At 64.9% G+C, this 66,084-nt stretch overlaps 4 protein-coding genes across 5 annotated transcripts; 3 read left to right on the forward strand and 1 right to left on the reverse strand.

The window, feature by feature from the left end:
- The first annotated feature begins 1,477 nt into the window (after window positions 1-1,477).
- SPEF1 (sperm flagellar 1) lies at window positions 1,478-5,072 on the forward strand. Its single transcript, XM_074904130.1, has 7 exons — window positions 1,478-1,571; window positions 1,694-1,805; window positions 1,935-2,091; window positions 3,443-3,491; window positions 3,989-4,052; window positions 4,215-4,326; window positions 4,965-5,072. Exons 1-7 carry the CDS (start codon window positions 1,478-1,480, stop codon window positions 5,070-5,072), a joined length of 696 nt encoding a protein of 231 aa, XP_074760231.1.
- Window positions 5,073-6,514: 1,442 nt separating this feature from the next.
- Window positions 6,515-17,817, forward strand: ADISSP (adipose secreted signaling protein). 2 transcript variants are annotated; one of them, XM_074904201.1, is made up of 6 exons: window positions 6,515-6,575; window positions 8,125-8,225; window positions 10,470-10,612; window positions 12,635-12,773; window positions 15,739-15,861; window positions 17,117-17,817. In XM_074904201.1, exons 2-6 carry the CDS (start codon window positions 8,207-8,209, stop codon window positions 17,215-17,217), a joined length of 525 nt encoding a protein of 174 aa, XP_074760302.1. In that variant the 5' UTR covers window positions 6,515-6,575; window positions 8,125-8,206; the 3' UTR covers window positions 17,218-17,817. The 2 variants fall into 2 exon arrangements, with proteins under 2 accessions (XP_074760302.1, XP_074760303.1); XM_074904202.1 differs by lacking the exon at window positions 6,515-6,575 and adding an exon at window positions 6,639-6,796.
- A 121-nt stretch (window positions 17,818-17,938) lies between these two features.
- HSPA12B (heat shock protein family A (Hsp70) member 12B) lies at window positions 17,939-31,052 on the reverse strand. The gene is made up of 13 exons (XM_074904200.1): window positions 30,884-31,052; window positions 28,452-28,504; window positions 25,863-25,963; window positions 24,629-24,753; window positions 24,025-24,211; window positions 23,198-23,302; window positions 22,911-23,027; window positions 22,323-22,494; window positions 21,400-21,486; window positions 20,717-20,821; window positions 19,690-19,948; window positions 19,285-19,388; window positions 17,939-19,133 (listed from the first exon to the last, which is right to left on the reverse strand). The coding sequence occupies exons 2-13, from the start codon at window positions 28,483-28,485 to the stop codon at window positions 18,487-18,489; spliced, it is 2,043 nt and encodes a 680-aa protein (XP_074760301.1). The 5' UTR covers window positions 28,486-28,504; window positions 30,884-31,052; the 3' UTR covers window positions 17,939-18,486.
- A 12,235-nt stretch (window positions 31,053-43,287) lies between these two features.
- On the forward strand, window positions 43,288-63,977 carry SIGLEC1 (sialic acid binding Ig like lectin 1). Its single transcript, XM_074904131.1, has 20 exons — window positions 43,288-43,335; window positions 46,373-46,514; window positions 46,899-47,255; window positions 47,344-47,640; window positions 48,024-48,287; window positions 49,038-49,292; window positions 50,017-50,316; window positions 51,152-51,406; window positions 52,708-53,010; window positions 53,644-53,898; window positions 54,686-54,979; window positions 55,556-55,810; window positions 56,494-56,799; window positions 57,667-57,921; window positions 58,934-59,306; window positions 59,539-60,332; window positions 60,476-60,730; window positions 61,093-61,389; window positions 62,147-62,246; window positions 62,337-63,977. Exons 1-20 carry the CDS (start codon window positions 43,288-43,290, stop codon window positions 62,587-62,589), a joined length of 5,658 nt encoding a protein of 1,885 aa, XP_074760232.1. The 3' UTR covers window positions 62,590-63,977.
- The last annotated feature ends 2,107 nt before the right edge of the window (window positions 63,978-66,084 follow it).

Consider the following 66,084-nt stretch of genomic DNA (forward strand, 5'->3'; position numbering starts at 1 on the left):
TCGGGGCTCCTGGAGCAAAACCTCCGCACCCTGAAGCACCCTCAGCACTGGGGAGGAAGCTGCAGGGGGGGGTGTGTGGAAAAGAGGCGTCTCCGTCCCCGCCTTCCTGTTTTGCCACGCTCCACTCCGCACACCCAGGGGGGCCTGGGGATGGTGGGTGATGAACCTGCCCCGCCACGGGGTGTGTGTGGGGGGTTCTGGTTCAACACGCTTCTGGTTTGGCTAAAAATAAACCCTTTCAGGTCACTTTTAGCTGTGGTGAGAAGTAAACCAGGAGTGAAACCCTGTCGGACGCCCTTTGCGCAGCTGCTGTGGCCAAGAGAAGGGTCAGGGTGGGGAAACTGAGGCCCGGAGCCCGCGGGCTGCTCCCGGGGCCGGGGAAGGGAGTGGACAGGCGGCGGATAAACGGCCCCGTCAGCGGGAGCTGTCCCCACGCTGTCCCCGTCCCCCCTCGCTGGGCACTGAGCCACGGACGGGGTTTATCAGCGTCACCAGCGTCTCACTGGCCACGGTGCCATCATCTGCCCGTTCCTGCCCGGAGCAGCCCCATGGCGGGCCCGGGCCGTGGCACTGACCCTGCACCTCCCGGCTGCCACAAGCCCCGGGACAGTGGGTCCAGGGGGCACTGCCGGGGTGCCACGGTGCCGGTGTCCCGGGAGTCCTCGCTGCCCACCCGCAGACGTGGCTGGTTCTGCTGGTGGCCCTGTGCCGGGCGGGGGGCCGGGCCGGTGCCTGGGGGAAGGGGCTGTCCCGGCCGGGATGTTCGGCCCAGCTCTGGCGTCCGCCCCAGCTGAGACGTCCTTCTCCTCTGAGATGTCCATCCCACCCCTGGTGTCCATCCCACGGGGGGGTTTCACCCCTGAGAAGGGTCCATCCCAGTTCTGCCGTCCATCCATCCCAGTTCTGCTGTCTGTCCATCCCAGCTCTGCCGTCCGTCCCTCCCAGTTCTGCCGTCCATCCATCCCAGTTCTGCTGTCCGTCCCTCCCAGTTCTGCCGTCCGTCCCTCCCAGTTCTGCTGTCCGTCCATCCCAGCCCCCGTGCCCATCCCCGGGAAGTCCTGCTGTAGTGTCAGCACCCCCCAGGCCTCCCCCATTGCGTGTGCCCCACCTCAGGGCTTCCCCGTAGCTCAGGGCCCCCCTCACCGTGTTCCTGACCCCCCATTGCTCACAGGCTCCCTCAACCTGGTCACGCACCCCTGAGACACCCCCCCACTGCTCAGAGCCCCTGCAGGCCCCATTGCTCAGGACCCCCAGTCCCCCCCCATTGCTCAGTGACCCCCCCACACATCAAAGCTCCTCCCATCACTCAGGGTTCCCCCAAAAACTCAGAGGCCTCCCAGCCACCCATCACTTGGGGCCCCCCCATCCCTCATCCCCCCATCCTTCATCCCCCCATCTCTCCCCCATCTCTCCCCCCGCTCCCAGCATGCCCCGCGGCCGTTGCCATGGCGGCGGGACGCGCGGCCGAGCAGGCCGCATGGCGGGCGAGCTGCGGGCCCTCTATGGCTGGCTGGATGCTGTGCCGCTCTCCCGGCCCCGCAGGAACATCGCCCGGGACTTCAGCGACGGGGGTGGGACGGGGGGGACGGGCCTGGGCGGGGGCAGCGGGCCTGCGGCGGGGCCTGGGCCGCGGTGGGCCTGGGGGGGGCACGGGGTGCCCGCCGCCCCCAGCCCCGCGCCTCTCCTCCCCCAGTGCTGGCAGCCGAGGTGGTGAAGTTCTTCTTCCCCTCCATGGTGCAGCTGCACAGCTACGTGCCCGCCAGCTCCACACCCCAGAAACTCGCCAACTGGGGCCATCTCAACAGGTACCGCCCCCCCCGCCCCACAGTGTCCCCGTTTTGTCCTGGCTGGGGGGACAGGCGGGGCCAGAGCTCAGGGTGCTGCGGGAAGTGGGGTGCCTGCCCCGCTGGGTGCTCACCGGGCTCCTCTTTCAGGAAGGTGCTGAGGAAGCTGAATTTCTCGGTCCCGGCGGAGGTGCTGCGGCAGGTGGTGCAGTGCCGGCCGGGCGCCGTGGAGCAGGTGCTGCTCCTGCTGCGCCAGAAAATCGAGGAGAAGCAGAAGCAGGACAAGGCGCTGCCTGGCCCAGGCCAGGTTAGCAGGGCCGGGGGGGGCCGGGGGGCACCCACTGTGCCGCGTCCTGCGTGTAGGTGCCGTGTGCTATGGGCTGGAGGGTGACGAGGGCAAGTAGCCGCCCTGTGGAGAGGTCAATGTCGTCGGGGCAGGGCTGAGCCCCAGACATCCTCATGGGCATCACTTTGCCCACTGAGCACCTCTTTGGGCAGGGAAGGGATCTGAGCCCTGGGCTCGGCACTGGGGAGGCCGCCCCTCGCTGAGGGGGTTCAGTTCTGGGCCCCTCACCCCAAAAAGGCCATTGAATGACTCGAGCGTGGCCAGAGAAGGGCAACGGAGCTGGGGCAGGGTCTGGAGCACAGGTCTGCTGGGGAGCGGCTGGGGGAACTGGGGGGGTTCAGTCTGGAGCAGAGGAGGCTGAGGGGAGACCTCCCGGCCCTCTGCAACTCCCTGCCAGGAGGGGGCAGAGAGGGGGGATGAGTCTCTGGAGCCAAGGCCCCAGCGCCAGGCCCCGAGGGAATGGCCTCAAGCTGCCCAGGGCAGGGTCAGGCTGGCTCTGAGGAAGGATTTCTGTGCAGAAGGGGCTGCTGGGCGTTGGAATGGGCTGCCCAGGGCAGGGGGGAGTCCCCGGGATCCCTGGAGGGGTTGAAGAGTCGGGCTGAGCCAGCGCTGAGGGATCTGGGGGAGTTGGGAACGGTCAGGGGGAGGGTCATGGTGGGGCTGGAGGAGCTTCAGGGTCGTTCCCAACCCAGATGGTTCTGGGATTCTGGGGTTCCTCCTCACCACGAGGATCCCAGTGCCGTCTCCCCACCTGTGCTCTGCTGGGAAACACGGTGGGGTACAGGGGAGCCCCTGGCTTGGGCAGAGCCGGGGTGGGGGTGTCCCAGCCCCACTCACTCCTCTGCAGCCTTGATTTGGCCCTGGAGGAGCTGCTGTGAGAGAGGGAGGAGAGGGGACGCCGTCTCCATCACCCACCCATCCTCCTGCTCGTGTGAGGGTGTGGGGGCTCGCGGGGGCTCGGCAGCGTGTGCTGAGCGCTTAGCTCCAGGCTGGGGCCGGCACCAGCTGCTCCCTCCTCTGCTGCCCTGAGCAAACCCTCAGCCCACGGCGGTCCTCGGGTGGATGGTGGCCCTGGGGCAGGGGCAGGGGAGGGATGGGCTGCGGGAAGCGGGCAGGAGTGGAGGCAGGGGGATCCCAGCCCTGCCTTCGGGAGCAAACCCCCCACCCCACTACTCCCCCGGCCTCGAGCCCTGGCCCGCTGGGACGCAGCCAGGCCCCCCGCCCTGCCCGGGGGGCTGTGTGTGGGGTCACCCATGGGGTGACACGTGGCTCGTGGCCAGGCGTGATGGGGTTCTCCTTCTCCTGGGTGCAGGAGCCGGGCGCGCGGGCGGCGCTGGGAGAGGTCAGCTACCTGGAGACGGGTAGGGCCCCTGCGCCGCGCGGTGGGGAGGGGGGCCCATCCCGGCCCTGCTATGGGCTCCCCAGGTCCAAACCCCAAAGTGTGACCCCAAACTGTAAACCGTGACTCCAAACCCTGAACTGTGACTCCAAACCCCAAACTGTGACCTCAAACCCCAAAGTGTGACTCCAAACCTCAAACCATGACTCCAAACTGTGACCCCAAACCCTGAACCGTGACCCCAAACCTCAAACTGTGACCCCAAACCATGACTCCAAACCATGACCCCAAACTCCGAACTGTGACCCCCAGCCCCAAACTGTGACTCCAGACACCAAATTGTGACTCTAAACCATGACCCCAACCCCAAACTGTGACCTTTCTGGTCCCTGGAGGGTGGCACCCACAGCCCTGCCTTGTGCTGGGGCACCCAAATAACGACCCTGGCCAGCCCTGGGGGGTGTCCCCGTGGGGGTGGGGGGGGCAGTGCTCTTTGGGCAGACCCACTGTGTTTCACAGGCTACTCGAAGGCGAGGAGCGACGTGGGAGGGGGCTGTGCCCAGGAGTCTCACAGGGCTGCAGGGTAAGGGCTGCTGGGAACCTGCCCCTCCTGGGGGGCTTCTGAGGGGCTCTGGGCGTCTGGGGGGGGGCCTGTGCCACAGGGGTGCGTGGGGCAGGGCGCTCACAGCTGGCTGAGCTGCGGGAGGGCTCAATTATTGTCCTGGTGTTGTTTTTCCTGGTCCAGGGGGAAGAAGAGCTGCCCCGGCTGTGCCCAGGCTGTGCCGGGGGATGCCACTGGCCACCTGCAGCTGGCGGAGAGGGAACAGGCCCTGCTCCTGGCGCGGGAGACCATCCAGGTGAGCCCCCCCGCCCTTCCCGGGCAGCACCGAGGCAGGGCCGCGCTCCTCTCGCCTCCCCACCCATCCGCCACGGCCCAAACAGCCCTTTGCTCGGCGCCATCAACCCCCCGGGCTGCTCCTGTGCCTGTACCCGGCGCTGGTGGCACCCGCGGTGGCTTTGCTGGGGTCCCTGCGCCACCCCGGGGTGGGTGATTTCGGAAAGGAGCTTCACTCGGCACCGGCCAGGGCAGCGGCTCTCTCTCGCCTAAAACGCGGCTTTTCTGTTGGAAATGTAAAATTTTAAAAGAGGAAGGGATCCTGTGGGACATCTCAGGTGGGAAGAGTTGTCACCGGGGCCTGGTGGGGAGCTGGGGACACCTGGGCCACATTTTGGAGGAATATGAGCTCAATGTGGGGTGTGGGAGCTAAAAACCTGTTGCCGACACTCGCCTGCCTCAGTTTCCCCCACGGTAAAAGGTGACTAATGCCTCTCGGTGACTCCAGCAGCCTGGCCCCGAGTTCCTGTCCCCCGTCCCTCCCTGCCCTCACTGCTGGCAGCCCCCAGCCCCCCCCCCCCCCCACCCTGGAGCCCCTCTGGGTGGGTGAATGTGCTTCCCACCCCCCAAACCCCACGGTGGGGGGGGGTCTCTCCTCAGATCCTGCAGCTGAAGGTGGGGAGGCTGGAGCAGCTGCTGCGCCTCAAGAACGTGCGGATCGACGACCTCAGCCGGCGGCTGCGGGAAGCCCAGAGCCCCCCGCGGTGAGCGGACCCTCACCCCCCCCCCCCCGCCACCCTCCACCGCCGCCTGGCCCCCCCCCGGCAGCTTCCGCTGAGCTGCAAGAGCCATCCCAGCACCTCCCAGTTGCCCCAGTTTCCCAGACTCTCAAGGCTAGAAGGCAGAAGAGACGGATGTGCACAAACCCCCGCGCGCACCTCAGCGACCCCCCCACCCATTTACCGCGGGCCCAGTCTTTGCCTTGCGAGTGGGTAATTAATAATAATTAATAATTAAAAATCCAGGTCATGGCTTGGAGATCTCCCTGCGAGGCTGCCCCAGCCCGGGGACATTTCTTTGGCGGCGTGGGGACGCGGCTGGGCGGGAGCCCGGGATTTAATCCCTTCCCCAAATCTCTTCGGTTTTGTAATCTCGGAGAAAATCCGCGTTTTGGCGCAGGCCCTGCCGCGGGGTGGGGGCACCCGGCAGTGCCCCCCCCCCCCCCTTTCCTCCCCTCAGCCCCCCGCCATGGGGAGATGCCCCGGGGGGGGTGACTCTGGGCACAACCTTCCCTGCACCCAAGTCACCAGCGGCCTTTTTGGGGTAAAAAACGGTTGTTTTTTCCAACGCGTGGCCGCGTGCCGAACCGTGCTCAGTGTCACGGGGGGGCGAGACCCCCCCCACTTTTTAAGCGTTGTAGCATCTGGAGGCCATGGGCAAATCTTAGGGGGGTGGCTGCAGGAATTTGGGGGGGGACACACAGTGTAGCCCCCCGAGGTGGGCTGTGTCCCCTTCGGTGACATCCAGCCCTGCCTGTCCCCCGGGACTGAGCGAGCCCCGACCCAGGTCCCCCCGGGGGGCGGCTCTTCCTGCCTGGGGGGGACCCTGCTGCCCCCCCCCCCCCCCCATTCCCAGGAGGTGCCTTTGTGGAAGGAATTGGCAGCGTTTTCCCGGCGGGGACGTGTCCCAGGTGCCTTTCCCAGCCTCGATGCCCGAGAGCCAACTCCCCCCGGCCTCACCGGCCCCTTTGGGTGGTGGGTTTTACTGTTTTGTTGAGGTTTTTTTATTAAAAATAATCCGAAAATGAGTTTTTTTTCACTGGGGGGTTCCCACTCTTCCCCCCCCCCCCCCCCCACTTTTCGGCTTCTCAGCGCCGGCCCGACCCGAGGAGTCGCAACTGGGGTCTGATGAACAAAAATTGTCAGGAATGACAAGTTGCCATGGCAACCGCATCGCCCAGAGCCGGGGGGGACCGGGCAGGTGTCCCCCCGCTCCTCGGCCCCAACCGTGCGCGCTCGCCTCCTATTGGCTGCTCGGGCCCTTCGCCACGCCCCTTAGCGACAGTCCCGCCCCTTGGAGACGATCCCGCGGGGCTGCTCGGGAAGCCGCAGCCGAGGGGCGTGGCCTTGGGGGGGGCGTGACCGTTGAGACGACGGACCAATGGGAGAGGCGGAGGGTGTGCCGGGGCCAATGGGAGGGAGGGGGGCGTGTCCCGGTAGTGGGAAGCGGGGAGCGGGGAGCGCGGCGGCGCCCGGGACGCACCGGCCGGGGGTGAGTGCAGGGGGGCCGGGGGCAGCGGGGCCGGGGAGGGACCCCCCGGGCTTCCCCCTCCCCGGGACCCTCAACCCTCTCCCCACGTTGCTCCCTCCCGGTGGAGCCGCCCCGCTCTCCCGCTGGGCTGGGGCAGGACGCTCGCCCGGTCGCTGGCCCATTTCGCAGAGGGGAACGCTGAGGCCGGGGGCCCGTCCCCGCGTCCCCTCGTGCAAGCACCGGTGAGGGGTGAAAACACGGTGTGTCGGGGGGCGGGGGGGGTACCGACACCCGCGCGTGACGGGGACCGGGGCCACGCGGGTGATGGCGGAGGCAGATTGGGGCCACCCGGCGCGGCTCCGTGTGCGTCAGCGCCGCCGCCGCCTCCTTAACGGCCCCGGGGTACCGGGGGGCCCCGGGGGGGCGCTGAGCGCTGGGGACCCACCCCCCAGGGTGCCGGGGGGGTCGGTCTGTCGGTGAGCTCCTGGGGGTGCCCACCCGCCCTCCGGGGCTGCAGCCGGGGGCGGCCCTTGACCCCTTCAAGGGCACGGGGAGCCGGTGGACCCGTGTTTGCCCCTGGGGTGCGGTGCCCCCCCCTCCCTCCCCGGTGTCCGAGTCTCCCTGCCACTGTCCCCACGCTTTGCCCCTGCTCGGGGTTGGGGGGGGGACACACGCTTGCCCGTGACCTCCCCCGCACCTTTTCTAGGGAGCTGGATCCTGTCCTGGGGTCTCCCCCTCCCCACGGACACCCCCAAATCCCGGGCTTTTCCTTCCCGGATTTTTTCCAGCCTGGATCATCTCGTCCTCAGGCAGCAGCAGGGTGGGGTGTGGGGGCCGTGGTGAGGGGCCGTGGCCCCCCCCAGCGCCCCTAAGCCTCTGGAGAGGCTCCCCGCCCTTTCAGCTTTGCTTTTTTACATTTTCTTTTCCCCCAAGGCTGACGTTGATGCTTTTTTCCATGATTTTCCCCGTGCTCGGCAGGCTGGGCTGCTGACGGGGCCGTTTTGGGCACCTGCCTCCTACTGCCGGCTCCCTGGGGTGCCCGGCGCAGGGGCCAGCTGCCCAGCGGGGCTGCTAGCCCAATTTTGGGGTCCCATGGCCACGGGGCTGGCTGAGCCCTAGGGAGGAGTTTTGAGCCTCAGGCTCCATCACAGGAATCTTTGGGGTGTCAGACCCAGGTGGGTTTGTGTGTGTGTGTGGGGGGTGTGTGAGCCCTGTGACCCCCAGCCTGGCTCTGGTGGTTTGGTGTGTGTGTGGGGGGCAAGTGCCCACCCTGGGGCTGTCTGGGGGGGTGCTGGCGTCATTACCCCCAGAAGCCATCCGGGGGGCTGCCCGTTGTGCTGCTCCCGCCCTGCCGGCGCCCGTCGCACCTCGGGGCAGGGCTGGGTGCCAGCCCGGTGTGCTGCCCGCCGCTGCCCGACACCCCCGAGCCCCCGCAGGCTCCTCCCCGGCAGCTCGGTGCCGGAGCGGTGCCGTGTGGTGTCGGCGTCGTGGCCACGGCGCTCGCCTGGGCCTTGGCACCCGGCCGGGGGTTCTGCCTGTCCCTGCCTAACCCTGCCCATTCCCTCCCCAGCTCCGGCGTGCGGGGGCCCCCCCACCATGGCCTCCTGCCCGTGCCTTTGAAGTTTCGGCAAGGACGAGCGCTGCGGGGACACATGGCTACGGCCGGCAAGGGTGAGTCCCTGGTAGCCCCCCCCCAACCTACCTGCCCACCCCTAGCCCGCTCCCTGCCCTGATGTGAGGCCAGTCTCTGAGTTTGATGCTCCTTCCCGGGGGGGTCCCCTCTGCCTGTGGCCCTGCCGGGGGGTCCCCGCTGCCTGCGGGCAGGGATGGGGGCGCTGCCTGGAGCTACCCGGGAGCAGACGAGCAGCTGTAGGGGATGTCACCCCTCTTTTTCTGCGAGTTGAGGGGGCTTGCAGGGGAGTGGGGGCTCCGCTGGGGCACTCAGCCGTGGTGCCCCCCCTCCGGTGATCAGTAAAAGTGCCGGCACCCCCCTCCCCAGGCAGAGCCGCTGTGGGAGGCGATGGGTGCTGGGTGCCCCCGGCCTCTCCTGGATCCCGGCTGCTTCCCCAAAAAACTCTGGCGGTGCTGCGTGTGGGGAGCCAGCGCGTTGTCAGTGCTGGGGGGGCCCTGAAAAGCCCCCAAAAGGCCACTTGGCAGCTCCCGGCTCTGCGCTGCGCTGAGACAAAGACCGAAGAGGCTCTTTGTGCTGCTGCTGGGTGTGATTTCATCTCCCTTTGTCCGCCCGCCCCGGCGGCCGCCGCGCCTGGGGACCCTTTTGCTGTGGCTGCGGTGGTACTCGAGATAGAACGTGTCAGCTCCGGGTGATCCTCTGCCTGTGCCTGTGCCTGTGCCTGTGCCTGTGCCTGTGCCTGTGCCTGTGCCTGTGCCTGTGCCTGTGCCTCTGCCTCTGCCTGTGCCTGTGCCTCTGCCTCTGCCTCTGCCTCTGCCTCTGCCTCTGCCTCTGCCTCTGCCTCTGCCTCTGCCTCTGCCTCTGCCTCTGCCTCTGCCTCTGCCTGTGCCTCCCCTCGCTGCCGGCGGTGTGCAGGACGCACAGTTGCGTTTTGCCACCCCCCCCCCCCTAAAATTCCAGTGCTGGCCGGCTCCCGGTGTGGGTGGGTGTCTCTGCCCCACGTGCCCGGCACTGTGGAGGTGCCACCGTCACCTGCCCGGGTCTGTCCCCTCCTGCCTGGGCGAGGACGGTCCCTGTCACCCCCCCGGGCTGGGCCGGGGGCTCAGCGTGGTGCAAGGTCACCAGGATGCGTGCCGGCGGGTGACCTGCTTCCCACGGCAGCTGCCACCTTCATCTTCCTCCCACCTCCCGAGGGCCTTTGGCCACCCCGAGGGGGCTAGCTGAGGCTGGTGGCTGGGTGCCCTCCGGAGACACTTGCCCCCCAGGAGCTGCACAGCTTCCCGGGCTTCTCCCAGCGCCGCGTGATGAACTATTTGAGCTTTTCCCTGCCACGCTCCTGGCAGGTGTTGGGGCTCAGCTCCTCTGAGCCCGGCGCTGGCATCGGGATTCCCGACAGGAATCGGGCTGGGACCTCGTCCCTGTGCGTGTGGTGGCCGTGCCCCGGTGTGGGGAGGGTCCCGTCTGCGTCCCCCCGCCGCAGCCACGTGCAGCTGCGAGCGCCTGAGTCTCCCCCTGCGCGCGGGGAAGGGATTTCTGCCGAGCTGTTCCGGCTGAACAATACCCGGTTATTAAATCTCCGGCGTTTCCAGCCTGCCGAGGCACAAAGAGCCTTTTCTTTAAGGAGCCGACAATCTGCTCCCAGCCGCTGCCAGATGGATGCAATCGGCAGCCGGACCGGGGGGTTTCTTGGGGCGCGCTGAGGAGGAGGAGGAAGAGGAGAGGCTGTTTCTTCTTGGAAGCCCCCAGAGAGCTTTTTGTTTGTGGCTCTGTGGGCTCCTGCCGGCCACGGGGACCTCGGTGTCCCCAGGCAGGTCCCTGTCCTCACCGTGGCATTTTTGGGTCTCCCCGGGGCTCCGTAGGGTTTGCTCCCCAACATGGAGAGCCCTGCCCAGCCCCCTGGGGGGGTGGGACCCCTTCCCTGGGGAAGGTGCCCTTGTCCCACCCGCGTCCCCTCCCTGTCTCCAGCCAAGAAAATCATGGGTGCAAGCCTGGGGGGGCAGATGGGACCCTCCAGATGTCAGCTGGTGGCAGGTCCCCGCACTCCCCCCTGCTTGGAGGGCAAGCTCCCTGTGGCTACTGGTCACCGGTGGCCACGTGCCCCCTCCCCAGCCCGTGGGGTGTTTCTGAAATGGGAAAGGGGAGGTGGGGGGGAACTGGGGAGTCCTGTTTGTCTCCAGTGATGCTCTGGCCTCAGCCTGTCCCCAGGGGCTGCAGGGGGGAAGCGGAGCTGGGGATGGGGTTTGGGGGTGACACCGGGCTCTGTCCTCTCGTCCCCCCCCACGCAGGCAGCAAGGCGAAGGGGGGGGGTGTGCGCTTCGCCCCCAACCAACCTGCCGAGGGGGCCCACGGCCACGTGCGCTTCGATGAGAAACTCCACGACTCAGCGGTGATGGTGACGCAGGAGAAGGATGGCAGCTTCCTCGTCAAGGTGGGAGCTGGGGGACGAGGAGGAGGAGGTGGCGGGGGGAGGTCCCCAGTGCCACTCTGAGCTCTCAGGCTGTCCTGGGGGGTGGGTGAACCCCCCCAGCACCGCCTGGTGAGGCCCCTGAGCTGTGGGGCTCCTGCTGCCCGCAGCTCCTGCCCACGCTGGGGAGGTTTCCATCGCTGCCCCTCTGGGCATCGCTCTGTTTCCGTTACAGTTCTCAGATTTGGGGGGGTTTCTGGCCCCACTCCCCCCGTGGTGTACTGGGGGGGGCCCTGCGAGCACCCCAAGAACCCACGTCCTTCCCCACGGGTGGCTGTGATGCTCCTGAGGGCACCAGGGATAAATGTGGTGATTTACCCATTTAGCCCCAATTCCTGCAGCTGCATCCAGCCTCTGCCAGTGGGGGGGGCAGGTTCGGGGCTGGGGGGGGCCCCCCTCTGGGCCGTGTTGGTGTTGCCTGATCTGGGCAGCATTTGTGGGGTTGTCAGGCCTAGATCCCACAGGCTGGGGGTGGGACACGGGCCCCCTCTGGAAATGGGGGGTCTGGAGGGGTGACAAACAGCAGAGCCTGGTCCTGGCAGGGTCCCAGGGGGCCCACTGGCCCTGCTGTGCTCTGTTTGGGGGGGGACAGGGACATGGCACTGTCCCCTCTGCCCTGTTTGGGGGCTCAGGGCCGAGCTGGGGCCTCCCCTGTGCCCCAGCAGTGCCATGCCCTCTCTCTTGTGCCCGCAGTGGGGTCTAGGGGCGAGACGGGCCCCTTGGCAATGACCTGGAGGTGCAGGTTGCCAACCCTCTGCCCGGAGCCGCTTTCTGGTGGCCACTCCACCTGGCACGCAGCCTCTCCCCCCATCCCAACCTCTTTTCTCCCATGAAACTCCCCCCTTGGGCCAGCTCGCTCCGGTGCTGCGCGCGGCAGAGCCGCCTGAAACTCCCCGCTCTGAGTCAGTGATTTGTTTCGGGCGGATGATGGGTGATCGCCCTCAAAACAGCAAAAAAAATTGCTCAGCGCTTGCCGAGCTGTGGGTGGCTGTTATTATTTTTCCCTACCCGTGCCATGCAGCGTGCCGCGGGCGCCCCGGCACTGCACGTGCCTTTTGGGGCGGGGGGGGGAGAAGGAAGGGGGGACCACATTTAACCACACAGCTTTGGGGTTCACCCTGCACCTCGCCACGTGTCTCAGAGGCAGGAGGAGACCCTCACCCCCTCCCCTACAGAGAAAAAGCTCTTTATGGCCGATCCCAAATATTTTTCCGTGCGGCCTTAGAGCTGCCCGTGGTCGTTTCTGTGTTTCCGTGATGCCTTGGGGCTGCTCGTGGGTTTTATATCTCGGGGTGACAGATAAATACACACACAAATATCTCTAAATGTGGATTTACGGTGTGGTTGTGGGGCAACCAGGAGCAGCACGGAAAACCGAGGCTGCGCGGATGAGCAGGGGTTTTCAGGGGATACCCGTGAGTTTGGGGGTACCCCACCTCCCCAGGAGGGGATCGGGCCCTCTCAGCTGGCCCGAATCCTGGCTGAGCTCCGGGCTGTGCTGCGGGGGGGGCGGTTCAGCTGCATCCGGAGCTTTGCAGTGTGGAAATGGCCCAAAATGGCTTTTTCTGAGCGCGATGGAGACGGACCCGGCTCTGCAGAGGCTCCGGGTTTCATTGTGGTGGCTCGTGGAAGCCTCTGGGCGTGGAACGGCCACCGAGGGCGTGGAACGGCCACCGAGGGCCTTCGCTTTACGCTGGGGAAATCGCTCTCTGCTCCCACAGCACTGAAGGAGGGTTGTTCCCAGGGGCTCTGCCCAGAACTGGTTATTTTTGCTGCTTTGTGCGGCCAAAATAGGCGTGTTTGTTGCCTTTTCCCCAATTATTTAGGAAATAGCCCCCCCCTTCCCCCTCCCTGAGCTGTCGGGTGCCCGATGCCTGGTGGGTCCCCAGGGTGGGCTGATGCGGGTTGGTGCCCACCCAAGGCATGGCCTGACCCCAGCCGTGTGTCCACCCCCCACCCCCCCCCACCCCCCCACCCCCCCTGCAGGTGGGATTCCTGAAGATCCTCCACAAGTACGAGATCACGTTCCTCCTGCCCCCGGTGCAGAGGTTGGGGAAGGACGTTTGTGCTGTTCCCCTCCCCAGCCTCAACCTCCGAGTCATCGGCATCACCCCCCTGCCAGAAGGTAAGCTCCCCCCTCTCTGTCCCCCCCTTATCCCCCCAGCAGTCGCTGTGCTGGGTCCCAGACCCTCGCCTTGCTTCGATGCAGCAGGTGACGGGTGACCGGGGGGGGTGGGGGGGTGGGGGTGGGCACTACCCAGCCCCTGGGGGGGGGCTGCCAGGCCCAGCTGTACCCCAGAGTGACCGTGGGGGTGACGGGGGGGTGTCTGGCTCCCGCCAGAGCCCCATGGGGAGCACGAACCAAGCACAGCCCCCTGGTCCCCAAAACCTCATCCTCCCCCTGAGCATGGCGGGGGGGTGACAAGCTGCTGGGGCTGTCCCCAACCCGTGGCCCTGAGGGTGCTGACACTGCCCAGCGTGGCTGGATTTCTGCCGGGGCCGCGTCCCGGTGCTGGTCCCCGCAGCGTTTTACCCCGCGGAGAAGGAGCCCGTGTTCCCACCGCGCCTCCCGGGAGACGCTGACCCCGACCCGCGTGCCGTGGGAGCCACTTCGGTGACATTTTAATCCAGGAACCTGCTGAACAGAGTCCAGACGTGCTGGTATTTTTAGCACTTGCTCTGTCTCTGCTCTTTCTCTACGCCGAGGGTCTGCCTAAAGAAGAGACTGGAGCCCAGGGGGGGGTCACGGCTCTGTCTGCCTCCCAGATTTTTTGCTAATTTGTAGAGAAAAGGAAAATATTATCATGAAACGCAAGTGCTTGGCGCAGAGGCGATACCCAGGCCGTGGGGTTTGTGCTGGGTCTGCGGCGGCTCAGCCCAATCCGAGCCCATGTTGGGGGCAGGATGGGGGGTCCCACTGGCTGTTCCTCCCCCTCCTTCCCCCCCATTCCAGCTCCCTTGGTCCCACTCGCTCTGTCGAGTCGCTCGCAGCCCGCACCCGACCCTGCGGCTGTTGCTCCCTCCTGCGTCTCCGTAACTCCTCGTCCGCAGCTGAGAGCTTAAACGCTCTTTTACCCCAAATACTCATCCATCGGCTGTTTCTGGTGGGTTCAGCTCAGCTGGGGGGAGGCAGGAGGCGAGGAGGGGCCGTGGGGTGGCAGAGCGGAGCCCGCAGGCCGGTGGGGACAGGGACAAGGACAGGCTCCTCTCCGAGAGGGCTCAGTCCGGGCTCAGTTTGTTGCCGACGGGAGCAGGGCCTGGGACAGCCCAGCGTCACCCTGGGCTGGGTGACAGCCGTGCTGGCAACGCCAGACCCGTTCTGAGGGGCCTGCAAAGCGCCTTGGGGCACTTTGTTGCCGTGCTGGCCCCTCCAGTAGCCAAGCGGCTCTTCTCCCGCACCCCCAGCGCCCCCGTGCCGCCGGGGCTCCGGCAGTGGGGCCGTGGCCAGCGAGGGCTGGGCTGTGGCTCTTCCCGCGCTGCCGCTGGCCCCGGGCCAGCAAAGCACTTAGAGCTTTATGTGCTTGAAGCTTCCCACCGCCCGGGCTCGGCGCCCGAGGTTTTGGGGAAAGGAGCCCTCCGGGGACCCAAAACCGCTCCGGGGGGGTGCGGAGGGGGCCGGTGTCTGTCCTCGGGGTGCTGGTGGCAGTGGGGCTCCCCTCCAGGCTCCGCTTCAGGCTGTGGGCAAGGATAGAGCTTGCCACGTTTGCCCGGCTGAGGGCCAAATCCTGTCCCTGTGCTGTCGGTGGCCCCGGGGCCTGGCTCCAGCCGGGACAGGTGCCGGGTGGGCACGGGCTGGAGGAAAGGGGGCTCCCGGTTGCCCGTTTGGCCGCGGTTTCTCCCTCCTTCCACCCCGGTTTCAGGGGGAGCACTAGAGCGCTGCCCTGCCCCCAGCTCCGCTCCCCTGGGGCCCCTCGGCCCCGCTCGGGGCTGGGGGAGCATTCGGGGGAGTTCCCGGGGCTGGGGGTGCTTCGCTCGCCTCCGTCCCCCACGGTGCTGCCGAGCCCTGGGCTGAGCTCGCGGAGCCGACTGCGGCGGGCTCTGGAGCCTGGATGAGTTTATTTCTCTTATTCCCCCCCCTTTTGCCCCTCTCTTCTCCGTCTCCCCCCCCTTTTGCCCCTCTCTTCTCCGTCTCCCCCCCCTTTTGCCCCTCTCTTCTCCGTCTCCCCCCCCTTTTGCCCCTCTCTTCTCCGTCTCCCCCCCCTTTTGCCCCTCTCTTCTCCGTCTCCCCCCCCTTTTGCCCCTCTCTTCTCCGTCTCCCCCCCCTTTTGCCCCTCTCTTCTCCGTCTCCCCCCCCTTTTGCCCCTCTCTTCTCCGTCTCCCCCCCCTTTTGCCCCTCTCTTCTCCGTCTCCCCCCCCTTTTGCCCCTCTCTTCTCCGTCTCCCCCCCCTTTTGCCCCTCTCTTCTCCGTCTCCCCCCCCTTTTTTCCTTTTCTTTTTGACCCCCCATTCCCCCTTTTTCTTTTCCTGCCGCAGCAGCACCCCCCGTGCCGTATCGGGGTGCCCCCCTGCCAGCTCTGCGGGGGCTGCCCAGCCACGCGCTCGCACGCCGCTCGTGCCCCCCCGCCGAGGTTTGACTAATGCCTTTCTGCAGCTGCTTTAATTTTCTGCCTCTATTTATTTTCACGTTGCGCTTTTTTCCCTCCCAGTCCAACACGACTGCCCCCCCGCCCCGCCAGCTCTGCCCCTGCGCTGGGGGGGCCGGAGCCAGCCTACTCCTCTCTCCAAGCTCGGGGCTCCGAGGGGGTTTTTTGTGTCCCCTCTGCTCTAAAAGGAGAAAAACGTGGGGATTTTGGGGGTTCCCGGCTGGTGGGCAACCATGGCGTTTGCCTGCTGAGGCCGCAGCACCATTTGCTGTGTCTGTGGAGATTTTATTTTTTTTTTCCGTGCTTCCCCGCGTCTCAGCGGCCTGACGGAGCGGGGAAACTGAGGCACGGGGGGGGGACACACACAGTGCGGGGGGGCCACGGAGCCCAGCGAGGCTTCGGCAGCGCCTGGGCGCTGGGGACGGGGCGGAATCAGCCGGGCCCGAAGCTCTGCTGCCTCTGGGCGCAGGCAGGAGGGACGGCGGCAGCTCCGTGTCTCTGTCCCCAGGCTACAGCGTGAAGTGCGAGTACACGGCGCACAGGGAGGGGGTGCTCAGGGAGGAGATGGTCCTGGCCAGCGAGCTCAGCCAAGGCGCCGGGGTCAAGGTCGTGGTCCAGGCCCGTGTCATGGGTAAGGGGCTGCCGGGGGACCTCGCGTGCTTCCTGGGCTCCTGCTCTGTCCCCCCCCTCCCCTGTGTCCCCCTGGCCCCTGCTTCATCCCCCCTGTGTCCTCCATCCCCCCCCCCTGCACCCCTGGCCCCTGCTCTGTCCCCCCCCAGTCTCCCAGCCCCTGCTCCATCCCCCTCTGCACCCCCCAGCCCTGTTCTGTCTCCCCTGTGTCCTCCATGCCCCCCCTGCACCCCGGGCCCCTGCTCCATCCCCCCCTGCACCCCCCCAGCCCTGTTTTGTCCCCGCTGTGTCCCCCAGCTCCTGCTCCACCCCCCTCATGTCTCCCATGCCCTGCTCTGTCCCCCCTATGCCCCCCCAGCCCCTGCTATGTACCCCCTGTACCCACCCCCTTGGCCTCCCTGGCCCCTGATCCATCCCCTCTGTGCCTCCTGACCCCTTTTCTGTCCCCCTCTGTGCCCCCCCGGTCCCTGCTCCATCTCCCCCCTGCACCCTCCAGACCTTCTCTGTTCCCCCCTGCACCCCCCAGCCCCCTGCTCCGTCCCCCTCGTGCCCCCCCAGGCCTGCTTCATCCCCCCCTCCTTCCCCAACCCTTCTCTCCACGTCTCCCACTTCAGCCGCTGCAGACGTTCCCCACCTGGTGGACGCTTCTAAGAAATTGTCTGAACCCGATGACTTTCTCCCCGAAAATCCCCAGCTCGGGGGCTGAAGCCGTAGGGGCCCCCCCCGGTGAAGGGGTGCTGCACCCCCTGTCCCTCTGTCCCCCCAGCCCAGCCCGGGGGCTGTGGCCAAGCCCCCTGGGCTCCCCCTCTCCTCCTCCTCCTCCTCTGCTCGGTTTTTAATTTTTTTTTTTTTGCCTCCTTGCTGCCTAATTTGGGGTCGTTACTTAGCGCCGCCTTTCCTCGCTCCGTGTGACACGGCGGCTGCTTTCAGCGGCATCTTCCCCGCGGCCGGTCCTGGGCTCCCACTTTGCTCCCCGACACCCTCCTGCCACCTCCCTGTCCCCCCGCCGGCCCCCCCGTGCCCTGCAGACCCCAGCTTTGACACGCCGGGGGCCCCCACATTACCCCCCCCCCCCCCCCAGGGTGCTGAGACCCCTTGTGCAGGGACCGCGGGGAGGGGGGGGGATGACAAGCACCTGTGAGCCTGAAAACTCCCCAAAAGGGCTCTCAGAAAGGTGAAGCGAGGCCCACCCCCCCCCCCGGCCCCCCCTGCGGGTGACAGCTCCCCAACTCTGCCCCTGTCCCCCCCGTCCGCAGACCGGCACCACGGCACGCCGATGCTCCTGGACGGGGTGCGCTGCGTCGGTGCGGAGCTGGAGTACGACTCGGAGCAGAGTGACTGGCATGGCTTCGACTAACCCCCCCCTTGCCCCCCCCCCGTCTGCACAGCTCCTGAGGACGAAGCTCAAATTTAAAAAAAGTTAGAAAAACCCCAAAAATTCTCCCCCTCGCTGGTGGTGGTGGGTCCTGGGGGGGCTGCAGCTCCGTGGAGCCGGGGGCAAGCTGCTGCCTCCCCGGCTATAGCCACCACGCAGGCAGTGTGCCCCCCCCTCCCCGCTGCAGGCTTGGGGGGGAGTTAGGGGGGGTCCCCAAAGCGCAGGGGGGGCTCCCTGACTGCTGGAGCATCTCACGGGAGCCTCGGGGAAGGGCCCCGCCTGCTGCCTCCACCCATTCTTGCTGCTTTCCTCTCGCTTTTCTCCCCAGCCCTCCCCAGGAGAGGGGATGTTTTTGGGGGTGAGGGGGGGGCTGAGCCCCCCCTGGGGTGAATTTTTGCCTCCTGGGGTGCAGAGCTGAGCTGGGCTGGGGGGGGGGAAGCCAGGTCCCTGGTGGCCCCAGGGCTGGTGTCCCTGTGGCAGAGCCTGTTGTCCTCACATCGCAGCCAGCGTCTGTCTCCTTCTAGTTTGCTTTTTTCTCTCTTTTTTGTTGTTTTTTTTGTTTTGTGGGTTTTTTGTTTTTTTTTTTTTTTTTCCTGGTAAGACCCCTGGTACCAGGACCAGAAGTGGCTCAGTTCTGAAAGCAACAGGAGGCTTTATGTGCCTATATATATATATAAATATATAGATATATATATACACATCTGTGTGTATGTTTGGGGTGGTTTTACGTACAAAAATCTATAGAGGGAAATAATAAACGTCACCTGGGGGGGGCTGGGACTCAGTTTGCCTCCATGACTCCCCCCTGCCCCGGTGGCTGCAACCTCTGGGGGGAAGTGGGGGGACAGGGGCCACGTCCCTTTATTTGTGTGTGTGTCCCCCACCCTGGGGTGTGAGGGGGGGGCACGGCTAACCCCAAGGGGCCCTGGGGGGGGCACTGTCCCCCCTCCTCGCTGGCTGCTGCACCCCGGGTGGGGTGGGGGGCAGCTGCAGGAGGTAACAGGCAAAATATATATATATATATATAAAAATATAGCAATGTGGGTTACAGAAGGCGGGTGCGGCGCTGCCCGGCAGCACGCGGGGAGCAGCTTCGGGGTGTCCCCTGGGAAAGGGGGGGGTGCAGCCGTGAGGCCCCTCTGCCCGGCTCCTCGTGCCCGTGGGGCGGCCCCGCCGTGGGTGCCAGGGTTGAGGGGGGCATCCAAAGCGGGGTGCCTTGTTCCCCGGGGTTCCCGTCCCCTGCGGGGGGGTTCAATTAGAGAGAAAATCAATGGTGGCTCGGACCGTCTTGGCGGTGCGGGTGTCCATGGCCGTGACCTTGATCTCGGTGTCCCCGAACTGCATGCTGGCGCGGATCTCGCGGCGGGCGCGGGCCGGGCCCCCCCCGCCGTCCCCCACCGCCTCCAGCTCGAGGCTGATGGTGCCGCATTTCCGCACGCCGGGGTCGGTGATGTAAACCACGTCGTCGGTGGCGCAGCAGTAGATGTTGATGATGGTTTTGCGCTGGCCCGGCCGGGCCGGGCAGTAGCTGCGTTGAACCACCTCGCCCAAGGCCACGGATTGATCCACGGAGACGAATTTCTCGAAGATGTCGGTGCACCAGTTCTTCCCCTCTTTCACCAAGAGCTTCTCCCGCGGGTGCTTCCCCTCCACGAATTTATTGAGCACCCCCACGCCGTAAGTCAGGGGGGAGCGGCGGACGCGGACGATGGTGGGGTCGAGGCCGAAGAGCACGGCCCCTTTGAGGATGGTCAAACCCACGTCTTGGGGGATGATGACGCGGCAGGTGAGGCCGAAGGCCGCCTGGACCGCGCGCTGCAGCATGGCCGACTCCGCGAACCCCCCCACCAGGAAGAGGAACTTGATGCCTTGGACCTCCGGCTTCTTCAGGAGATCGTCTGGGGGGGAGGGAGCGAAGGGGGGGGGTGTTGGGCAGGGCTGGGGGCTGCCCGTGCTCCTCCACCCGTCCCTCGGCAAGTGTGGGTGCTGGGGATGGCTTGGGGGGGGCCGCTGCAGGGTACTGGGGTGTCCCCCCCCTCCAGGACCTACCGATGTGTTTGATGATCTGGGTGATGGTGGGCTGGAAGAGCTCGCCCATGGCCTCCGCCGACATCCGCAGCATCCCCTGGGACGACCACTTCACAAAATTGACGCTGGGGGAGCAGAGAGGGTCCGGGGTTGCCCCTCACACCCCCCCCCACCCCCCCCAAAACCCTCCCCCGGGGACCCCCCAGTTCCTTCTTCCCCTGGGGACTCCCCCGGCTCCTTGTTCCCCTGGGGTCCACCCCAGCTGCTGCTTCCCTTGGGGCCCCTCCCAGCTCCTTCCCCTGGGGGCCCCCCCCAGCCTGTACCCTCTTCCCCCCTTGCCCCAATTTAAGTCCCTCTGGGGCCATGTGCTCCCCAGGGGTGGGGTGAGGGTCCCCAAATCCTCCCTCCGCCCCCCCAGCATCTCACTTGCTCTTCTTGAGGGCCGTCTCCACATTCTGGCCCCGGTGCTTGCGGTAGAAGTCGATGAAGGAGAAGGGCAGGGAGATGTTGAGGGGGCTGGCGCGGGAGGGGGCTGCCGCCCGCTTACGGGCTTCGAAGGCGATGGTCAAGTCCACCCAGGCGGCGGGACGCTTGGCCTTGAAGGTGGCGATGAAATCCTCCCCGAAAATGTGGCACAGCAGCTTCTCGAAGGCCAAGTCCACCCCCACGGCCCCGTAGGGACCCCCTGGGGAGCCGGGGAAGAGGTTGGGGGGGCTGGGTCCGGCTGGGTCCCCCCATCACTGTGTCCCCAGACCCCTACCCCCCCCGCGATGGGCTTTGTGTCACCCTGCGCCTTCCCCACGTGCCCGGGGGCTGCGATCCCCTGCATGGGGACACCGGGGGGGGCTGTGGGTGTCCTGTCCCCAAACCAGGGTGTTCTGGGCCTTGGCCAAGGCTTCTGCCCCACCTGTAGCCACCCTGGTCCCCCCCATCCCACCCTGCACCCCCCCCTCCCACCCACATCCCTGTCCAACTGTCACCCCCCAACCCAGCACCCCTCTCCCACCTGAGCCCCCCCCAGCCCAAAACTTCTGTCCCAATGGCACCCCTGCCTCACCTGAGCCCCCCCAGCCCAGCACCCCCATCCCACCCTCTCCTGTCCAGCACCCCCATCCCACCTGACACCCCCAAACCCAGCACCCCTGTCCCTCTGTCACCCCCAACCCGGCACCCCTATTCCACCTGACCCCCCAACCCATCACCCTGTCCCCCCTCGCCCCCCCCATCCCAGCCCCCCTGTCCCACCAGTCCCCCATCCCTCTGTCACCCCCCCAACCCATCACGCCCGCCCCCCCTTGCCCCCCCAGCCCCTGCCCTGCTCCTTGCTGACACCAGGTGGTGCCACAGGCTCAGCCACCGCCCCGCCGGGGACAGGGAGGGGACCCCGGCCGGGGGGGTGGTGGGGGTGTCACTGCAGGGTGGGGGGGGGGTGTCTGGGGGCCGCGGGACCCACCTGAGGCTTTGTACAGCTCCTTCAGCGTCCCCTGCGGCTTCTCGATCTGGTGCACGGTGAGATCCACCGTCCCCCCCCCGCAGTCCGCCACGATGTAACGGTCACCTGCGGGCGGGGACAGCGGCCGAGTCGGGGCCCGGGGCCCCCCCGAACCCTGCGGGACCCCCCCCAGCGGCCGGCATCACGCTTGGGACCCCCATCCCTGGGCTGCGCTTTCCACGGGGGAAAAAATTCAGCTCTAACCAAAACACAGGGACTTGGGGGGGGATACACCTCTCCCTCCCCCCCAAAAAAACCCCCCTCAACCCCCCCCAAACAAAACAGCTGAAGAATTTCTGGGAGGCAGGAGGGGGACGCTGTGGTGTGAAGGCGGCAGAAGGACCCTGCCCTGCCCGGCATCATCTTGGGGGGGTCAAGCCCAAGTGCAAACCGGAGCTGTAACACCCCCATAGCAGGACCCGCCCTGGGGCTCCCGGGGGGGGCTCTGCCATGGCGGGGGGTGCGGGGGGAGACACACACACACACACATCCAGCCCCCTCTCCCCTCACCCAGGGTGACCCTGTGGGCCAGGCAGCGCTGGTGGGGACCCCCACTTCTGTGTGTGTGCGTGTGTCCCCCCCCGCTCAGTGAATCCTGCCTGGGGCTCTGCTGGAGGGGGGGCACTGCCCGTCACCCCTCCTACCTGCCTGCATTTCCGACCAGAGCTCCCCCACTCCCGACTCCACCAGGAACGTGCGGCTGTGGCGGGACCGTCGGAGCTGCTCTCGGGCTGCGGGACAGAGCGGAGGGGCCCGTGTCAGGTTTTGGGGGGGGGGGGGGGGGGCACCGGGGCCAGGAGCATCACTGGGACCCCCCGCACTGGGAGTGCTGGTTGTCCGCTCCCGTCCAGCCACACACCCAACATCCCGCCGCTCTCCGGGACCCCCGCTCGACGCCCCCAGCGCGGGGCGATGCCGCCGCCTCCCCTCTTGGCCCCAGCCCGGGTGGGGTTTCCTCTGCCCCCCCCAGCCCCGGACGGGCACGTCAAAGCCTCCCGGAAGGGCAGGGAGCTGTTTGGAGAAGGGGGGGGGGGGAATCATCCCGGCCTATTTTCGCCACACCGAGATGGACGTGGCGTGTCCATCAGCTCCGGCTCAACCCCTCCATAAATCCGGGTGCAAACCCCGTTTTCTGCCCAAACACAAGTGCTGCAGCTCCCAGCTCTGGAGCTTGGTCCCAACTGGTCAAACTGGTTCTATCCTGGTAAAGCCCCAGCTCTGTGGCTGGAGCAGGGGGACCCCCGAGCTCTCACGTGTGGGGGGAGAACCCCAGAGGTGGCTCAGGAGGGGGAATCGGGGGAGCAAGGGGGGAGCAGCCCCAGCCTCCCCCTCGGGCCCTCAGCGCGGCGCCCCGCTTGTCTCTGCCTCGGTTTCCCCATCAGCAAACTGGGGGGGTATCACCGCGGTGGTGGGACCAGCCCTGCCCTCGCCTGGGGGTGCAGGATCCCTGCGCCCACTTCACGCAGAAACCCACCCGGCTTCTCCCAGCGGTGCTGAGCCACCAGGAAAAGGGGAAAAAAAAACACAACAAAAAAAGAGGGGGAAAGAGCCCCCCGCGGGGGCTCACCCTGCCGGAAGCTGGAGTCGATGGGGTGCTCGGGCGCCAGCCCGCTGGCGGGGGGTTTGCAGCTCAGGTCGATCAGTTGGTGCAGACGAAGTTTCCTACAATAAATGGAAGCAGCTTCAGGCTCCAGCGCGATCAGCAGCTGCTCCGGGTTCTCCGGGGACACCAGCCCGGCCTGGGGGGAGGACATGGGGTGTCAGAGCAAAAGGGGGGGGCTGTGGGTGCACCGGGGTGCACAGGGACATGGTGGCTTTTCCATCCCCGCCTCCGTGCATCGCTTCTGCCCGTAGAGATGCTCTACGTTGATTCCTACGTGTTACGGCCGTGCCGGGGGGGCGCGTTAGCTCCTGCCCATCCCGGGGACCCAATGGCAGCACCAAGCATCCAAGGGGCACCCCCCGCCCTGGGGGAGCACACGTCTGCACCCCCAGCTCCCAAATCCTCCCACCAGCACCAGGCTTTGAAGCTGCCCCGTGCCCAAGGGCCAGAGGCTGGGCTACCAGGACCCTTTGTTATGGGGGGGACACACAAAGCCACAGTCTCCTGTGAGGGTCCCCAAGTGCAGCAGCCCCCCCAGGGGGGTCCCCTCGCCTTGTAGGCAGCCTCCCGCATGAACTGCTTGGCCGGCTGCTTCCAGATGGCCGGAACGGTGATGACCCAGCGGATGGCATCTCTCTCGGGCAGGGACGGGCACTGGTCCTTCAGCTCCTGCCGCGGGAGAAGCAGCCGGTGACCCCCCCGTTACCCCAGGCTGGAGCATCGGGGCCCTTGGGGGAGGGTGTGGAGAGGACAGCACCCCCCGAGCTGTGCCTGGGGAGCGAGAGGAGGGGTTTGTGGTGGAGCAGGGAGCCCCGGCGCGGGTGTCGGGGGGGCCCTACCTGCACGGCGTGCTGCTTGAAGAAGCGGAGGGCATGGGCGAACACCTCCAGCGCCTGCATTTTCTTCCCGTTGACGGCCTCTAGTTCGGTTTTCATGGTGAGGTCCTGCCAGGAAGAGCGGGAACAGCCAACGGATCGCACAAGGTGCTGGGATGTGGCCAGTGCCTGTCCCCCCACCCCGGGCCAAACCGCCGGGGCTCGGGCACTCGAGGCGTCACTCTGCATCTGCAGTCACCTGCCCTGGAGCTGCCGGGATGGGGGGGCACCAAAAATTTAACCCCCTAGAAAGGGCTAAAATGTGCGTGTAAAGCCAACAGGGAGCTGGGTGTGCACGGCCAGGACACTGGTGATCTGAGATTTTGTTCACAGAATCCCAGAATCATGGAGGCTGCAGAGGGCCAGGAGGTCTCCCCGCAGCCTCCTCTTCTCCAGACTGAACCCCCCCAGTTCCCCCAGCCGCTCCCCAGCAGACCTGTGCTCCAGACCCTGCCCCAGCTCCGTTGCCCTTCTCTGGCCACGCTCGAGTCATTCAATGGCCTTTTTGGGGTGAGGGGCCCAGAACTGAACCCACCCACCGAGGGGCGGCCTCCCCAGTGCCGAGCCCAGGGCTCAGATCCCTTCCCTGTCCCTGCTGGCCACGCCAGTGCTGACACAATACCGTTCGTAGCCACTCTCCAGCCCACCCGGATTTCTGCTCCCCCCATCCCAGTGAACTCTTTGCTTTCTGCAAAGTGGGTTCCACCCCTGGGGGCAGCTCCGGTCGTGTCCAGCCCGACCAGGGTCCCCACGGTTGCCCTGGGGAGCTGGGGCTGGGCACAGGGACTTACGCTGGTGCTGTGAATCTTCATCTTAAACTTCTCAAAGTAGAGCCAGTCGCGGGCTTCCTCGGGGTCCAGGTCGTGGTAGTAGTCCCTGGCAGTGTAGCCGAAGCTGTGGAAGATGCCCTCCGGCGTCAGCAGGAGGCTGGTGGGGGTCTTCTGGTTGGCCACCCCCGGGTCCCCTCCTTCCCATTTCCTGCAAAGCGGAGCCGGCAGCACCGTGAACCCGACGGCCAGAGAACGGGCCCTGCCCCGTTTCATTTATTTCAGTGGCACAACCTCAAAGAGCGACAAAGAAGGAACCAACGTCCCTGGAAAGGCCGTGGACAGAGTGTTCTGCTCCCTGTGCGGCCCCCGCAGGCTCCTCCGTGCCCTCGTTAGGACGGAGAGCTAACGAATCGCTGCTCTCACTCCACCCTCCCATTCCAGGGGCTCTTCCTCCCGCCATGGCCGGGCAGCATCCCTCCCCCTGGGGCTGGTGGGGATGTTCGTTGCCCAACCCGGCTCCATCCCAGTGAGCCGACTTCCAGCCACTTTGGGGAAAAAAAAAAATAATTTAAAAAACCCTTTTAAGACCCCGGGAGCAGCTCTGGGGCCTGCAGCCACTCCTCACCTCATCATGTGGATGGCCTCGGGGTCGGTGGCGAAGCTGAAGGCGTAGCCGCTGGACGTGGTGCCGAAGTCGATGGCCACCACCACGGCGAAGGCGGCGGGTGGCGGGGAGCGAGCCTCGCTCCTCTGAAAGGCAAACGCAGCCGTGGGCCACGGGCTCCGTCCCGGGGGCAAGCAGTGAGACGGGGCTGCATGCTCCCAGAAAAAGGGGGAAAAAAAAAAAAACAACCACGAAGGGGTTAATTTTTCCTGGATCAGGCCCGCAGAAATGGGACTGGCGCTGGCAGTTTGCTCTGCAAGATGCCGACAGCTGAGACAGCCCCAGAGCGCCGGGAAAAGGGACTGTCTGCACCAGGCTGGGGGGCCCGTGGGGTGAGGGGATTTGGGGAGCCCTGGTGAGGGATGGAGCTGCCGGGGGTGGTGGTGGGGTCCCTGTTTGTTCCCTCTTTGGGGTGGTGCTGAGCCCTCCACACCTGAACCTTGGCAAATTTTACCTGAGATCCCCCAAAACCTTCCCTGCTGCCCAAGGGACCTCGGCCCAGGTGTCCCCGTGGGTCACCCAACCCAAACCCTTCCTGGCCCTGGTGCTTTAAGGGGTTTCTGCCGCTGCCCCCCCTACAGCTGATGCTTTGCTGGTCCTGCCTTGGGGGCCCCAGCCCCAGGGACCGGCGGTGCCGAGGGAGCCGCAGCGAGCCCCGTGCCCGCGCTGCCGCCCTCGCCCGCCGCAGCCTCCCGGCGCGTGGGGCAGACCCGGAGAAGCTAAAAGCCCGCATTAACTTTTAACATATCCCGGGTTGGGGGAGCGCAGACACCCGCCAGCAGCCACAAAAGCCGCCGATTAGCGTGGGCGAGGGGGTTGTCTCGAAAATGTGCGTGTTCGGGGAGCTGCAAGGACAGCGAGCGCCGACACGCTCCACCCCTGGGACCCTCGGGTAGGAGCAGGATGAGGCCGGGAGCTTCGCAAAGTTTAACTTCTGCTGGTGTTTTCTCCAGCTCCAATCCTGCCGCCTGTGCCGGAAAAAACCCCCTCTCCCATAAATCCCATGACTAAGGGGGGGATTTAGGCCGCGGCAATAGACTGACCCACCCTTTGGCCGGTATTGGGGTGTGTGGCGGGGATGGCAACCCAAGAGGGGGGTAGTAGGGGGTGACCAACAACCAGGGAAGGATCAGAGGGGTCAATACTGGGTGGGGGACGGACCCCGGCATCCCCAGGGTCCCCACAACTGCCTTACCGGTGACTGGGAGGGCGTCAGAGGGGCGATGCTGCAGCTCTCGTGGGGTGTCCCCGGGGAGCCGGGAGGGGACGGCGTGGGGCACTGCTCGCTGTTGGCACCTGGGGACGGACCAGGGTGAGGTGGGGAGGGGTCCCAACCCCTCCTGCGGTCCCTTCCCCAAGGTGAAGGCCACGTGCAATGTCACGATGACGACGCAGCATGGAGGGGGGGGGGTGTTGGCAGCGGAGGGGTTGGAGCTGCGGTGGGGGCTGCTCCTGGTGGGAGCTTCCCGGCCTTGAGGAGCTTCCCACGCTCCTCTCAACCACGTGTAAGGAAGGATCTAATCAGCACTGATTAAATTAACAAATGAGGAACCCCTTGGAGGTCTCATAAGGAGGTACCAGTTGCAGCTGGTGTTTGCACTGGTTGGCTCACAGGGATCCCTCCCTCTGGCTGCTGGGCTTGCCCAGAGGATGAGGCCAGTGGCCAAAGAAGAGCTGCGGGCCTGAGGGACCTTCTTCCCCCAGGGCTGGGGGGTGGCAGCTCTCGCTCAGCAGGAGGGTGGGTTGGGGTGAGCTGGTTGTGGTGTTTCAGGGAGGGTTTGGTGTGGGCTGGCTTTGGTGCTGAGCCACCGGCTCAAGGTCTTCTCCATCACCGGGAGAGGAACCGGCACACGGAGGAAGAGTCGTCTCATCCCAAAGCTGGTATCTAAAGTCAGGTGAATCCACAAGCCTGGCTGGTCCCTGTTGACTCTACAGAGACCTAGGGGTGCGGGGGGGCTGCAGATGGAGACACCTCTGTAGGTGAGTAAACTGAGGTGGGCTGGATCTTGCCTCACACATCAGAATCCCGGAGGTTGGAAAAGCCCTTGCAGCTCCTCCAGCCCCACCATGACCCTCCCCCTGACCGTTCCCAACTCCCCCAGATCCCTCAGCGCTGGCTCAGCCCGACTCTTCAACCCCCCCAGGGATCCCGGGGACTCCCCCCTGCCCTGGGCAGCCCATTCCAACGCCCAACAGCCCCTTCTGCACAGAAATCCTTCCTCAGAGCCAGCCTGACCCTGCCCTGGGCAGCTTGAGGCCATTCCCTCGGGGCCTGGCGCTGGGGCCTTGGCTCCAGAGACTCATCCCCCCTCTCTGCCCCCTCCTGGCAGGGAGTTGCAGAGGGCCAGGAGGTCTCCCCTCAGCCTCCTCTGCTCCAGACTGAACCCCCCCAGTTCCCCCAGCCGCTCCCCAGCAGACCTGTGCTCCAGACCCTGCCCCAGCTCCGTTGCCCTTCTCTGGCCACGCTCGAGTCATTCAATGGCCTTTTTGGGGTGAGGGGCCCAGAACTGAACCCCCTCAGCGAGGGGCGGCCTCCCCAGTGCCGAGCCCGGGAGCCCCGTTAATCCTGGGGTGTGAGCACTGGCGCTGGCCCACACTCCACGGGGCTGCCTGCACCCCCCTCACCACATGGCTCCAATTAGCAGAGGGGATTAATCACTCACCCCGCCAAAGCAGGACCCGCTCCCAGCTGGATTCTGGGAGATCTGGGGCTGGAGGAGGAGGCTCCTTGTTGTTTCCTCAGGGAAGTGTAAAACTCCAGCTCCCCTGTGCCAGCAGGTGCTGGCAGGCAGTGTCCCTGCCCAGGTGAGTCCACCCCAGCTCCCACTGTCACCAGTTAGCCCCAGGGTGTCCAAGGGGCAGCCCCCTGAATCCCTCCGGCCACTCAGGAACCCCAGAGCCTGCAGCGGGGGTGCTCTGGGACCCCCCAACAGCAGCCGCCGTGGGGTTGGGGCTGGGTTTGGCCACGCTGGCACCCCTCATCCAGGCTGTGGGGGTCCTGCCTGCTCCCCACTGCTTTATCCTCCTCTGGCTGCGCACGAGCCGCCGGCACATCGCTCGCCCCGGCTCGGTGCCCCCCCCCGGGAGGCGCGACGCAGCTCTGGTCCCTTCGCGCCCGCTCCGTAAGTGCCTTTCCCTGTATCCCGTGTCTGTGCCATAAATATTTGATCCCTGACAAACAGGAACGTCCCTCTGGGCATCTCCGAGTGCCGGCAGAGCCCCGCAGCGGGGGGAGGCTGGTGTCCCCCCGCCTGGAGGGGGGGGAAACATTCCCCAGGCTGGGCAGGGAGCAGGCAGCTCCTCTGGGCTTCGAGTTTGGGGGCGCAGAGACCCGGCCCCGGGGCCGTGCTCATGAAACTTCTTCCCTGAGTGTCCAGAGCTGGAGCTGGCACCCACCGGTGTGTGGGCACTGGGATCCCAGTGATCTGGAGTGGGGGGGAGCTCGGGGGCTCTTCGCAGAGGGTTAATTCTTGCAGTCGCCTCATCGCTCCCCAGCTTGTGTTTGCAGGGTCAGGTTTCCTCGCCGCAGCTGGTTCTGGTTACCCCAGCGCAGGAGCGGCGTGGGGGGCTCCTCTGTGCTGGGCCGGGGGGGACGGATGGCTGGGGGATCTGGGGGGGGCAGGGACGGCTGGGTGTGTGCGGAGGTGACGGGAAAGGGGCCCCGGAGTGTGACACTTGCAGAGAGCTTGTCTGTGCCCGGGAGGGTGGGATGGGGGGGGGACGGGGAACACCCCACCTGCTGTTTTTTGTGTCCCCCCCACCGCACACAGGGGAGCAGCCTTACCCATCCGGAGACTCTGCTGCAGCAGCGTCGCCATGGCGGCCTCGCCTTCCCGCCTGCAAGAGAAGGAGGAGGGATGGTGGTGGGACGCGGGGCTGAAGGCCCTCAGCAGTGGGGTGATGTGAGCTGGGGTCCCCCCCCACTCCCCTGAGCAACACTGGGTGAGCCCCAAGCGCCCCCCCCCCCTCCAAAGACCCACCAGGCACAGGGCTGGCTGTGACCCTCCACCCCCCTGGGAGCAGGGGCTGCTGGTGGGAGGCCCCAAAACCTGGGTGAGGGGCTCAGCACCGGCCTCCTTTCACTGAACCCCAGAATCCTCTCGGCTGGAAAAGCCCTTGCAGCTCCTCCAGCCCCACCACGACCCTCCCCCTGACCGTTCCCAACTCCCCCAGATCCCTCAGCGCTGGCTCAGCCCGACTCTTCAACCCCTCCAGGGATCCCGGGGACTCCCCCCTGCCCTGGGCAGCCCATTCCAACGCCCAACAGCCCCTTCTGCACAGAAATCCTTCCTAATATCTAGTTTAAACCTTCACTGAGGCAGGTGTGCCTGACAGATGTTGTGTGCCAAACACCCTTCCACCAGCACCGGGTCCCCGCCGCGGCTGTTTTGGGCTTGATGAAAGAAAGAAAGTGAGGGTGGGTGATCCCGTAACGTTATTTTTCTTCATCAGAGCAGTCACAGCCCAGGGCCCGACTCCCTGCGGTGTGGTGGCTGCGCTGGCAGGAGCAGGAAAGGCCAAAGTCCCCCCTGCCCGTCCCAGGGGCGCGACCCAGCGTTGACCAGCTCCAAAACTCCTTCCCGGCTCGTAACGGGGCTCCTGGCTCCCTGCCCCGCGCGAGAGCATCCCATCGCCTGCCGACCCCGCACCGGCCACTTTCATCCCGCCGAGCTGCGGGTTCAGGGCAAGGCTGAGCTCATCGGGGAGAGGTTTTGCTCTAAGCCAGACCCACCCACGTGCTGCCGGCCCGGCGGCTGGATCCTGCTCGCTCCCGGCACCCAAACCCCTTGTGCTAAAAATGGCAGGTGGGGGAACCTTTCCCCGGGGCGAGGAGGAGGCTGAGGAAGGCTGCGGGGTCGAACTGCAGCAGGGAACGTGGCGCTGGGGGTCCTTGAGGGCGCAGGGCTGAGGGGCTTTGCCACTAAAACTGGGCTTTCCGTTAGGCTTTGTGAGCCGGCGAGGACGTGCTCAGGGATCCAGCACTGGGAATTTGTGTCTCTGCCGGCAGAATCTCTACCCGGGGGTTTTCGTTCATGGTTCTGGTGGCTGTTTGTCCCCGCTGCAGGTCGGACACCCCCCAGGGCCAGGCTGGGGCTGGGGGGACCCCCTGGGTTTGTCACCCCGGAGCCCAGCCCGATGGCGCTGTGCAGGGGTGTCCTCTGCGTCCCCGTCCCCGGGGGTCTGAGCTCCCAGGGGAGGTGCCGGTGTCCCGTTGGTGCTTGGGGCTGGCAGCAGCGAGACCTTGAGCTCTGGGGACTCGAGGGTTTTGGTCCCAGCCCCCCCAGGGACGTGGAGGGGGGGACCGAGTAGACCCTCAGACTGTGGGTGGCTGAAATTCTCCATCTCGGCAAACCAAGCTCTGACAGCAGGTCTCGCCGAGGGGGATGGCTGGTGGCTGCTTTTGTCCCTAGGCCCCTTCCTGGGGTCCTGGTGGGGACGGTGAGTGGCTTCAGATGGTGGCAGTGGGACCGAGGTGTTCCCCAGCCCCCCGAGGGGTTTTGTCTGGTTGTGCCTCCCCTTGCTGGCGAGGTTTTGGGGTACCCAGTGAGCCTGGCACCCCCCAATCCTGCCCGGTGGATGTGAGCTGATCCCGTGTGTGTCCCCTGGTGCGTTCCCGGGCTGCCATCGCCCTGCCTGCGCACCGAGCTGCCTGCACCCGCACCCCCTCCCAGGCGAGAGCCCCTGGCTCGGGGGGGCCCTGCCGTGATGTCAGGGAGAGGATCCCGGTGGCTCCCAGCGCTCGCTTGTGCAGGAGTAGCACTTTTGAGGACTTTCCACCATTTCCGCCTCCGCAGGGGCTCACGGAAACGGGGAAAGGAAACAAGTTTGGGAAGGTTTGAGGGAGGCCGAGCCGGGCAGGCGGGACACCGGGGCCTCGGCGTGGCCTCGCCAAGCGTGGGGGGGCTTGGGGCAGCGGCGGGGCTGGACTCCGGGGGGGTGTTTGTCCCCACAAGCCTCTTGTGCCGGGAGCGAGCCGGGGAGTCCCCAAATCCTCCGCCGTCGGGTTTCCGTGGCCGTTTGTGGGCGCCCACCCCCTTCCCGCTGCCATCGCTCGGCCGCAGCTGGGACGTGGGACCCGGCGGGGTGTCGTGGCTGGCCGGGGAGGTGACACCCTCACCCCGGCCAAGGGAAGAACCGCGTGGTGACGCCGGGTCCCCGCTGTCCCCGCACCCCAGGCAGTGCCTCTGCGTGTCCCCAACTCCCACGGCCGCTTACCTCTGGTGTGGGGGGGACACAGGTTGGGGACCCCTCGCCCCAGCCACCGCCCTGTCGCTCCAGCCGTGCCGGTGGGGTGCAGGGTCCCGCCGCCCCCGGCCTGCCCGCGCAGCCGGCCCCGCCGAGCCCCCCGCTCGCCGCCTTCCTCCGGCTTCCCCCTCCTGCGCCTTCCTCCCGCTCCGGCCGGCGCCCAGCCCAGCCAGCGCCTCAAATTGCAATTCCAGCTGCAGATGTGGGAGCGGGAGGAGGAGGAGGCAGGGCCAGCCCTGCCGGGAGTGAAACCTAAACTCCCCGCTCGGCCCCGGGCTGGCCGCAGCCTCCCCGAGCTGGGGGGTCACGGGGGGGACAGACTCCCGAGGGGGGTGAGGTTCCCTCAGCATCTGGGGGGAGAGACATCGACAATCCACCAGCTCTGCCAGCGCTGACACCCCATTCATTTGTCTTTTCTCCGTCCCCAAGCTGTTTCTCCCCGTTTTTGTCACTCAGTTCATCCCGTCTGACGCATCAGACGTAGCCGCCCGGCTCTCTGTGCCCGTCTTTACCCACCGCCAGCCCTCGCCCCATCTGTCTGTCCGCCCGTCTGTCCGCACAGCCAGCCACCTCCTGACCTCAGAGCCCCATTTCTCCTGGCCCCACAGCCCCCCCGGGCCGTGCTGCTCTCCGGACGGTGCTCCCGGCCCGGGCTGGCCTGGGGAAGTGGGGCTGGGGCGGCCCGAGAGCAGGAGGCAGGGGAGGGCTCTGTCCTGCGGCTCCCAGAGGTTTTGTGCTGAGAAGAAACGACCCGTGGAGGACTCAAAAGCGCAGGCAGACCATTGGGGTTACTGGGGTCACTGGGATCCTTGGGATCGTGGGGGTCATCGGGACCACTGAGATCATGGAGATCATTGGGATCATGGAGATCTTTGAGATCACGTTCACTGGGATCACTGGGATCATGGAGCTGAGATAATTGGGATCACTGAGATAACTGAGATAGTTGGGATCATTGGGATCACGGGGATCATTGGGATTGTTGAGATAATTGACATTGTTGGGATCATTGAGATAATTGAGATCATTGGGATTGTGCCTCAAGATGAAGAAGCCCCTGACCTGCAGATCGCCGCAGGCTGGAGGGGCGGTCTTATCAACAACCTGCAAAGATACATAGAATTTAGGTCTGTGGAATTAACACAGTAGATGTAAATTGGACCCCAAAGGGATTATCCCGCAGGTCCTCAGCAGTCACGGGGAGCGGAGGCTCCGTGCTGCTGGAATCACACCAGGGATATGCTGAAGCTGTGGAACCCAAGTCCCCTCCCTCAGGGCTCTGAGGTGGGGATGGAGTTGTTGGGCCTCTGCTCGTCCCCCCGGGCAGCCCGGACACCCCGGTGATGGGCCCAGTAGGTGGGTGCAGCCCGAGAACCATGCTGGGAGGGTGTCAGGGGTCTCCCTCGTGGCCATGGAGAAGGGCCGGTGTGCTGGGGGGGCTGTGGTTGTCTGTCTGTCCCCCACTCACACCCCACACACCTCTATCCTCCTCCTGACTCTCTGTACCGGTGCATCCCTCCCACCCCGCATGCATTGATCTGCCCATTTGCTGCCTCCCCCCCAACCTGAGTCACTAGTCCCAGTTTGGGAACTGGGAAGAGCCTGGCAGATGTGTGCTGGGCTGGGAGGGGGTGAGCAGGCAGCTCCTGCCGGCAGGTCAGGCAGGAGCTGGGCAATGGACGGCGCTTGGGCCGGTCGCTGTGGTTTCCTGAGCAGGCTGTGGTGCACATATGAACACGTATGTGCACATCACACACACACACACACACACATCGCATCCCGCTTCGTGCACCGGCTGCATGGAAAAAGCTGCTTTCCAGGGAGTGCAGGTGTTTGGCCGTACTGGGGCTGTACTGGGGCTGTACTGGGGCTAGTGGGGGTCGAGGTGATGGGCTGGGTGGCAGCAGCAGGGAGGTCTCAGTCCCCCACCCCAAAGCTCTGCCCCGCCCCGGAGCTGGGGAAGGTTCTGGAGGGAGGGGAAGCGGGGGGGCGGGGGGGCTACGCCTGTGTTTTCTTCCCTGGCGCGGGGTCAAGGGATGAGGTAGCGCTTTCCGGGAATTGAGGCAGGGCCCGTGGAAATGCCTCGGCCAGGCAGGAAGCCCGGGAGGAGAACGCAAAGCGGAGCTGGGAAGCGAGCACCGGTCCTTGGGCTGTGTTGGGCCAAGGAGGGGGGGGAAATAAACCCAGGGCAGGGTGGTGTGACCCCCCCACCAGCACCCTCTGCTGCCCCCGGGGTGGCACCACTGTCCCGCAGCCACGCGCTGGTCCCCTCCTGCCCAGTTCACCCAGTTTGCTCCTCCAAAGGCAGACAGCATCTCCTGGGGGAGGGGGGGAAAGCAGAGAGCTGGTCCTCCTCGTGTGGGTCAGGAGGCAATCTTCATCATCATCATCACCATCATCATCTCCCATCGCTGGTGTGGGGGGGGCACACAGCGTGAACGGGCAGAGGGGGGGTGAAAGAAGGTGCCTCAACCAGACCGAGGGCAGAGGGACCTTGATGCCAAGGGCATCCCACGGGGAAGGGGGTGCTGGCACCCGCCGTGCCCTCCCCTCCCCGTGCCTGGCTCCCACCCAGCCTGGGAAGGGCCAACTCGCTTCCTTCTCACGGCACAGCCCGGCCGCGCAGCCGGCGGTACCGGCCAATTTCTGAATTTTCCCGTTGTTGGTTGTCCCCACCCGTCCCCGCTGTTCCTCGGGGTGTTTTGGGTCCCGCTGAGGTCCTGCCCTGGCCAGCATCCCCCCCCCCCGGCCACTTGTACAACGCTGAGGTGGCCAAGTGCTGCCCCGGGGGGTTTTTTGGGTCAGCAGCCCCCACTGCAGCTTCCCACGGAAACCACCGGGCGGTGGAAAGCACCGGAGTGCGGGGGCCATCTGCGGTTGTTTGGTGTAAACCGCGTCAGCAAACCGCCCGTGCCTCAGTTTCCGCAGAGTCCTTGTGCCGGGGAGGGCTGCGCTGCGTGGGGAGCCGAACCCCACAAAAGCTGCCCCCCCAAACACCCCTCCTGCCTGTCGGGGCTGCTGAGCGCGGCTCGGGGGGACGGGGCGGGGGGGGACGAGCTGGCTCCGGCGTTTTGCCTGGTCCCGCAGCGCCTGAGGATTCCGGGAGCCCGCAGGCCCCGCGTGTTTCATCTCAAGGGAATAACGGGGGGATGTGACCCCCCCAGCTGTGGGTCCAGCCGTGCCCCCCCCAGCTGTGATCTACCCCGGTATGGGGCTGGGAGAGAGGCAGCCCCGCACGCTCTTGTGCACAACCACCCTTTGCTGCCAAACACGCCCTGCACACGTGTGTGCGTATGGACACGCGTGTGCACATGCCTTACCGCCCCCCCCCCCAACTTCCCCAGGAGACGGCGGCAACGCACAAACGTCTTCGTGGTGCTCACTGGACCTTTCATCTCCCCCCGGCCCCGCTTTGTCCCCCGGCCGTGCCGGCTTCCTTCCCAGCCTCTCCCCTTCCCCTGCCCCGTGCCAAGAGCCCGCTGGGGTCCTGCTGCCAACCTGGCTGGACCCCCCCGAATCCTTCTCCCAACCCTGGGGTCCCTGCCGTGATGGAGGAGGAGGATGATGCACAAGGAGGCTGCTGGTACCCCCACACGCTGCCCATCCCTGCTGGGGGGCTGGAAAGCATTAGCCAGCCAGGCTGGTGCGTTGGCCACTAACGAGAGGACGTGAGCGTGGGTCCTGCCACCAGTCAGCGAATATTTCCTGAACCGGGTCAGCTGGAATTCTCCGGGGAAGGAAAACAAACCCGGCGAGAGGGCACGGGGCTGGGGGAGGAGGGCAGGCTCAGCAGCTCTGCCCTGGGGACACTCAGGACACCCCAGTCCCCTCCCGGTGCCCTTGCTGGCGCCTCCGTCACCTTCTAATGACTGTCCTGGTCTAAGTGGCTCTAACTGGGTGGTAAAACCATCGTGTGTTTTGTGTTCGGGCTGCCCGTCCCCTGGTGTCTGCGCTGGGCCCCCCACCCGAGACCCCCTTTCCCCCGTGGGCACGCGGGGATGAAGGAGCCAGGATGGTCGCCGGACACGGGGGCTGCAGCAGGGACCCCAGCTCTCCGTGGGGCACCCATGGGTGCTGCTGGGGCTGCCCCGGGTGCTCACCTGCCTCTCCCACCCTCTGCCTGCTGTGGGGGGCACAGTCGGGGCAGGCCAAGGGTGGGGTGAGGAATTCGGGCTGCTCTGGGTTCCCCCAGCATCTCCCACCCAGCTGAGCATCCTCAGCTGTCGGGGGCACCGCTGAAAGAATGAAATGAAAGAAAAATGCAGGATTTGAAACAAAAACGGATCTTTTTTTCCCCATCCCTGCATCTTGGGGACGCCACAGCCTGGCCCTGCTCAACCCAGCGCTGCGGTGGGAACGGGGGGGGGCTCCTGTGGGCCTCCCGCTCCTGAGGTTGATGTTTCAGGTCCTGATAACCGTGAGCAGTGAAAAAGGGATGAGCAAAATGTAAAACGATGTAGCAAAGTGGCTGCAGCCGGGAACACGGGAGCTGAGAGGCGTGAGGGAGGATCCGTAGCTCCCCGCCTGCCGTCCCGGCCGCTGTTCGTAACGCGATGCAGGCGAGAGCCGTGTCGGGGACATCGTCTTGACAGCGGCCGTCCCCGAGCGCTTTTAAACAACGTCCTTCGCTTCGGGCTCCGCGTCCTGCCCTGCGCACGCCGGGGGGGCGCAGCCGGGAGCCTCTCGTGTCCCCCCCAGCAGCTCAGCATGGCCTTGACAGTTCAGCTCCAAGCGCTGTGGCTGGAGGGGGATTTTTTTGGGGGAAAAAGGTGCCTGGATGTGTAGGGGTGTCCCCATCCCCCAGGTGGTGGCGGCTCTGGGGTGCCCCTGGCTGTGCTGGGGGGAGAGCACCCTTCACAGGTAACCGTGTCACCTTAAAAATGTCCCGTGAAGCTGCTTTCTCTGAACTCCCCCCACACGCGTTTGGGTTTTTCAAGCCAATGTTTTACTGCCAGCAGTTTTGGCAGAAAGTGCTTTTTCCCCGCCAAAAAGCTGAAGAGAAACCCCAAATCAGAGCGTTTCCATCCAAAGCTGCTGTTGCTGCTCTTCACAAAACCCCTCGTGAACAGCAAAGCCATTTCTCCCCGCCGTGGCGGCTCTTCTGGGGAGAACCAAGTGTATTTTTCATCTTAAAAACAGAGGGAGGGCTTGTGGAGCATGACCCGAGGAAGATTTGTGGCCTCGGCAGTTGGGATTGCTCCTGGAGCGGAGCTGAGGCTCCCTCTGCCATTCCTGAGCCCGATCCTCATCCTGATCCTTGTTCCGCGACGTGGGGGCCGCAGACACGTTAGTGGTGACCTGTGCCCCCCCCCTCCAAGACAGGGACAGGCAGCAGAAAAATTGTCTGACCCCCAGGAAAAGGCTTCTGGCCCATCCTGGCGTTGCTGTGGATGGGAATCTGGGGGGTGTGTTATTCGTGCCGGGTCCCATCCAGCCCCCCCCGAGCTCGGAGGAGCTGGGTCCTGCCCGTGGGGACGCAGCGAGGCCGCAGCCGACCCCAGACCTCGGAGGACGAAGGTCCCAAGTCCCTTTGCTGTGGGTCCTGTGTCCTGCTGCCCTCGGGAGCGGGGCTCCAAATATTGTCACCCCACTCTTCCCCGAGGGACGCGACACAACCACCCGAACTCATATAACAGTGGCCGGAGCCTCACCATAACACCCCCCCACCCCCCCGACGTTTGTTCGCTATTTTCAACACTAGTTGCTCAATTTTATGGGTTAAATCCTGACTCTTCTCTGCTTGGGTGGTAATAACCTCTCGCGCTGTGGTTTTTGCATCCCGTAAATCCCCATTTTCACATTCTAACTCTTTCACCCGTTGCTGTAAAACTAAACCATCCTCATCCAACGCCTTTGTCCCGCTTAGCAGATCCCAGCCTAACTTCTCCGACAACTTTGCTGACGTTTCTGAAGCATCACGGAGAGGTGAGCTCCGCAGAGCCGATTCAACGGCTCCCGGGGTTAATTATTCCTGCTTTGCTAATTCTGGAAATTCTTCTGGACTGGCCAAGGTAGCAAACAATGAAGTTACCGACCCGCAGGTCTCTGGCCGGGGCCGTCCCGGCGCAGCGTGAGAACGAGCAGCTCTTGCCACATCCCCGGGAGCTCATCGGGGTCCTTGGAGCAGCCTGGCACGGCCGGAGCATCACTCCGAGGTGGGACGGGGCTGACGTGGCTCCAGGTCTGGGGTCCCTCAGGGATTGGGGAGTACGTAGGCACCGCGTTCAGGAAAAGCAAACCCTTGGGTTTAGGCTGAGCTGGGCTCAGGGTCAGGTTTGGCCAGGAGCCGCAGGAAGCCCGCGGTCCCCGGGGTGACCCTCACCTGGCCTCCAGGCTGCGCGGCCCGTGGCCCGTCTCGCTGGGCTGACAGCTCCCCGGCTGCGTGGCCACGTCATATCACATCGCATTGTACTTTATTGCTCATTGTGTCACAGGAATAATTTAAGTCGCTTTTCTCCATCTGGGACTGCAGAAAACCCTGTCTGGCTCTTGAACTAATGAAGCGTCTGGGATCAGTGACTCGAAATGCTTAAAACACTTCAGTCCGGCGTCTCCTAAATTTAAAAGTCAGATCTGTGCATTTGAAATTGATTTTTCACTTGAAAGCCTCTTTCGCTTCTACATATGTGAATGCTAAAATCTCCCAGAGATGTTGAATCCAACCCAAAACATTTCCTTTGAGTCAAGCAACAGCTCTGCCTGAAACTTCGGCTCTCACAAGCACAGAAACCAGCAGCACCTCTCAGGCCACCCCACGCCAGGGCTTTTTATTTATTTTTATTTTATTAGTGGGGCTGGACGGGCGATGCTCTGCCTGTAGGCACAAGCAAAGGTTTGAACCTGCAGCTCAGCCCCGGGCCTCAGCCCGCAGCATCCCCTCGTCCTGGTGGGTCTCTCTTGTGTTGCTCCTCCAGCTGCTGACCCCCACCTCTGCCTCTGCCCTGTGGCCCCTCATCCCTGGGTCCGCACCCCACCAGCAGTCTGCATCCTATCCATCCCATCCATCCCATCCCATCCCATCCCATCCCATCCATCCCATCCATCCCATCCATCCCATCCCATCCATCCCATCCCATCCCATCCCATCCCACCCCATCCCATCCATCCCATCCCATCCATCCCATCCCATCCCACCCCATCCCATCCATCCCATCCCATCCATCCCATCCCATCCCACCCCATCCCATCCATCCCATCCCATCCATCCCATCCATCCCATCCCATCCCATCCCACCCCATCCATCCCATCCATCCCATCCATCCCATCCCATCCCATCCATCCCATCCATCCCATCCCATCCCATCCCATCCCATCCATCCCATCCCATCCATCCCATCCCATCCCATCCCATCCCACCCCATCCATCCCATCCCATCCCATCCCATCCCACCCCATCCATCCCATCCATCCCATCCCATCCCATCCCATCCCATCCCATCCTATCCACCCCATCCATCCCATCCCATCCCATCCCATCCCATCCCATCCCATCCCATCCCATCCCATCCATCCCATCCATCCCATCCCATCCCATCCCATCCATCCCATCCCATCCTATCCACCCCATCCATCCCATCCATCCCATCCCATCCCACCCCATCCATCCCATCCATCCCATCCCATCCCATCCCATCCCATCCCATCCCACCCCATCCATCCCATCCATCCCATCCCATCCCATCCCATCCCATCCCATCCCATCCTATCCACCCCATCCACCCCATCCCATCCCATCCCATCCCATCCATCCCATCCATCCCATCCATCCCATCCCATCCCATCCCATCCATCCCATCCCATCCCATCCCATCCTATCCACCCCATCCACCCCATCCCATCCCATCCCATCCCATCCATCCTATCCACCCCATCCATCCCATCCATCCCATCCCATCCATCCCATCCATCCCATCCCATCCCACCCCACCCCATCCCATCCATCCCATCCCATCCCATCCATCCCCTCCCATCCCATCCCCTCCAGCCCCCCCAGATCTGAGCGTTTCCCCCAGGACAGCTCCCCCGTGCCACAGCCCCCCCTTCCCACCTCACACCCCCTCCCCACAGCTTTTCCCCTTCCCCAGCCTGCAGCCAGCGCCCGGGGCGGGGGGGGGGGGGTGGGGGAGCCGGGGGGGCCTCCTGGGGGCTTCACACCTACCCCACTGCCAAAGAAAATATTTACCCAGCGCTGAAACGAGCTGGGCCGGCTTCCCAGGGCTGGGTGACCCTTGGCGGCCCGCCGGCGTTGGGGACCCGGGGGGGGGGCCGGGGGGAACTGCCTCTTCCCGCAAGCCTGACCGGGCTCGGTGGGGCTGGAGGGGAAGAGTCAAATACCTGGAACCCCCCTCGGCACCCCCCGGCGCATTCCAGGGAGAGGGGATCCATATGTGCCTGGCTCTGGCCATGCCTGGGTGGGGCTGGAGGGGGGGGTCTGCGCTGGGGGCGATGTGGGGGGGCTCGCAGAGGTGCGGGGGCTGCGCCCGGACCACCGTGCAGGAGGTCCCCAACATCTATTGCAAAGTGGGGGGGGGACGGGGAAGGCAGGGGGGACAGGGGCCGGGGGGCTGCCCCACCACCCCCAGAGCAACCCCTTTCCCTTCAGACCACCAGCCCTGGCTGGCACTTGCCCCCCCGGACCCCCCCTGCCCGGGCTAGGACAGCACCTCCCAGTCTCCCCTCCCAAAGAAAAATAATCTCTGTTGACTCAGGTGCCAGCGCTGAGCACGGTGACGCCGGGGCTTGGCCGCGGTTTTACAGCCTGTCTGCCAGCGGAGCCGCTATTTATTTTGTTTTATTTTATTTGATTTGTCCTTTTCTTTCAGCCTTTCACCCCAGAAAGGTTAAGGCGAGGCTTTGGGGGGGGGATTGCAGGGAGATTCGGCCCCATCCTCCAGCGCCGCCTCCTCTTCTGCCTGTTTCCTCCAGCTCCCAGCCGACTGAAAGCCAAAAAAGCAAATTTTTTTGGGGGGGGGAAACCGTTTTGCGCCCATTCCTGCTACAGAGCTGGTTTTGGGGGGCCCTCAGCCGCGGGGGGGGGTCCCTGGGCCAGACGCCTGGCACATCCCTGCCAGCCAGGGCGGGACGGTTGATTTATTCTTGCTCTTCCCGTGGAATTTTTTCCTCTCCCTCCCGACAGCCCCCACCCCAAATTCCTGGGATGCCCCCAGGCAGCCCCTTATCACGCTGGTATGCAGGAGGGTGAGCAGCGACCTTCCCACAGTCCCCCCCCCCCCTTGATTTTTCCCGAGTCCTGTCCTCTGGAACACGCAGGTGGACACGCGTGTGCTCAGACATCACGGGGTGAGGGAACCCCACGGAAGAGCTTTTCCCCCACAGAAAGATGCTGCAGCGACGGCCACCCCTGCCTCCCCGGGCGCTGGGCACGGGTGTTGCTGACACACCGCGCACTTTCACTGATTGCCCTGATTTTTCTTCACTTATTTCAACTCTGGTTCCTCTCTGCAGGCGGCCGGCACCCCGGGGGAGCGTGGCTGGGGACCTGGAAAGAGGAACTGGATGGGGCCCTGCCCGGGGTGCTGCCCTCGGGGACAGGCAGCGGCTGCGTGGCCGCCAGCGGCCCATCCCGTGGGGACGACGAGCTCCTCCGGCCCCGGTCTGGGGACGCCCGCGGGTCCCCGCGGTTTGGCTGCCTGGGGACGGGGGGTGCAGAGGGGTGCGGGGGGGCCGCCAGCCAGCACCGCCAGGCGCCGGGGTCCTGAGCATCGGCAGGGCGAGGGCGACGGGGGTGAGGGGGCTGCTGGCCCACGGACGGGCCTGGAGAGCGGGACAAGGCTCCGTGGGGGCTCCCCCAGCCCGACTGTTCTGGAAAGGGGTGCGAGTGTCCAACAGCTCTTGGAAAGGATAAAAAAGCAAAAATTTGCCCAATGACCAAAAAGTAACGTTTCTCATACAATCTGCAGCTCAGAATCAGTTTTTTGTTCTGTAACCAAAATCTCACCATGTAAACCAAATGATTAGCTGTTGAGACAGATGATTCACCTTGAAAAAAGCCAATTATTCTGTTTACCTGACAAAAAAATGAAAGCCTAGGTAAGATTAATGGGATTAACCTGGATATCAGGAAGGATTTCTGTGCAGAAGGGGCTGTTGGGCGTTGGAATGGGCTGCCCAGGGCAGGGGGGAGTCCCCGGGATCCCTGGGGGGGTTGAAGAGTCGGGCTGAGCCAGCGCTGAGGGATCTGGGGGGTTGGGAACGGTCAGGGGGAGGGTCATGGTTGGGCTGGAGGAGCTGCAAGGGCTTTTCCAACCTCCGGGATCCTGGGGTTCTGTGGAACTGCCTATGTCTGCCAAATTCCGAGGGAACTGGATGGTGATTCCGGCGGGGGGAGATCGCGACCACCGAGCCGTGACCCAGCGCCTCGACACCCCCCAGAGTCCAAAGGAGTAGGTGGAGGGTGCAGACAAGGAGTGGGGGCTGATTGACATGCCGAGAGTAGAAATTATAACCAATTATTTAGTAGATATGCCTCAGTGTACTGAATATGTGCAAATTTTGTGTATAAATAGTTTTTGGGACCACAGCTGATTTGTGGAAAAGCCCCCCGAGTGCCCAGGCCTGAATCAATACAATATTTCCCCTGAGCGTGTTAAGGCGGGGTTATTGCCCGCTGGGCACGAAGCTGCTTTTTGGGGAACTTTAGGACCTTCCGCTGCCTGCCGTGGGGGTGTGCTTGCATCTGACAGCCCCCAGAGAGAGAAGCGTTGACACCCAGACCCAGCAGCACCCAAATCTCGAGCGGGGACGGCAGCACCCAGCACGAGGGCGCAGCAGAGATGGCGTCTGCTCCGGCAAAGGGAAGGGGAGCCTCAGGAAGCTGATGCAGAACAAGGGCTGGGGCTGGGTCGAGCTGCCTCAGGCTCCGCTGCCTGGGGGCCAGGTGGCCACCCGCCCTTTGCAGAAGCCCTGGCACCTGAGCCCAGATGCCGTATGGCCGCATTTCCCCAAGTCAGGGTTTTTTTCACTCGATGCTGCGTCAGGAAACGCAGCTTGGCTCCTTCCCAAAAGGGTGGCAACGCGCCATGCCCCCGCCACGACGGCACCTCCTCATGCACCGGCTCCCCGCTCCCCCGCAATGTTTTTCCGGCAGCGGCGCTCAGCGAGGAGCGGCACAGCCCGAGGGGGGACAGCAGGCAGCCGCCTGTCCTGCCTCGCTGGCTCAGCACCCGGCCCAGCTGAGTCAAGCCTGGCACGGACACGGAGCAGCTGGGGAAGGGATGGCGGGACAAGGCACGAGGTGCCGGGGGGACCTTGCCACAGTCCCAGCCCACTCACACGAGGTCAAGTGTTGTCCCTGAGCCAGCAGATTTGAGAGCCAGCGTTACCCAGAGCACCGACGAGCTACAATAAATCCCTTTATTTTAGATCTAGGCACCCGTGGCAGAGGCTGGGTCCAGATCCTGCCCCAAATGAGCCCAAGATGAGCTCAGCCCCTGCCTGAAGGTCCTGCAGAGGGGTCAGGCTTGGCTTGGCCACGCTGCTGGGGTGATTTGCTCCTGAAAAGCTGAGTGGATGGTGCCCCAATGTCCTCATCCCCACGTGTGGCGGCACCGGCCTCAACACTGAACTGGAACCTACTTCACCAAATCCCAGAACCCCAGAAGCATCTGGGTTGGAAAAGCCCTTGCAGCTCCTCCAGCCCCACCATGACCCTCCCCCTGACCGTTCCCAACTCCCCCAGATCCCTCAGCGCTGGCTCAGCCCGACTCTTCAACCCCTCCAGGGATCCCGGGGACTCCCCCCTGCCCTGGGCAGCCCATTCCAACGCCCAGCAGCCCCTTCTGCACAGAAATCCTTCCTGATATTCAGTCTAAAACTGCTTCGGGGCGGTTGGCCGAGTCCTCTCCTCACTTTGGACATGCTGCAGTGAAAACCCACAAATTAAGAGCCAGAATAAAGCCTCTGGGTGATGGGTCACCCCAGGGAGGATGTTGGTACCAGCACCGCCTGCCCTGGGCAGGGGGATCCCAGCAGGGCCCTAAACCCAGAGACTCTCCGGGCGTGCTGGGGGGTGTCCCCAGGGCTAGGGTCTCTCCCGGCTCCGGCTCTGGGCAAGGATACCCTGAGGGGCACGGGGGTGCCAGGAGAGCGATGCTGCAAAGATAATGCAGCTTCCCCATGTCCTGCACAGCCTGAGGCACTGCAAAACCCTCCCGTGGGGACCACCCCGGCCCCTGCCCCAAAACAGTCCTGAATCAGTCAAAAGTAAGAAAGAATTGATGATGTCAGCCACTTCCCAAAAGCAGCGGCAGGGACAAACCCCTGAACGGGGAAGTGGTGCTGGTTTGGGCTCCTCACCCCCCGCACCAGATAAATACCCGTCCCCGGGCGGTGAGAGGGGCAGATGCCACCCCCGATGTCACCGCACGGGAACCGGCGTCACCGGAGGCACCGGCACTGCCAGGTAACGCCGCTGCTCCCCGGGGACCTGCGGGGACGGGGACCCCTGGGACAGAGACTGGCCCTGGGGTTCACCCCCGTGGGGCTGGCAGGGTGGCGTGGGGTGGTCGTGGGCCCCTTCCCGTGGGGTGGGACTGAGCAGCCCCCCCGCCCCGCGCAGAGGGTGCTGTCCCAGCCGTGGGGACTGGGGCAGGATTAGTGCCGGGGCAGCCGCAGCGGCGGGGCAGGGTTGGGGTGCAGGGCTTGTCCCCTTCCCTCCCGCAGTGGGAGGGCACAGGCAGCAGGGACGTGGGCTCCCCGGCCCCGAGGAGTGGTGTGGTGGGTGGGAGCACCATGGAGATGGGCATGGGGGGGGGTCCACATCCACCCCTTGTCCTGGGGGGACATTACCCGTGGTCCCCATTTCTGTTGCTCTCTCTGCACTGGGACATGATGGAGACTGAAGAGTCCAACACCAGAAGTTTCCCCTCTTTGTGCTCAGCCCCATTTGTCATATTTCTACACAAATAGGTGATTTTTTACCAAATCTTGAAGAAGTTTGAGGTCTCCCTTGCACTTACCAGCACACGCAGGAGCCCTCGTCCTGCAGACGGGCCGGTGGCAGCCCAGGCTGAGCACAGCTGTGGGCACAGAGGAGACCAGCGCAGGGCCCTTCACCTCTTTTTCCCTGTTTCCCGGTGCACAACATCTAAATATTCTTGCCCAGTTGGTATTAGTTGATAAAGCACAACACGTTCTGCTCCGGCGTGTGCGACGTGGTTGGCGTCGTGCACGTGTGTGCTCCTGCAGGGGCTGCTACAAACGGTTTTGTCGAGAATTTTATAGAAATGTTTTAATTTTGTTGAGTGAACAAGCAGCAGGGCCCCACCACGGGCTGCTGTGTCCCCCCGCCGCAGCATGGGGTGAGTGGGCAGAGGGGTGCTGGAGTCCCCATCCCGGGCCGAGGGTCCCCTTGAGGCCACGCTGCCCCGAAACCGAAACTGGGATAAAACTCGGCAGAAGAAACGAAACTCGGTGTCGGCACAAGTGGGGAGCTGGGGAGTCGACCCCGGCGCTTCCTTCCTCCTTCGTCCAAGCTCAGTGGCCCCCGCTGATCCCACAGGCTATTTCTGTCCCAGGGCAGGAATGGGAGGGGTGACACCCCCCCCCCCCCCCCATGTGCATGATCACCCAGGGACCATTTGACCATTTCATTTGCTTTCGGTGCTTCAGTTTGGCCAAGAAAAGTCCCAGGCAAAACCAAAGCTCTCACGAGGGCTTTGGAGTCTAAAATACCTCCCCAAACCAAATGAGCAGCAAGTAAATTCAAAGCATATGTTGGGGAAAAAAAAAAGGTGTTAGCAAAGTAGCGAGTCACTGTTTGAGGGAGGAAAAGGTTGGCTCAGGGAGTAAAGAGCTGCCTCGTTCAATATGGAAAGATTACTGAGCTGTTTGATAAAGATCTGAGCTGAAATCAAGTAACTGGTTTCCATGATGATAAAAAAAAAAAATCAGAAAAAAAAGAATCTGGTTTATGACAGAATAATTTTTTTTAAATTTCAAAAATAATTTCATCAGTTTGCTTAGGTCCAGAGCTGCAGAAAGCCATTAAGCCTATTAAAAATTGATAAATCCGTAGTTAGAGCTACCCCACGTGAATGTACACCACCAAAAAGCAGAGGCAGAGCCCGGGGGGGGGCACGGGCTGGCCCGGCTCGGGGCCGCGGTCGCTCTGCTCCTCACCACGGCTGCTCTGATCAAAATCAAAACCGTGGAGTCGAAAAATCCATCTCGCCTGCCCCACTCCCAGGATCCTCGTCCCTCTGCCCCGCGGTTCGGCTGCTCCCTCTGCGGCAGCTGGAATACCGGAGCAGCTTTACCACGAGCCCGAGCGCGTCCCTCTGTCCCCTGTCCCCACGTCTGCGCCCCCGCAGACGCTCAGACCCCCCCGGAGCTCGGCCGGCGGCCTCGAGCAGGGCGCTGGGATTTCTGCCTTCGTGGAGATTTCCCGGGGAGCGTTTCTTCAGCAGTACCTCTCCTCCGAATTGCAACATCCACTTGCTTTCCTTTGCCCTCGGTTTCGTTTCCAACCCAGGCTCCGGAGCCGGCATTTGCAGGGCCCCACCCCACGCCGCACACACATTGTCATAAACCATCGAACCCCAGCTTGGAAGGGACCTCAAGGATCATCTGGTCCAACCTCTCTTGAGGTGGCCCAGCACCCTGTCCCGCTGATTCTTAAAAATATCCAACATCGGGGAAACATTTTCTGTGTCAGAACTATTCTTCATTTGCTCGCCGCGTCACGCGGATGCCGCGAGCACATGAATAAGCTCCGTAAACCTTGTCACCTCGCTGCAAAGGCCGGACTAGCTCCTGGAACTCCTGTGAGAGTTTGGAGGGACTGGGGGTCCTCTCTCTCCCCTCCCCAGCCCCGCTGCTCTCTCTTGGAGACCACGCTGCTGCCGCTGGCAGGATTTATGCCCCTCAGTGGGTGGGTTCAGTGTTGGGCCCCTCACCCCAAAAAGGCCATTGAATGACTCGAGCGTGGCCAGAGAAGGGCAACGGAGCTGGGGCAGGGTCTGGAGCACAGGTCTGCTGGGGAGCGGCTGGGGGAACTGGGGGGGTTCAGTCTGGAGCAGAGGAGGCTGAGGGGAGACCTCCTGGCCCTCTGCAACTCCCTGCCAGGAGGGGGCAGAGAGGGGGGATGAGTCTCTGGAGCCAAGGCCCCAGCGCCAGGCCCCGAGGGAATGGCCTCAAGCTGCCCAGGGCAGGGTCAGGCTGGCTCTGAGGAAGGATTTCTGTGCAGAAGGGGCTGTTGGGCGTTGGAATGGGCTGCCCAGGGCAGGGGGGAGTCCCCGGGATCCCTGGGGGGGTTGAAGAGTCGGGCTGAGCCAGCGCTGAGGGATCTGGGGCAGTTGGGAACGGTCAGGGGGAGGGTCATGGTGGGGCTGGAGGAGCTGCAAGGGCTTTTCCAACCCAGATGCTTCTGGGATTCTGTGGATTGAGAACGTGTTGACAGGTGACATATTTCAAGGCCTTTCGTTGCCTCTTCTTGTCAGGGTCCCCTCTGCCAGACGCCGACCACGAAGACCGGCCACCTCCCCACCTCGCAGCACGAGCCGGGGCCCCCCGGCCATGCCCGGGGTGCTGCCATGTCCCTCCCGTGGTGGCTCATCCTCCTCACCAGCCTCGTCCCTCCAGGTACAGTGCCACCGAGGGACCCGCTGCCTCCCATCCCACTTGGATTCCCCCCGGGATGGGTGGGAGGCCTCCACTTCTGCCTGGAGCAATTTTCCCCTTTTTACTAGTTTTTTAGGCCTTTGCTTTTCAAATCCAGCTGTTGCCATGTGTTGTCCAAAAGCACCACCCCCAGATCCAGCTTTTCCGCATCATCTCCCCTTCTCCACCTTGAAATCTTCTCCCTGGGGGGTTTTATTTCCCACCCCCATTCTCACCTCCCTGCCTGCTTAGGCTGCTCAGGAGATGGGACGTGGCCCTGGTGGGTCCCAGGAGGGGAGCGGGGGGCTTGCAGATCACTCATGGCACCCTGACCCCCCTTTTCCCTCTGTCTCCCCTCCAACACAGCCCTCGGCTCGTGGGGGGTCGCCTACCCCAAGTCCCTGTGGGGTGTCAGGGGCTCCTGCGTGATGGTTCCCTGCACCCTGAGTTACCCCGACAACGTGGAGGCCAGCGACGGCATCGTGGCCATCTGGTACAAGGACTACGAGGACCAGAAGGTGCTGGTGTATCACTCGGCAGCCCAGGAGGTGGACGCTCGCTTCAGGGGCCGGGCCCAGCTTTTGGGGGACCCCACCGCTGGCAACTGCACCCTCCTGCTGCGGGGGGTGACGCCGGAGGACAGCGGGCCTTACAGGTTCCGCTTTGAGATCGTCAACGGGGACCGGTGGTCGGCTACGCAGGACGTGGTGCTGAGAGTTTCGGGTGGGTATGGCGGTGAATCCCCCCCAACCCCCCTCCGACTCCCTCCCTGCCCCACGCAGGCATCCCACCCTCTGCTCTCCATCCCCAGACGACCTCGAGCGCCCGAGCACTGCCGCCAGTGAGGAGCAAACCGAGGGGCAAACGGCCACTTTGGAGTGTTCCACCCCCTACGTCTGCCCGCCGGGAGACGTCGCCCTGCGCTGGGAGGGCTACGACCCCCAGGTCTCGGTGGTGGCCGGCCGGCTCCAGCTGGACACAAGCAAGGTCAGCCACCGCCTGACCCTCACCACCTCCTTCTCCTGGAAGGACCACTCCAAAAAGCTGCTCTGCGAAGTCTCGTACGGCTCCAGGAAGGCGGCCGGGGAGGTCGTCCTGCGGGTGAGACGTACGTGGGGTGGCTCCGTGGGGTGGCTGGCTGAGCGCGGCGTGGGGGGACGGGGACACCTCTGCCGCGGCCACACCACCCGCGTCCCCCTCCTGCCACCCACCGCGCCTCCTCCCAGAAAGCCAGAGCAGAGTTTCCTCCTGCTTCTCCCTCCCTCTCCTGTTGCTCTCCATGGCCAGAGCCAACATCGGTCCCGTAAATGAGCTCCGGGGCACATCCTGGCACCCCCCGCCATTCCCACCCCTCTTTGCTGCCAGTGTGGCAGCTTTCCCCCCTTTTTCCAGCCCCCCTTTTCCCCTCACCAAACCCTCAGGCTACGGCAGAGTCCCGCGGTCCTGCCCAGCCTCACCGCTGCCCGCCGCCTCCGTCTGTCCTCCCCGCAGACGCCCCAAAGGACACCTGGGTGTCGGTCAACCCGTCCGCGCAGAACATCCGCGTGGGTGACACGGTGTCCTTCGCCTGCGAGGTGAGCAGCAGCTACCCCCCCATCTCGGCATACCGCTGGTACAAGGACGGGGTGGCCGTGGGCACCGAGCAGATCCTGACCCTCCGGGACGTTCGCCGCGAGGACTATGGGCAGTACCGCTGCGAAGCTGAGAACGCCGTCGGGGCCGGTGCGGCGCCTGCCGTGACGCTCTACATCTTCTGTGAGTGTCAGGGGAGCTTGGCCGGGGGCTGGGGCATCGCTGGAGGAGGAGTGGGGCTGTGGGAATGGGAAAGAGTTTACCCGGTGGGTCTGGCCCAGGGGCTGGCACCGAGGTGGCCAGTACTGGCTGGCAGAAGTTGCTATAAATGCAGAAATTTCTGGTCCAGGAGCCGGCGGCTCCTTTTTGGAGGACTGTGGTGCCTCCATTGGGTCATTCATCCTTTGTCCTTCACGGCGAGCCCCAGAGGACAGGGCAGGGAGAGATTTCCAGCCAAGCCTGGGGAGTGGGGTCCGCTGCGAGGCTTCGCTGCTGGGAGGGGGGTCGTGAGAGCTCGCGGGGATTCGGAGCTGGGGGGGGTCTGTAGGGAGCCAGGACCCTCCATCAGAACAAGCCCCAGTGCCGTCACATCACCTCACCCAGCGGCCTGCCAGTGTTGGAGCCTCATGGGGAGTGTCCCCCACCCCGACTTGGTGCAGGTGGGGCCAGTCTGCTCCCCCAGACCCCCCCGAGCAGCCCGTGAGAGGTGAAGGATGCTGCCTCACCCACCTGTGGCTTTGCATGAGAACCAGACCTTGAACCCCATCTGGCAAAGCGCTGGTGGCAGAGAACAAACCCAGTCACCTCCTGCCTCCATCATCACCCCTGGGGGGCAGAGGGGCACCTGCCTGCCCCCACACTCTGTCCTGTGCTGTGGGGGGGGCTGTTCTGCTGCCTCTGAGCCCATCCTGACCACAGTCCCATCTTTGTTAGCCGCGGAGATCTCGGTGAGCCCCGCGGCCGAGGTGCGGGAGGGGACAGCTGCCACCTTGTCCTGCGACGTCCCTGGCAGGGAGGGCCAAGACCTCAACTACACCTGGTACAAGAACGGTGCCTGGCTCAAGGAGGGCACGGCGCACACCCTGCTCTTCCACCGCGTGGCTGCCAGCGACGCCGGCTACTACTCCTGCAAGGTGACAAACGACCGGGGCAGCGACACGTCCCAGGCCATCACCCTGAGTGTGACATGTGAGTGTGTCCCCACCAGACCAGGGTCCCTTCGTGCCTGGGGCTGTGGAAGTCCCCCTTGTTTTAGACTGGCTCTGAGGAAGGATTTCTGTGCAGAAGGGGCTGTTGGGCGTTGGAATGGGCTGCCCAGGGCAGGGGGGAGTCCCCGGGATCCCTGGAGGGGTTGAAGAGTCGGGCTGAGCCAGCGCTGAGGGATCTGGGGGAGTTGGGAACGGTCAGGGGGAGGGTCACGGTTGGGCTGGAGGAGCTGCAAGGGCTTTTCCAACCCGGATGGTTCTGGGATTCTGTGAGTCAAAACTAAATCTTTGCCCCGAATGCCTTGGGTCCAGCTGAAAGGGAGGTTTCAGCCCTCCTGGGTAGAAGCTGCAACAAATGCAGCGATTTCTGGTCACGAGCCACCTTTGAAGGGGCCGTTCTTGCTGCATCAGCCTGTTCACTGCAGCGTCTCCCACTCCTCCCCTAATCGGTTACACACCATAAACTGCTGGGAGGTTCCTGACCAAGGAGCCAGCGATGATAATAACAGATCAGGAGCGTTTGCAAGTCAAGGGAAAAATAAAATCTCCCTGTGTTTGGCTCTGACCTTTCTGCGAGTAAATTCAACCCACTTACACAAGGGGGAAAGCAGCTCGGCGGAGTGGCCGTGCGGCTCGGTGCCCCGCGTGCAGGTAGCGGTCACAGCACCTGGACCCCCCGAGCTACAGGACCCTCTCCCCTCCCGCAGACCCCCCCCGGCCCCCCACCATCACCCTCTTCCAGGAGACGCAGGGCGGCGGGCTGGCCATCGTCCGCTGCGCCGTGGACAGCCACCCCCCGGCCACCGTGGCCATTTACCGCGACGGCACCTTGCTGGCAGCCAGCGGGTCGCAAGCGGCCCCGCGCCAGCGCTTCGGTGTCACCGTCGCCCGCAACGCCCTGCGGCTGGAGATCCGCGGCGTGGGGCCGGGGGACAGCGGGGAGTACCGCTGCACGGCCGGCAACGCCTACGGCAACGCCAGCGCCGCCAAGCTCTTCGTCGCCCGTGGTGAGTCCCGTTGAACCCCCCCGGGGGTGTGGGGGCTCTTTCTGCAGGGCTGGGATAAGGAGGGGGACGCACACAGCTCTGAGGGCTGGAGGGACCCGCGTGGCATCGGGGGGCTTCGGTGTCGTGGGGGTTATGGGGTGGCTGTGCCCTCTCTGCAGCCCTTCCTCACCTTGGGGGTCAAAGCTGCTGGTGGAGCTGGAGGTGCTCCTGCATTTTGTTTTTTCAAAATGGTGCAAAATCTGTAGTTTGTCCAAAGTGTTTCCTCCCACAAGCCCCTGGTGGTGCGCGGCACCTGGGCACACCGTGGCACAGCACCTGGGCTCCTGCCCCAACCCCTGAGCCCCCCTCCCCACCCTGCGGCTCCACAGCCGCGGAGATTTGGGGTGACAGGGACAGCGGCTGTGGAAAAAGAGAAGAAACCCCCCAAAACCTCATCTAAGAGGAACCTCCCTTAGGATGCCCAAAGAAACCCAAATGGCCCTGAGGGCCCCATTCCAGAGAAAATAAACCCGAGTTTGGGTGCCACAGGGGTGAGCTGTGGCCCGTTTCACGTTGCCCGAGATGTCTCCAAGATGCTGCGGGCGCTCGGAGGGGTGGGGGGAGGCTCAGGAAAGGCCCTGGTTGTCTCTTGTTGTGGGGCTGGGGAGTGTCCCCAGGGAATGTCACCCACCAGAGGCGCAGCCACCGACTCCACGGGCCCCTGCGAGGGAGGGGGGTGCTCAGGTCCCACCTCAGAGGGAAGCTTTGGGCAGACGGAGCCAGGGGAAGGGCGAAGGTTTGCGGCGGAGGTTTCGCCTCCCTCCCCGCCATCACCCCTTTCCCATCCCTCCCCCAGCTGCGGAGCTCCTCATCCAGCCCTCGGCCGAGGTGTGGGAAGGGGCAGCCGTCACCCTGACCTGCCTGGGGGCACGGGGGGGGGCGGAGGAGACCCTCTACACCTGGTACAAGAACGGCAAGCGGCTGCGGGAGAGCTTGACCCCGACGCTGCGCTTCCCCTCCACCCGCGGCGAGGACGCGGGAGCTTTCCAGTGCGGGATCCGGAGCAGCAACGGCAGCGACATGTCGGCGGCCGCCGCGCTCCGAGTGCTCTGTAAGTGCTGCCGGGGGTCTCCCCCCGCTGACAGCTGGGACAGAGAGGGGGGGTCCTGTGTCCGGGCTGTGGGAACCCCTGTGCTACTCTCACCTCAAAGTTTCTCCCATCAGCGCCGGGCATGGCCAAGTGCTGAGTGGAAAAGGCAGAAAATTCCCTTTTATAGGTAAATCTGTGAATCTGGGGGAGGAGAAATTCAGAGAATCCCCAAATTCCCAAGAACCAAAGAGTTTTAGAATGTTCCCAAATTAAATTTGATTTCTCAGTGATAAATGATCCCTGTGAAAAATATATTCTGCTTGGATTTTTGCCTTCCAAGTATTTTCTGTGCTATGAAATAAAAATCTTCCCTGATACCAAACGAAGAAAAACACCATTAGGAAGTTTCAGTCCTGACCAAATGGCATTTCTCTGTAGTGGTGGTAGGAAAAACGCCCAAACCGCTGGGGTCTCTGCAGGTCTGCCCCAGGGTTTGGGGTAGGACTGGACACCTGCACTCGCCCCCTGAGCTCAAGCCAGGTGACAGCAGAGGTGCCTGGGGGTGCAGGTCCCTCGCAGAGACCCTGCAGGTGTGGGACTCTGGGGTTTGGCACCTGGGGGGGTGTGTGGGATGCCCAGGAGCTGCTCCAGTGGCACTGGAAAGCAGGAATCCCTCCAGTTCTTGGGATTCTCCCAAATTTGGGAATCCATCCTGGTCTCACCTCTGCAATTGCGTGGCCGGCAGGGACAGGGAAGGGATCTGAGCCCTGGGCTCGGCACTGGGGAGGCCTCCCATCGGTGGGTGGGTTCAGTTCTGGGCCCCTCACCCCAAAAAGGCCATTGAATGACTCGAGCGTGGCCAGAGAAGGGCAACGGAGCTGGGGCAGGGTCTGGAGCACAGGTCTGCTGGGGAGCGGCTGGGGGAACTGGGGGGGTTCAGTCTGGAGAAGAGGAGGCTGAGGGGAGACCTCCTGGCCCTCTGCAACTCCCTGCCAGGAGGGGGCAGAGAGGGGGGATGAGTCTCTGGAGCCAAGGCCCCAGCGCCAGGCCCCGAGGGAATGGCCTCAAGCTGCCCAGGGCAGGGTCAGGCTGGCTCTGAGGAAGGATTTCTGTGCAGAAGGGGCTGTTGGGCGTTGGAATGGGCTGCCCAGGGCAGGGGGGAGTCCCCGGGATCCCTGGAGGGGTTGAAGAGTCGGGCTGAGCCAGCGCTGAGGGATCTGGGGGAGTTGGGAACGGTCAGGGGGAGGGTCATGGTGGGGCTGGAGGAGCTGCAAGGGCTTTTCCAACCCAGACGGTTCTGGGATTCTGTTTGGACCCTGCAGTCCCACCCAGGCAGCCGGTGCTGAGCTCCTTCCTGCAGAGCCAGGGCAGGCGCCTGGGTGTCATCCAGTGCACCGTTGAGAGTGACCCGGAGGCCAACCTGACCCTATGGAGGGGACCAGAAGTGATTGCCTGCACGAGGGGCTGCCCCCCAGCCCCCAGCCCCCGGCTCCGTGCCACCTCAGCCTACAACAGCTTGAAAGTGGAGATCCAGGATGTGGTGCTGGAGGATGAAGGGACCTACCGGTGCCAGGCCGGGAACGCACAAGGCAACGCCAGCGCGGCCGTGGACTTCAAGGCTGAGAGTGAGCGCGGGGTGGGGAGGTGGGGGGCAGGATGGAGCCCCACAGCATCTGGGAAAACCCTGGGAGAGGGGAGGGAATCCCAGGGAAGGAGATGAGCTCAGAAGAGCAAGGGTGATGGGAGCAGAGGGGTGGGATGAACAGAAATGGGCCACATGCCTGTGAAATCTCCAAAGAGGTGCTGTGTCCAGGTCACCTGGTGCTAGGGTGGAGCGTGAGTGGGGTTAAACTGGGGGCTGCGACAGGAGGGGGCTGTGCCAGCCCCTCCAACCTCTCTGGGTGGGTTTGGAGGGCTCCTCGTGGCCCTTCCAGCTCCTGGGGGGGGTTTCCCTGCTGACCCCGGTCTCTGTGACCTCGGGTGCTGAGCAAAACGCTGCTGAGGGAGTTCCCACAAGACCCACCCTGTCGGTATATCGTCCCTGGGATAGTGAGGCCCTGGGGGGCCGGTAGGCCACCACCACGGGGCTGGAGCTCAGAGCTGTCCCTGTCATGGTGTTGCAGGACCAGTCGGCATTTGCCTTCTGGAATGGCCACAAAGTCACTTGCTACCTGGCCGGCCTGGGGAGGGGTTTTGCCGAGGTGGTGCTGGTCCTGTGTTCATGCCAGAGCCCATTTGCCTCCCTCCTCTCCCTGTAGCCGCCAGCGTTGTCGTGGCTCCATCCTCCCACGTGCTGGAAGGCCACGCTGCCAACCTGACCTGTCAGCTGAGCAGCGACGCCCCGGCTCTGCCCAACTTCACCTGGTACCGAAACGGGCAGCAGCTGGCCCAGGGCTCAGCCTCCTCTTTGGTCTTCGGGCGAGTGGCCAGCACGGACGCGGGTCTGTACCGCTGCAGAGCCAGCACCGAGGGCAGCAGCCGGAGCTCCCCTGATGTCCTCCTGGACGTGCTGTGTACGTAGGGGCTGCGGGGGGGATGCGGGCTTCGTTATTATACTGGATGTGTAGCTTACGTCCATGGAAGGGTGCCCGCCCCTGCTGACCTGCGTGGCGCTGGGCAGAGCAGACGTGGGTGCACGTGTGGGGCTTTGAGCACGTGTGTGTGTCCTGCGGCTTCCTCCCGTGGGCAGCTGTGCTGCTGTCTGTGGCATCTTTGCTTTCCTACCGAGTAAACACGCGTTTAATGTTTGCACGGGCATGTGAACCTGCAGCCGCAAAGCTTCTAGACGTTTGAGGGACACACTGTGGTATAGGACACCCCGAAAAGCCATGAAGGTGGTGCTGTGGGTGGGGACAAGGTGGCCCCCCTGGGGATGGCGTGGTCCCCCTGGGTGTGGGCAGGGCCCTGGCCAGCAGAGATGAGGACATAAGACCTTCCCTTCCCTTCCCTTCCCTTCCCTTCCCTTCCCTTCCCTTCCCTTCCCTTCCCTTCCCTTCCCTTCCCTCTCTTTTTCCCCCTCTTCCTCTTCCTCTTCCTCTTCCTCTTCCTCTTCCTCTTCCTCTTCCTCTTCCTCTTCCTCTTCCTCTTCCTTTTCCTTCTCCTTTTCCTTCTCCTTCCCCTTCCCCTTCTCCTCTTTCTCCTCCTTCTCCTTCTCCTTCTCCTTCTCCTTCTCCTTCTCCTTCTCCTTCTCCTTCTCCTTCTCCTTCTCCTTCTCCTTCTCCCTCCCATCCCCTTCCCCTTCCCCTTCCTCCCATGTTGGGCTCCAAGAGTTACAGGACCCCACTTCTCTCCCCTGCCCAGACCCCCCGCGGGACCCCCGCTTGACGGCCTTCCTGGAGACAGAGAGAGGCCGCCTGGCCATCTTCCAGTGCTCGGTGGCCAGCAACCCTCCCGCCCAGCTAGCCCTGCACCGGGGCGAGGAGCTGGTGGCCACCGGCGAGGCAGGGAGCAGCCCACGGGTCAGCGTCTCGGCCACCCCCAACGCCCTCAGGGTGGAGATCCGTGAGGTGACACCGGCCGATGACGGCAGCTACTGCTGCACCGCCACCAACGCGCACGGCACGGCGGCCCGACGCCTGGACTTCCGCGTGCAGGGTGGGGACCGCGCACGGCACCGCGCTTACACCCGTGCCGGGGGGATGTTTCTGGCTGTGGGTGGGCACCAGTGCCTAACCAGCACCCCCACCCTCTCACCTCTGCGCCCAGAGCCTGGGGTGGGGCAGCACCCCAGTTACCGGGCCGGGGGGTAACAGGAATCCCCGACTGAATTAATTTTTTGGGTGGGGATGTGGCCTGGATCGATCCGAATGTGTCTCCGTGTGGGTGTCCATGTGGGAGCTGGGGTTTGTGCACCCACCCAGCGCCACTGGGTCCCACCTAGGCTCCGGGTGCTGCTCTTGGGGTGCCAGCTCAGCCCCCCCACCCCACCAGGCACCTGATTTCAAACCCTTCTTGGGCACCGCACGGGATGGAGTTGGGGGGTCGGGGCAGCTAACGGGGACAGCGAGCGACACGTTTTCTTAAAAATAAATTCTAGTGCCAGCCCCGGGGTTGCAGGGTCAGAACAAGAGCCCCAAGACGTGCACCATGGGAGGGCTGGGGGGGTGGTTTCTGTCCTCGGCGGTGCCATGGTGCCCTCTGAGCTGGCAGCGTCCCCTCCCCGTTCTCCAGCCGCCCGCGTCATCATCTCGCCCTCCGCTGCGGTGCGGGAAGGAGACGACGTCTCGCTGACGTGCCAAGTGGCGGGAGAGCGGCCGGACGACACCGTCTACACCTGGTACAAGGACAGCGAACGGCTCCGGGAGAGCCCCGACAACGTCCTCCAGCTCCCCCGCGTCACCAGCGCGGCCACCGGCTCCTACCACTGCCGAGCCCGCGGCCCCGCGTCGACCAGCGTCTCCCCGGCCGTCGCCCTGCGCGTCTCCTGTGAGTGGGAATTTGCTGAGGGACCCTCCTGGGAATCGAGGCCGGGGTTGGGGGGCAGGGGGAGCGGGGTGCTGGGGGTGGGACGGAGCCGTGTTCCGCACACAGGAGGAGGCTGCGTTTGATGGAGAGCTCTGGGGGGTTTGTAAACCGTGCTCTTCAAGGTCTTTTCTAACCTAAACGGAGATTCTGTGATTCTGTAACGAAGCGTCTTCTGCCCTTAGGAAAGTGTTAAAAGTGGGAAGTTTCTGGGGGTGTATCCTGGATAGATCCCTGCTCTGAATAAACCCCACCCTGGGTGGTCACGGCGCCCCTCAAGCAGAATTTCCTGAGGAGAAGTGACGGGGCTGCCCCACGTCTCCCCTGCCCACTGTGTGGAAAAAAAAAGGGGGAAAAAAAGCCATAACAAGGGTTTTGGTTCTGTTCAAACGACAGGTTTGAGCTCAGCTGAAACCACCCAAGTTTCAAGTCTTCACTTTATGAGAAATATCTTTTTGGGACAGAGGGAAAATCAGGGAGAGGCTTTGCTGCCGCCTTGGTGCCAGGAGCCACCACAAACCCCTCGGGGTGCCCGAGGAGCTGGGGAGGGTGACACAACCCTGGGGCGAGGGGCTGGGAGCGGGGGCCAGGCTCTGGGTGCAGCCTCGGGCGTTCCTGGGGGTCCCTGTAACATCTTGTCTGGGCAGATCCTCCCCGCGCGCCGGTGCTGACGTCCTTCCTGGAGACCCCCGAGGGGCAGCGGGGTGTCCTGCGGTGCACGGTGGACAGCAGCCCGCCGGCAGAGCTGGCTCTCTTCAAGGACCGGGTGCTGGTGGCTTCGACGGCGGCGTCACCCCGTGTCACCACCCCGCCGCGGGTCACCGTCACCTCGGGCCTCAACGTGCTGCGGGTCAGCATCGGCCCCGTGCTGCTGGAGGACGAAGGGGAGTACGTGTGCTCCGCCGGCAACACCCTCGGCAACGCCAGCGCCGCGGCCAACTTCACGGCGGGCGGTGAGGGACGGGGCTCGGCGCTGCCACCGGGGACGGGCGGGGGGTGACAGGGAGGGAGGGAGCTGGAGCAGAGGAGGCTGAGGGGAGACCTCCCGGCCCTCTGCAACTCCCTGCCAGGAGCGGGCAGAGAGGGGGATGAGTCTCTGGAGCCAAGGCCCCAGCGCCAGGCCCCGAGGGAATGGCCTCAAGCTGCCCAGGGCAGGGTCAGGCTGGCTCTGAGGAAGGATTTCTGTGCAGAAGGGGCTGTTGGGCGTTGGAATGGGCTGCCCAGGGCAGGGGGGAGTCCCCGGGATCCCTGGAGGGGTTGAAGAGTCGGGCTGAGCCAGCGCTGAGGGATCTGGGGGAGTTGGGAACGGTCAGGGGGAGGGTCATGGTGGGGCTGGAGGAGCTGCAAGGGCTTTTCCAACCTCCATGGATCTGGGATTCTTTGAGCCACTGGGACTGGGGAGGAGCAGAACTGGGGAGCACTGGAGGCGGGGGGTACGGCGAAGGGGTGAAGGAGAGCGAGGCTGAAGGATGCTCATGGGGAAGGGAAGGCAGGGGTAAGCTGAAGTAGGGTGGGCAGCATGGAGACAGTGAGGAAAGGGAGGAAGATGAGGGTTTAGGAGGGTTATGCCACAGGAGAGCCACGTGATCCCCCCCGCACCCAGAATGACAGTATCACCCGTGCGGGAACTGCAGCTTTTCTTGGAGGACTGACTTTGCTGTGTCCATCCATGTGACCACCACGGGGACGGGGAGGGCTGGCGGGGAGGGAGCGGGCCGTGGCATCTCCACGGAATGAGCCCCAAACTACATCCCGGATGGGACCAGCACGTCCCACCGCCCCTCCATCGCCTCCAACTCACCCCGAGCATCACCCCGCAGCTGCCAGGCTCTGGATCTCCCCCTCCCCGGACGTGCGCGAGGGTGACGCCGTCAACCTGAGGTGCGTGGTGCAGAGCGGCGGCGGGGAAGCGCTGAGCTACGCCTGGTACAAGAACGGGCTCTGGCTCGGCAGCGGCCCCGCGCCGGCCCTCGCCATCCCCCGCGTCGCTGCCGCCGACGCCGCTTCCTACCGCTGCGCCGTGAGGACCCCGACACGCACCCGCAGCTCTGCCCCCGCCACCCTCAACGTCCTCTGTGAGTCCCCAGGGCGTGGGGGGGGGCTTCATGCCCCAGCCGGGGGGGTCCCCAGAACCCACCCGGGGCAGGGAGGATCCTCAGGGTGTCACTTGTCCCTTGGGCCCTTCAGCTGGGGGAACCCTCCTGAGGGCATGGTCTGGGGGGGGGGTGGGAGGTAGCAAGGCCTGGCTTAGACTTTAGGAGGAGGGGCTGAATAAATTTAGCGCGTGTCCCAGGGGATAAGTAACCCCGGCTTTATACCCCAGCAAGCAGCCCCACGTCGCCTGCAGAAGGTTCCAGAGAAGCCTCTCCAAGCGCCCCGAGTTTGTCCTGACGCTTTGTACCAAACTGAAACAGAAAAATCTTTGGCTTTCAGAAAACATTTCAGGGGCTTTTTTAATTTTTTTTTTTTTGCCTGATTTGGAAAATGAAAGCCAGACTTTGTTTAAAAAAAGACGTGCAAAAAGCCATGTAGTTGCAAAGCAGAATGCAAGACATTTTTTTTTCCTCCCTTTTTATTAGAAAAAGACAGCTCTAACTTATAAATCTGCTGCGAGGAGTGAGGGCGGAGGAGAACTCCTGGAAACGTCTTCCAGAGAGCCCGAGACGCCGGCAACAAAGCCGTTGCTTCCCTCCCTCCTCCAGATTTTGGATGGGGAATGTTGGGTGGATGCTGCTAAAATATCTTGGCATTATGGGCCAAGAGCTGCGCTGCCTTCGCACCAGCCTCGCTGCGGGGGTTTGCCTCAGTTTGACAAAGGGCAAAGGGTGTATTTTATCAAGGCCGGAGCACCCAGCTGGGCCAGCAGGTTAGAACCGAGCTTAGAAATGAGCCCACGGCCTGGGTTTTGGTGGTGGTGTAACTGGAGGCGACGGCGGATGCTGGGGGGAAGCAGCGTGCTGCTCCTGCGCTGAACCTGGCAGCGGAGCGTCCCCCCGCCAGCCCCCAGCCCTTCCTGGGGATGCTGCGACTCGCTGAGACGTTGCTTATCCAACACCCCCCCCGCCCCCGTCCTTTCCCTTCCCGCAGACCCCCCCCGGAACCTGGAGATGAAGGCTTTCCTGCAGAGCGGCGAGGGGACCGCAGTCATCCTCCTCTGCACCGTGGAGAGCAACCCCCCGTCCGAGCTCACCCTGCTCAAGGGGGGACAACCGGTGGCCTCCAGCCCCCCCGCGGGGAATGAGCAGCCCGGGCAGGGCAGCCTCATCGCCCCCCCTCCCAACGCGCTGCGGCTGGAGCTCCGCGAGGCCTCCGAGGAAGACGAGGGCGAGTACGAGTGCCGGGCTCGTAGCCCCCTGGGCAGCGCCCGCACCTCCCTGCCCCTCCGTGTGCGGGGTGAGTCCGGGGGGGGGACACGCGGGGCTGGGGGCATCGAGGGGTGTCGGGATGGGACCCACCCCACGCACCCACCCCACTAGAAGGGGGACGGGGGCTTCAGAGCTGGGAAAAGGCTTTTCCCGGGGGGACGTGGCGGTGAGGCCCAGCATCACCCCCTGTCCCCAGCTGTCACCGTGGTGGTGCGACCCTCAGCCGAGGTGCCCGAGGGGACCGAGGTGACGTTGAGCTGCCGGGACGTGGGTGCCCCCCTGGGCACCGTCTATAGCTGGTACAAGAACGGGCGGTGGCTGACCGAGGGGCTCGACGCCTTCCTCATCCTCCCCGCTGCTCGGCGCACGGATGCGGGTGCCTACGCCTGCCAGGCGGGGAGGGGGCTGCGGGGCCGCCGGGCCCCCCCCGCCGCCCTCAGGGTGCTCTGTGAGTGAGGGGCGGCTGCGTTTTGGGAGGGGGGGGGAGACACCCGCACACCACACCCCAGATTCTTGCTGGCAAAGGGGGGCCCAAGGGCAGCCCGGGAGGGATGTCACTGTCGCAGAGCTGCGGTCTATGTCGCCACCTGGTGACATCCCGCGACAGGCAGCACAGCCCCTGGTCTGGGGGGGTTGGGGGGTGTGTCCCAGGCTCTCTCAGGCCTCGTATCGCGCCCCTCGTCCCCCCAGTTCATCCAGCAGCCAACGCGTCACGCCCCGAACCCCACGGGAGGGGTGGTCCCTTGCCCCCAGAGCTGTTTGGGGGTACGGGGGTGGGCTGGTGGGGTGTGGGGGGGGAAACGTCATCGCTGTCCTTGCAGATGCACCCCAGGAGCCGTCCTTCATCTCCCTGGTGGAGCCCCGGGGGGGGCAGCAGGCCGTCCTGCTCTGCACCGCCGACAGCTTCCCACCCTCCGACATCGCCCTGCGCCGGGGGCCCGGCCACGCGCCCTTGGCCTCCACGTGGGGCCCGGGGGATCCCCGCTTCACCGTCCAGGCGGCCCCCAACTCCCTGCGGGTGGGGATGGGGGGGCTGGAGCCGCGGGACGCGGGGCTCTACGTCTGCTCGGCCAACAACAGCTTCGGCGCCGCGTCCTCGTCCCTGCGCCTGGACGCGGGAGGTGAGGGTGGCCCCGAGCTGCAGCGAGCCCCGTGTCGGGGGCCGGGTGGGCCCTTCCTGCGTGGCTTTTGGGGGTCTTCTGGGCAGCGTTGGGGATGGTGTTTTCCCACGGGCACCCCCTGACGTCCCAGCCTCCCTCCTCAGGGGTCACAGTCACGGTTGAGCCCTCGGCAGACGTCCCCGAAGGCGCCACAGCCACCGTGACCTGCTCGGCCGTCCCGTGGGTGGGCGAAGAGGCCAACTACACCTGGTACAAGAACAGCCGGTGGCTACGGGAGGGACCGGCCCGTTCCCTCGTCCTCCCCAGCGTCTCCAGCGCCGACACCGGCTCCTACCGCTGCCTGGCGAGCGGGACGCGGGGCAGTGCCACCTCGGCCCCGCTCAGCCTCCGCGTGCTCTGTGAGTGTCCCCCGGCCCCGCGGGACAGGCCCCCGGCACGCAGCCTGGCCGCACGGCCTTCCTCCTCTTCTTCCTCCTCCTCTCCCTGCCCCGCTCCTCTCCGGGGAAGGGGACACCGGGGTTCTGTCGAGCAGTGGCTGCAGAAACCCCTCGAAATTCAGATTTAAAGCCAACATGCTCAGAGCTGAGGGGGGACTCTCCAGCTGGGGGGGGGAAGAGAAGGGGTGGAAGGGGTGTGAATCGCCCAACAGATCCCACCTGGGGGGATGGGTGTGTTAAGCAGCCCTCGGCAAGCAGCCGGGCCAGCATTTGAGGGGCTCCCACGCCACGGCCCGTCGCCAGCCCCCGTCTCCCCCACACAGACCCCCCCCGGGACGTCTCCGTCAGCACCTTCCTGGAGAACCGCAGCGGGCGGGTGGGCATCGTGCTCTGCACGGCCGATAGCCACCCGGCTTCCGCCATCGCCCTGTACCGCCGCGGCCAGCTCCTGGCCTCCAGCCTGGCCCCGGCCACCGCGCCGGGGGTCCGCGCCTCCCCCTCCCACAACACCCTCCGGCTGGAGCTCGGCGCTGTGGGGCCGGAGGACGCGGGGGAATACGTCTGCGTGGCCGGCAACCCCCTGGGCAACGCCACGGCCAGCGCCTACTTTGATGTGCACAGTAAGTGGGGTGTCCCCCCACACACACCCCGGAACCCCGGGGTGCTCTGCCGGGGGCAGTGGGACTCGGCAGGGAGACAAAATTGTGCCAGAAAAATTATTTTAGAGCAGCGGGGGTGACTGGCAGAAGTGAGTTGAATCAGCCACAAGTCTTTAGGGGGGGGGGAAAGAGAATTTTATGATGAGAACTGGGTATTTCCTCTCAAGGAGATTTTCTCCCGAAGGATCCCTGGTTGTTTTTTATGAAAGGGCTAAAAAAAGCCCCCAGAAGTAGAAAATTGAGATGGGTCCTGCCAGAATGGTCAAAAAAGTGAAGAGGAACCGGCTCGGGTTGGGCAGCGCTCGTCGCTCCGCTGGGGGACTCCCGGGTGCCGACAGGGGACAGGACACCGTCCAGCCCCGGGGTGGCACCCAGAAACGTGGGCAGGGGGGGCGAGTGTCCCTGCCTGGTCCCCGTGGGGTCCCCGTGACCCCCCCGTGCTGTGTCCTCCAGCCACCGACTGCCCCCCCCAGCCGCTGGGACCTGGCAGTGGTGCCCAGGGGTGTCCCCAACCCCCGGGTCCCCTTCACCCACCTCAGCGCACCCCGAGTTCTTGGGAGGGGGGTCCCACGTACACTGGCCCCACACCAGGACCACGCCACGGCTGGGCGAGTTGTGTGTCCCCCCCCCGCCACCACGGGGCTCCCCAAAACCTCCCCCGGTCGCACGGAGCCGGCAGCCCTGGCGGGGATCTGCCCCGGCTCCCCTCACCCCGCAGCTCTCACCCACCTCCTGGCCTTCACCGTCCTGGCCGGGCTGCTCCTGGCCGTGATCTGCGTGGCCACGCTGGCCCTCCTGGCTCTGAAGATGTGGCCCAGGTAACGTCCCCGGCTGGGATGGGGACGGGGCGGGGGGACACGGACCCACGGCGGGGACTGGGGGTGGCATCTCCCTCTCCTCCCATCCAGGATAAGGAAGTTTGGGGGCTGGTCCGGTGCCGAGGACACCTTGGAGCTGAGGAACAAACAGGAGCAAGCGCAGGTGGGGACCTTGGTGGGGCCAGATTTGAGCCACCCCCCCTCGCTGAGCTCTGGGGGATCCCCACAGGGGGCACAGGGGGACGTGGGTCTGGCCCAGCCAGGGAAAGGGCCGGAATCGTCCCTCATGGGGTCACCCCAGGGGGGCTTCCCAGCGCACAGGGGTGCCCACCCCTCCGGGTGATGCCCTGGGGGCACCCCAGCCCCCCACCAGCCCCAAACTTTTTCCAGGTGGATGGATCTTCCTAAAAGGGTGTTCCTTTGGCCCCGGAGCGACTAACAGATGGTGCAGGAAGCCCTGACCTGGCAGGATCCAGGCAGCCACCGCGCTGGGGATAACCCAGCCCCACCTCCGGCCCCTTCCGGCCTCCCCTGTCCCTCTCTTGTCCCCCCGTGTCCCCTCGTCCCTCCCCGCCATGGTTGTTGTTCTCACGCCGGGCACCGTTTGCACTCACCGCTGCGTGTGCCAGGCACCGGCAGGCTGTGACGGCTCGGAGCTGCTCTCCAGCAGCAAAACCCCAGAAAAAAAATTTTAAAAAAATTTCAAAAATCTCCCAGTGGCAGCCGCAAGCTTGGGGACCGTCCTCCTGTCCCCCCACACAGCCACCGCTGCCGTGTGCCAGGGCCTCCCTCGGTGCTATTTTCCCCTCTGGCAATAGAACCCGGGACGACACGCGGCCGGTGTCCCTCGGGATGAGCTGGGAAGGGTTTGTCACCCCGCGCTGGGAAGGGTGACGAGCCGGAGGGACGGGCAGGGCTGGTCCTCCTGGGGACTCCCTGGGGCTGGCGTGTGATTTCTCCCCACGTTATCCCCCCAAAACCGCTCCACGGCCGCTGCGGAGCGACAGCCGGCAGGACATGATGCTCGGAGACAGCCCATGGTCCCAGCACCCCATCTCCCTGTCAGAGTGTCTGTCAACCCCTTGGACGGGAGGACAAAGGTGTCCCCAGGCCAGACGTGTCCCCTCGGTGCCCCAGAAGAGGCAGGGGACGAGGATCCCCGTTCTGTCAGCTCCGTGCTGGGGCTGGGGGCTGCGGGAGGGTTCTGTCAGCAGAAGTCACAGCCCCTGGTCCCCTCCTGGCCCACTGCCATCAGATGTCACCCTGCGGCCACCTCGCTGTCACCCTGCAGCCACCTCGCTGGCTTGGTGCTTTGGGGGTTGGAGCTGGAGCCTCCCGAGCAGGGCACGGGGGCTCGGGGACGATGCTCTTCTCCGATGGGAGCTTAACCCCCCCTTATCCACCTTTTCGTGCACCCCAGCAGCGTTCTGCCATTCCGGGAGAGGCAGCCACCCCCAGCACTAGCCAGCCACCCCCCCCACTAGCCAGTACTCCGCTGTGCTCAAATTTACTGACCCACCGGCCCTATTTCCAGCTCCGCTGCAGCTCCCGGTGTCACCAGCGGGAGGGAGGGCCCGTGGGGCAGGAGGGTCCCAGGGGGGTGGGGTGGGGGGACAGCAGAGCTCCGGGGCAGGACCCGCAGTGTCCCCCCGTGTCCGTGCCCCCTGCTCAGCTGGTGGGGGCCTGTGCGGGGGGAGGCTGTCCCCAGCCCCATCCCTGTCCCCATCCCTGTCCCCGTCCCTGGTGCCATCCCCATCCATGTTCCTGTCCCCATCCCCATCTGTCTTTCCATCCCCATCCCTGTCCCTGTCCTTGTTCCCATCCCTGTCCCCATCCCTTTTCCCATTCCGTCCCTGTCCCCATCCCCATCCCTGCCCCAGTCACAGTCCCTGTCCCTTTCCCCGTCCCCATCCCTGCTCCCGTCCCCATCCCTGTCCCCATCCTTGTCCCTGTCCCCATCCGTTTCCCCATCCTCATCCCTACCCCTCTTCCTGTCCCCATCCCTTTTCCCATCCCTGTCCCTGTCCCCGTCCCCATTCCCGTCCATGGCCCACAACCCCCCAGTCAGTGCCAGTCCCTCCACTCCCCATCCCAGTGCTGTGAGCGGGAGCAGCTCCGCTGGGGTCACTCCTGCCCGCTGCTGGGTCCAGGCCCCCCCAGTCCTGCTCCCTGCCCCCGGCCATGCACTGGGGGGGTGTGGGGGGTGGTTTGGCTGCCCAGTGGGGCTCTGGGCACCCCCAGTGCAGGAGCTCTGTGGTGTCACCCCCTGAGTTGTAACATGGGCTGGGGACCCCCCACGGCTGCCTCCCCCCCCCTCCCAACCCACCTTTCCCCAGGGAGGTCCCCAGTTATCCCCATCACCACTCAGCCCCCCTCTCCCAGCCCCTCACCCCCCCTTCGTGGGTGTTTCTGTGGGGCTGGGGGCTCCCGGCGGAATGGAGGATGGGATATGATGGAATTGGGTGGGGTGGGATGGGAGGGGATGGGATGGGAGGGGAGGGGTGGGGTGGGGTGGGGTGGGATGGATGGGATGGGATGGGAGGGGATGGATGGGATGGGATGGGATGGATGGGATGGGATGGATGGGATGGGATGGATGGGATGGGAGGGGATGGGATGGGAGGGGATGGGGTGGAATGGGAAGGGATGGGATGGGGTGGGATGGGAGGGGATGAGTTGGGATGGGATGGGATAGGACAGGAGCAGTGCTGAGCCCATGGGTGGTGGGCAGCGTTGCGGGCAGCATGTTGGCAGGCAGCCCCCTCCCCAGCCCACTGCAGCAGCCGCTGCCTCCTGGCCCAGATCCCTCCCAGCATCTGGCGGCAGCGAGGTCAAACCTCCGCCGGCTGCTGAAGCGCCAGCGCAGACAGGCGAGGCCGAGTGGAGCCGGGTGACCCGGGCAGGTCCCTCCCTCCGGCTGGAAATCACCTTTTCAAGGTACCTCTGTGGCAGAGCCCTCCGCCCCCCCGCCAAACCCTCCTCCTCCTCCTCCACCACCTGCGCCCACGCCGCTCCCCCCTGAGCGCCCCCCGGGCTGTGCGAAGGCTCCCCTTGTGCATTTCTGTCCTCCCTCCTGCATCTCCCCATCCTGAAGTGAATTAATTCTTATCCAAACCGCCCCCCCCGGGTGGCCCCTCCTGCCCGCTGTGGCCAGCCCTTTGCCGGGGGGGGCCAGGGCAGATGTTGCCGGCTGCCGCGCACACGTCGGGCCCCGTGAGCTGCCAGATGCCGGCGCAACCCGGACCCGGGGGGGCCACGGGATGAGGGTTCGGGGAAGGTGCCGCCGGTTCCAGGGGCTCCGTCCCGCCCGGGGCTGAGCCTCTGCCCTGAGCCCCGCCAAGGCGCTGGGGGCTGCGGGGAGCAGCAGGCAGGGAGCCAGGATTACCTCGGGCCCTCTGAGCTCCGTCTCCTCCTTCCCTTCTGGAGCGAGGCAGGCTAAGCCAAATCCCCCGTCACATGGCGGAGCGGCCGAGCCGGGGGATAAGGGCAGGTCAGGAGGTGAACCGGGGGCCGGGGTTTGCCAGCGGGCAGAGGCCTCGGCCCAGCCGTCCCGCCGGGCCTTTCTCCTCGGAGAAGCGAAGCGCGCTCCGCTCCGCTCCGGCCGTAATCCCGGGCACGGGCCGTGACGAGGGCTGGGGCCCCCCCTCGGCACGTAGCCGCGGGGGGGTGGGAAAATGACCCCCCCCAGTTCCATGCGAGCAGCGGTAGCGTGGCGCTTTGCGGCTGCGGCCCTCACCGTGGCCTCGGACACCCCCCCACACCCCCCCCCGGCTTTGGGGGGGCTCTGAGCGACGCCCGCCCGGTGTGTGGGGGCCGGTGACACGGGACGGGGGGGTCC

The sequence above is a fragment of the Athene noctua genome, chromosome 4 (genome assembly GCF_965140245.1).
Source record: "Athene noctua chromosome 4, bAthNoc1.hap1.1, whole genome shotgun sequence".
Classification (NCBI taxonomy): domain Eukaryota; kingdom Metazoa; phylum Chordata; class Aves; order Strigiformes; family Strigidae; genus Athene; species Athene noctua.

Bases quoted from the DNA above. Each gene is read 5' to 3' on its own strand.
- SPEF1 (XM_074904130.1), top strand. From the start codon at position 1,478: ATGGCGGGCGAGCTGCGGGCCCTCTATGGCTGGCTGGATGCTGTGCCG. The intron at 3,492-3,988 runs GTAGGGCCCCTG...TGTGTTTCACAG, and splicing joins GGTCAGCTACCTGGAGACGG to GCTACTCGAAGGCGAGGAGC. The intron at 4,327-4,964 runs GTGAGCCCCCCC...GTCTCTCCTCAG, and splicing joins TGGCGCGGGAGACCATCCAG to ATCCTGCAGCTGAAGGTGGG.
- ADISSP (XM_074904201.1), top strand. The intron at 10,613-12,634 runs GTGGGAGCTGGG...CCCCCCCTGCAG, and splicing joins ATGGCAGCTTCCTCGTCAAG to GTGGGATTCCTGAAGATCCT. The intron at 12,774-15,738 runs GTAAGCTCCCCC...CTCTGTCCCCAG, and splicing joins CATCACCCCCCTGCCAGAAG to GCTACAGCGTGAAGTGCGAG.
- HSPA12B (XM_074904200.1), bottom strand. From the start codon at position 28,485: ATGGCGACGCTGCTGCAGCAGAGTCTCCGGATGG. The intron at 21,487-22,322 runs GTGAGCCCCCGC...TCTGTCCCGCAG, and splicing joins CGACTCCAGCTTCCGGCAGG to CCCGAGAGCAGCTCCGACGG. The intron at 19,949-20,716 runs GTGGGTCCCGCG...CCGGCTCCCCAG, and splicing joins GGAGCTGTACAAAGCCTCAG to GGGGTCCCTACGGGGCCGTG.
- SIGLEC1 (XM_074904131.1), top strand. From the start codon at position 43,288: ATGTCACCGCACGGGAACCGGCGTCACCGGAGGCACCGGCACTGCCAG. The intron at 47,256-47,343 runs GTGGGTATGGCG...CTCCATCCCCAG, and splicing joins CGTGGTGCTGAGAGTTTCGG to ACGACCTCGAGCGCCCGAGC. The intron at 54,980-55,555 runs GTGGGGACCGCG...CCCGTTCTCCAG, and splicing joins CCTGGACTTCCGCGTGCAGG to CCGCCCGCGTCATCATCTCG.